Here is a 72,089-nt window from a genome sequence, read left to right as displayed (position 1 = left end):
TTGACCAATTTGGTTGGAGTTGAAGCAACATTTCTGCTTTCAAGTTAAGATATCCAACTTCAATGTAGACTATACTATGCGTTTAGTTTCCAGAAAAGTAGAATGAAAAAAAAATGTCATAAATATATTTTAGCATTGTTTTCCATATTGAACACTATTTCTTCATTTTTTTTTTTCAAATTAACAAAGGATTTGGGAAAAAAAATTGTTTTCCAATTTTTTTTTTCAAACACAGAACCACAAACATATTATAATTATACAAACTTCACTTATATATTTACTCATATCTTGTATTGAATCACCTATCAATATACATCTATCACCACTTACCTACTCTATCAACACTTATACCTACTTATCTTAGCATCACCACTATTATTCATATGATCTATATATTCACTGCTATGACTATCTATAATTAATATTTTATGTTTTTACTCTATACCATGTTATTAGAAATGACAATATATAGGTATGTACTTGCCTGTTTAAACATTTTTAAATTTGAATAAGAATACGTTTAGAACTATCCGAACATAAATGAATATTATCAATCATTCCAAACCTGTTTGACACCATCTATATAGAGCGTGAAATCACCCTGAAACCTATTTAATGCACACGCATGCTCGTACACACACATATTCGAGTATCTGACATTAGAATTTCACTGCTATCCAAACTCGTTTCAAACTCAGCTATCAATTATCCAAACACATCCTTTTAGGATTCAACGGATTTTCATCCATGAATATTATTCCTATCATCTGAACTAAAACTCAAAAAGTACACTCAAATTTTTGAATATTCGAACATACCCAGTCCAACGCGCAAACATGATTGCACCCCTTGATATTATTTTCACCTTTCACGAGCATTATTTCTACGTTAAAATAAAGAAAAATAATCGAATTTCAAATTAACTCCGTATTTTTAATTTGAAAAATAATATTGAAATAGATGTTTTTTGAAAAAAAAATTATTAAATGCATTTTCTGTTTTTTTTTTTCCCTATCATTTTACTGATGAAAAAAGAAAAAGATAAAACTGTAGAAAAATAAAACAGAAAAATAGAAAACACACTAAACATCAATTTCTGGTAAGACACCAAGACACAAAATCTTTTGTTAGTTGTTGGAACAAAATCACGGAGTTATCGGATAATTGATAAAGCGCCCTGTTTCAAAGAAGCCTCAAAAACCTTGCAAGTGAATATATATAATATAATGCTTTAATTAGGATTATGAATCTATGGGCCAAGACTATGTATCTTTCAACCTATACTATAATCTGATGAGATTATGGATCACTATGTAATCCAACTTATCATTAACCCAATACCAAAACCAAAATCATCCCATCCCTAATTCCATCATATATATATATATATATATATATATATATATATATATATATACTTTATAGGCAGATGAAATGAGTATAGAGTCATCCTGTAAAAAGTAAAGACTAATCTAAACTTTTTTATGGTTCATCAATAGTTGATGATTTTAATTAAAAAAAATATGGGTCAATTTTATAATTATAGTATAATTTATATATTTTTCTACTAGTTCATACAAGTTAAGTTATATAGATTATAGAAATAAAAAGTAAACTAGATTAGCATAAAATGTGTATCCATCTAATTAACACATCAAGTTTAACATATATTGCATATTTTTGTTTTACTAGTTCGTGCAAAGCTATATTGAAATTAAGATAGATGCACATTTGTTTAGTATAAGGTGGAAAGCTAGTTTAAAAATTGTAAATATTCCCCGGCCTTATTTGAAACTAATTATTATTTCGGTGTTCATGACGCATTTACTAACATGTTTATGTTGTTACAACGTTTGTCAGATTGTATAAAACAATGTTTAAAAATTGTAGGGCAATTTTCACATTTAGCTTTTTCGTTTTGTTTTTGTTTTTTGTTTTGTTTTGTTTTGTTTTTTTTTTTTTTTTTTCACTTCGAATCCTTGACTATTACGTTTTTCATTATGAGTTCATTAACTTTGAATTTTGTTTTTATCATTTTGAAATGTTTATGGACTAAACATCACCAAAATTAATTGTTTTTTGACTAAATTTCACGTGATGTTTAGTCAAGAAACTTGTCAAAAGAATTAAAAGTTATTAAAAAAATTGAAGTTATCTGATGGACTATGATGGGATAATAGTATCCATATTGATGACCAATTGTTATACGGTGGATCATGGTCCACACAATGCTGTATGGACCGTGGTCCAATATAATGCTCTTTTCTTTTAATTGTTACTGTGAATCAATGGCGTATCACGTTATAGATATGTATATTTTCAAATGAAAATGTAGTAAAATTAAAATGGTACTTTAGTTTTGCTATAATGAAACTAGTTGTGTGGAGAATGAAATTAAAAAACAGAGTTCATGCAATAACGTATAATGTCAAATGAACATGAAGTGTAATTAAAATGATACTTTAGTTTTACTATAATGAAACTAGCGTGTATGAAAAATGAAACTGAAAAATAGAATTCATACAATAATTGTTTTTATCGTTTTGAAATGTTTATGGACTAAACATCACCAAAATTAATTGTTTTTTGACTAATTTTTCACGTGATGTTTAGACAAGAAACTTGTCAAAAGAATTAAAAGTTGTAAAAGATTTGAAGTTGATCTGACGGACTATGATGGGGGTAATAGTATAGTATGCATATTGATGACCAATATAATAACATATATTGTTAAATGAACCTAAAGTATAATTAAAATGATACTTCAGTATTACTATAATAAACTAGTGTGTATAGAAAACGAAACAAAAAAAAAAGAGTTCATGCAATAATATATTACTTATATTGTCAAATGAACCTGAAGTGTAATTAAAATAATGATACTTCAATGTTATTATAATAAAACTAGTGTGTATGAAAAATGAAACTAAAAAATAAAGTTCATACAATAATGTATATTGTCAAATGAAATTTAAAAGTAATTAAAATGATATGATATCGTTTTACTTCATAATCCACACTAATGGACCAAAGCTGGAAAGCCCAATAGTTGAGACTAGAGGAGGACAACAATACAACCACATCCATCGTCATTGTTATAGACGTGACTTTCAAGACTTTGACATTATAAATAAAAATCTTGAGAGATTCAAATTTTCTTAAAATTCGTACACTTCTCAACTATTGTAGAGTTTTCTGATTGAGCCCTTTATATTAAGTTTATATTGTACTAACAACTCCTATATTAACAATATAATATAATATCTTTTCAAAAAAAAAAACAATATAATATAATATTCTTAACTCGACTACTTTGAACAACTTAATACTTAGTTCTTATCCTTATATACGTGGTATATAGGTCTTGGATTTAATAGTAAAAAATTGATTGTCGAAGACTATAAGTCAAAATGCATATTATCACAAAAGTAGATAGATCAAAATTGGACAAGGCTCAAAATTATATTATATCAACTAAGTTGCAAGGTTATGATGAATAAGAACTAGATTCATATCTTAAGGGAGCAAATTCGATCAACTTCTTGACTATCATGGCTTTGTCACTGCAGAATTTAGTGGGATAATTTAGATGAGCCGTCGTACTAGTTGGTAAGAGTTCTGGAGGAAGATAATATTAGTATTTCCTATAATAAGAGGGTACCTGTGATGAATTGAGATTGGCGTTTTACTTGGTTTTCCTCTCCTTATGATTAAAAAAAATTAAAGCAAAACATATTTGTAATAATGAGAGTTTGACAATTAACTGTTAACTTATAATTGATAGTTAATTGTGTTAGAAGATAGCTAATGATGTTAATTAGTTGTTTTGATCAACTACTAGTATTTGTGGTTTGTAGTAAAGTGTTTGGTATTAGTCTTTTACTATAAGCGAGTAACTAACTTGTAAAATGCATGGTTGAATTTTAGACCGCAAGATGGGAAACAATACAGGGCTTCAATTTTTAGAGGGTTCAATATTTATTTTTGTCGACCTAGTTACTTAAGAATTTTTTTTAAAAAAAATCTACAATTAATCTTAAAACTCATCAATTTTTTCCCAAATCACTTCTCGCTCATAATAGGAAGTGAATTGAAGTAGTAACTGTGATTTTTGCATTCAGGTGGTGTTACATCGTTCTTACTTATTCGAAGTATAAAAATCATATATTTTATGTTATTGTTAAAAATTGCGCAAATACTTTTGGTAGGGCTTCATTTATTTATAAGAACGAGACCAAAAAAAAGCCCTGGTAAAATGACTTTAAACGATATGAATATATTATTTCATTTACTGAATTATCCTTAAATTATTTTTAGCTCTAGGTATAAATTTAAGATAGGTTTATTACATAATAATAATAATAACTGTTATTTTTGTTGTTTTCACTGTTGAGCATAATATATAAACATAAATGTGCATTCCAACTATCAGTTTAGGCTTTTAGTTGAGATGGAACACATGCTTCAATTTAGTACCAGAGTACGTGAGGGTTTAGGTTTTTAGTTGAGACGGAGCAAATGCTTCAATTTTCACCATGATTGTTATTTACCGTATTATTTTAACAATTGTTTTTGTTTTTCTTAAATAAAAATAATTCAATATTAAAAATATAAATTTGAACAAACATAATAAACAATATTATTACGGAAAACGTTAAGAATGCCTTTTGGGCATACATGATTTATGATTGATGTGCTGTAATTGCGGTGTTAAGACTTTTAACGTCACTTTAAATTGTAAAGTCAATAATGTGTGAATGGAGGTAGCAAATCAAATTCCAATGAAGTGTAGGGTCGGGTCACCTATCCTATGCAAATAGTCCACCTTTAGTTGTTGGCCCTGATTATTGCTCCTTTGACATTTTATGTTGCCAAATTTCAACCTTAATACAACCCTTAATTAAGAATCATCAATTTTTCAAAAGCAAACAATTATGGGGTGTTTAGTTGGCTGGAATCTTTTATTTATATTTTTGGAATTGAAATTCTTAGAAATTGAGGGAAAATACTCTATGTTGTTTGGTTCATTGAAATTTCTTTTATGGAATTTGAATTCTTTTTTTTTTAGTTTGAGGACTTTTCTTGTTGTGTAAAGATAAATGAGGGCAATATATGAATTTTTACTGTGACTTTTTTTGGTGTGGTAAATAAAATACCAAAACAATGAATTCATTTTTTTTCTCAAATTTGAGGACTTCATTTTCCGCTGGAATAAATTATCGACCAACCAAACAAGGGAATATACGTTTTTCCTCAAATTTGAGGGAAAAATTCTACTAAAAAAATATTCTTATGTGAACCAAATAGGCCAAAAGTTTGGTTTAAAAAAAAAAAAGGCCAAAAGTTCCGCACTATTCCTTTGGTATTTTTTTTTTCAAAGCTATTTGGAAGAAATGTTAACATGTGGAGACAAAAGTATTTGTTTTTTAGTTGACTCTGTTACAATGCATATTTGTTCATATATATATATATATATATATATATTCAACTTATTGAAGTACAAAGAGTCAATACCTCCCTCATTAAGTCTCGAACCCATGACCTTTCATTTGGAACAAAAGTACTCTTAGCTTTATACATCATATCTTTGTAATTATTATATAGATATAGATTAGTTTTTACATATAATATTCCTTAAATCAATGTTTCAATTCCTCAAAATTATTTTTCATGAACGTAATAAGGAGGTATTAAAGTTTTGGCCATAATTACAATTACGTGTTGTGATATTTACCTTTTGTGTTTTAAAAATTTATTGATTAAAAACTATTAAATATTTACCTTATATCACAAAATGGAAAGCGACTTTCATGGAGTCCAAATAACAAAATGTAATAAATCAAGATATAGAAAATGATATTCCCTTTATTTTATATTTTATGTATTTGGCCTCGGTTAATGATGTTTAATTTAAATTAATAAATTATTCACAATTCAGCTTTTTGTAAAATTTAATTTAGTATTAGCGTGTATTAAAAATATTATTAAATAAAAAAATGAATTCAAAAATTATAAAAAGAAATACTAAAGAAAATAAAATAAGTAAAGAAGGAAGTTGGTTTGGACGGAGAAGCCAACAATTCTTTTTACTTTTCAAAGTTTTTTTTTTTTTGAAAAAAGAAAAAAGAAAAAAACCACATCAACACATTATTGGTTATCACCTGGAGTTTACCAGCTAATGAATTTAATTGCATCAATTTAACAAGTTATGAACACATCAATTTGAGAAATTGATGTGTTTATATTGTAACTTTTTAAAATTTAGGGACTTAATTGCTTTTTCATATAAAGTTCATTCAACGGTCGATTTGATCATTTCTCCAATAAGTAAAGAAAAAAAAAGATTTGAATGATGAATAATAAACGTGGCAATTATTTAAAAATTTTCATTTTGATCTATTATTTGTTCTCGATCGGATCATACATCTAGTTAGTCTTTTTTAAGTTTTACAAATTTAGTACTTTAGGATTTAGTGAGGATAAATTTTTAATTTAATTTTTTTATTCTCATAAAACCTAATATTCAAAATGATGTTCGATGTTTCACCTAATCAATTGAGGGACTGAATTTATAATTAATTTATTTAAAAATAAATGATCATATTTGTAAAAACAGAAAGAAAGTGGCTAAATATATAATTGAAGAATAATTAAAGGAGAATTTCTTTATAATTTTTTGTGGACGGTGTAAGTGATTAAATATACATTATATTTATTTTTAAAATAGAATATTTTTAAGTACCGCATATCAATTAAATAGACCAAAAAGTGAATGTAATGATTGAGGGTTAAGAAGTGAACTTTCCCAAAGTTTGAAACACATAAAGTGGCGCGGCGTTATAGTATACTCCGTAATAATATTTTTTAAAGGTTGATGTAGTCATTATTTGAGCGTATGTGAATTAGGTAATTTTTATTTTTTGACTCTAACTAACAAATGATCATAAGAAAATAAATCAGATTAGATTGCACCTGTTTAAATTAATAAGGCTAATAGGTAACTCTTGCTTGTAATCAAACTTGTAACGTAACCTTGAGGTTACCAAAGTCAACAACTTAAAAAACTTGGCTAATTATCCCATTATATAATAAGAATACGTTTTACTATACTCGTAGAGTAGTAGATTCTCAAATTCTACTCCATCAATTTATTCTTGATGTGACAAGTATTAATAGAACATTTTTATTTTGTGAGCCCAGAAAAAATTGTCTACATCAAAAATTCGAAAGTAAAGATTAAATTTGAGATTACATATAATATTTTCCTATAATCGACAATAATAATATTTTCAACCTACAAAGTTGTTCTCTACCCATCCTCTTTTGTCCATGTTGTTTAGTCAAAACTATGGCATTGGGTTAGGTGGTCAGCACAAATCGTTTGAATCTCCATCACCATTGTACCTACCATGAACCTTCCCCCAAAGATCTCTCAAACGTGCAACATCACAAAACAACAACAAACACAGATTCTTAAATTGTTTTCCATCCAATTCCCATCATATATATATATATATATAATGTAATGTTTCTTTTCCTAGGAACTTTTGTATTCATCTGATGATCAATCATTCAATCTCAACAGTAGATACCCAAAAAAAAAAAAAACATTAAAAAAAGGCAAAACCCCAAGTTTACATACACCCCAAACTGCAAAAAATCAAACTTGAAGAGATCAAAAAAGTTCTGACTATTTACAAAATAAAAAGAAAAAAAAAAACTGGGTTTTGAGTTTTGAGTTTTGACTTAGCTAATCAGAACTGGCTTCTCTTCCTCCATTGAAACAGAATTTCTCTTGATGAAATCCAAGCAGTCGGCTATGGCTTCCGAGTAAAACGAATTGGACCGCCCAAACGACTTCAATCTGTAATCGCAGCTCCCACGGTACAATGCATAGTTCATCATCTCCCTCGTACCTCGATTATTCCCATGATTATTATTCCTCTTGCTTCTCCCCCCGCCGCAATTCATGTGTTTCCTCAGCGACCGGATCGCCGCGTCGTACGAGGTTTTCCACTTCCTCAACAGCCTGAACAGGTTCAAGAACCTCGTACGGATCCGATGCACGTAGAATCTCCGAGGGCTTAACCTAAACCCTCTGCAATAATAATTACCTCCATGCCCCCCGCCATAACATCCTCGTCTAACGCCCCCCTGCTGCTTATAACTATTCCCAACGAAACTCATCCCTTTTTTACTTTCTGAGAATGAAACCAATGGGTTTGGTGTTATAAAGAGACGACTGATTCTTGGGGGAAAGAGCTGAGAAAGAGACGACTTTTTACGCGGAGGGTATAGTTTAGAGCACAGAGGAGAATGACTCAAGGGGGAGGTGGATTAATATATATATAGAATTAGGCTGTCTTGGTTGATTTTCACTAATCTAATCATTAGTTTAATGGAAGAAATAAATAAATAAATATTGAGTGGAATAATCAGACAGTCTGTGGGGAGACAAAGGAAAGAGAAATTGTGGGAAAAAAGTGTTTGGATTCTGGGAGTGGTTGTGAGATTAGATAGGCACAACAAAGAATTATTTATATTTTGTTTGGATGAGGAGGGAAAATCATAGCAGTATTTAGGAGCCAACCAGATAAATCTTATTCTTGTGTAATATATTGCAATCACACATAAAAATAAATCACATTAAAATTTTTTTGTATCAAATTAAAATAGTATTTGGAAGAATTAAATCGGTGATATTCTGATTCGATAATTATGTTTTTTACTCACCCAATTCCTCCATTCAATGATTTATTTTTAATTTAATGAAATCGATACTATCCTAATCTAGTCAAATATTAATTTGACCTATTCAAGTAAGCTTTTTCAAGTGTATTGTTACATGAGTACACATATCTTCCCGTTCCATATTAAAAAAAAAAAAAAAGGTTAACTTGGAAAATTAAAAAATAAAGGTAAATAATAAAGGGAATCGTTAAAATTATAATTAATTAGCTAGATATATATGATTTTGTAATGTTAAAATTTTATTATATATGATAGTATACGATCCATTAAATTTGATTTTGTGTATTCAATATAAGGTAAAAAATTTATTTCAAAAAAATATATATAAGGTAAAAAATTGATAACCATTAAGGTGAAATATATTACAGTTTATTGTTATATACCAAGTACCAACTACTATGTGACAAATTATACCATGGACCAGAGTCTACCTTGCACTGTAGATTCTGGTCCAAAAATAACCTTCATATTCTGTATTTGTAGTTGACACATTCTGTATCTGTAGTTGACAGCTTCTGTACTTGTAGCAATCATATTATGTGTCAACAATTATCAAGTTAATTGTTTGCATGTATGTATAGAAATTGTTAACTATATGTACAAAGTGTGTTCACAATTCAATATGAACCTTGGTCCATTGTATAACAATTGTTACTATGTAGTGTGATAACACTTCTGTTACAATTCCAAATGAAAAATTTGAGAAAGTTTAGAACAAATACTATATATGTTGGAAAGAATCATGAGCATTTAAATAAATAAATAAATAAATATATATATATATATATATATATTGTTTTACTGTGCACAATTAGAAGTAATTTAATTGTATTATTAGAAAAAATTGTGAAGAATTTTTTTATAGGTAAATATCTCACAATTTTCATTTCCTATTGATTGGCGCTTTTTGCCACTAAAGTAGCCTTTTATTTTTGAACATACTAAAGTAGCCTTTCTTTTCTTTGTTTCTTTTAATAGCTGTCAATTAATGAATTAATTACTATTTTCTTTGCAACATTAGGGCTCCATTGATGTGTGAGTAGATTGCTTTCTAATTTCTATACACCACAATTTGTTTATAAAAATAGAAAAGTAAAAAAACAAAAAAAAGCACTAGAAAAGTAAAGCATTCACATGTAATTAAGTTGCAAAAACTATGAAAAATATTTATAATTAATAATTTTATTGTTGCATTGTGCTTTTTTTAAATACTTCTGACTCAATTATGTAGTATTTACCATCTCCTTAGAGCATCCTTATCAGTTGGAGTTTTTTCTCCAGTTTTTTGTGGGCCCAACCTTCCACCTCATCATCCACTATCCCACTCAATCATAAAAACTCTTCTCCACATCAATTTGAAGTTTTTTCACAGTTTTTTATGGGCCCAAAATTTTCTATTCTATATTTTAATTATTTCTTTAATCATTTGAATTATAAATTTATAATTATAAAAATTAATTAAAATAAACCTACTTAAATTTAATTAAAATGATAATTATTAACATTTAAATTAATTTACATTGTTGCACTACTTATTTTAATCATTTTAATTTTAATTGTAATTAAATCATTCAAAATTTAATTCAAAAATATATATTATATAATTAAAATTTGTGATAAATTTATAAATATAAATAATAAACTAATAAAAAAAGAAACAAATTAAATGTTTTTCAAATAAAATTACAATGGCCCTGTGTCACAACCAAAAATATTTATTTCTGACATTAACCTGTCATTGGCAGGAGCAACCAAAAATGAAGCTACTCTTTCTCACATCAGTTTTAATGCAATTAACAAGTTATTTCTCTAACATGAATCTCAAAAGAACTACTGATAGGAATGCTCTTATTGGAGATCAAACCCATGACTTCCTATTTTAAAGAAGAACTTCGTGCACCTAGACCACAAGGTACTGACAAACAAAATTGTGCTTAATTATTACATTATAACAAATAACTATAATTATTCATTTATTCCAAAAGTATGCAGTGTACATGGGCGGTGACTAGAGGGGGGAGAGCAACGTGTTTACGTGGATAAGGATATATTGATGGTTATAAATAAAATCTCATGAAAGATTTTTGCTTGATGATCCAAAGGCATGAGTTTACATTTCACATGCAGTACGTAGCTTGTACTTTGGCTCCTTGCAATTGCTTTTTCTTTTTCATTTTAAATTTCACATCTGCAATATGCATTATATTGCACCCTCTCTTATATAGTTATATTCAGAATATTTTTTTTAAAGAGACGTACATATAACTCAATTGGTCTTTCTATCCAAAATAAGTTCATAAATTTTGTTTTGTTAACGGCCGTTAGGAAGCACCTGAATTTTGCCTTATTATGAGCATTAGTGTACAAGCTAGTATTTGATGGCCTGTTTGCCCGCTAAGGCAAGTCTTCACTTGTCTTCAAGGCAAGAACGGTGGAGACCCTTAAATTTGAAGCTGAATTATTAAAAAATAGAAGATTTTTTTGAACGAGTATAATATTTAATTACAATTTAATTTCTCAATTCAATAATATTTTAATTTAATCACCCCATTTTTAAACATATCGATCCTAATTCCTACCAACTAGGGAGTTATTGCCATCAATTATAATGATTTTAAATAAAAGAAACCTAAATAGGTTCTATAATCCGGCCCCCACATAATATTATTGCTCGCGATGAGGTTAATTCATTGAACTTTAAAGTCAATTAGTAAATCTTCCACTTTGGTAATACTTTGTACATAATTTTATACCAACTACAAACAAACAAACAAAAAATCATATGAATCCCTTAACATGGGCCATGTTATATTTTTTTCTGTTCTTTTTGTGATTGAAATTATAGGTGGGAAGATCAGAGAAAAGTTTGCAAGATTGTGATGATATGGTCATCAATTTCTTTGCAAAAAAGAAGGGTTGAAATTAAAGTTGAAGAAGGTGATTGACTTTTGAGCAAGACTAATTAAAGAGAGAAGTAGGTGAAATTGATATAATTAGCAGAGTAGTTAGCCCAAGTTCACCAATTTCATGGCTGATTGATTGACTCCGGCGAGTGGCAATTGTTATACCATGGGCTAGGGTTTATATTGCATGTGAACCCTGATACAAAAACTCTGTACATTTAGTTAACACACTTTATACATATAGTTAACAATTTCTGTACATGTAAGTAAATAATTAATTTGATAATTGCTGACACATAATATGATTGCTACAGCCTACAAGTACAAAAACTGTCAACAATATATACAAAATCTGAAAGTTATTTTTAGACCAAAATCTACAATGTAAGGTAAATCCTGATCCATGGTATAACACCCTGTTGCTTTTCTTCTTCTTCTTTTTTTTTTTTTTTTTAAATATATATTCTTCAACATAAATACCATGCAGAGTAACACACTAACACCATATATTTTAATTTTGTTACAAAAATATAAAAATAATAAAACCTACTATTTTTTCCCTAAATTAATAAGAATACGAGGTATTATACTGTCATTTGACGCTATTGTGGCTTCTTAGGAAATGTGTGAGGTGGCATCCAATGAGCAGACCCAAGTGCCTGGCTTCCAATAAGTCAGAAAATTATTTTTAAATTATTGTACAAATTAATTATTGTAAAATATTAAAAAAAAATATCAAGAATTTAAAGATGTTGGCAGGTGAACCTCAAATTCCGAAGGTGGTTTGCTTGTTGGGGTGAAATACAGATGGAGAAATTGAGACAATAGACAGCTGCGTATGTGTACCTTTTCAATTTGCTTCCAATACTACTTTCCAAAATTTAATTATATTGCTCTTAATTAATTAACATTTTTTAAATAATACAGGTTAACATCCAAACATTTTGTGTAGTTGGGTTTTTTGAAATTTTAAAATTATTACACTATAATAGTTTTAATATAATTAACTTATTGTTGCCAAAAACCTTGTGGTCAAGTGGCATCCGGTGTCCCAATTAACACTCACACATTGATGATGGGAGTGGGTTCGAGCCTATACTACATTCTAATAGAGTGAAAACTTATTGTTGTTGTTGTTGTACTTATATGATGATAAGTAAATTAATTAAAGTGAAACATTATTGTATTATATATGTAACTACTCATTTAGTAAAAATTAGAATAGCCAATTCCAAAAGGATGATCGAGCTAAGTGGTGGGATAAGTGGGGGAAACAAAATTACAAAAGGGGAGCCGCAGCGGCTATCACCTTTTTTTTTTTTTTTTTTTAAACATTATTGTTATTATTATTATTATTGTTATATATATATATATATATATATATATATATATATATTTATTTATTTATTTATTATGTATATCTTTTTGGTCATTTTACATGTTAACCGCTAATATAATCTAAACAGCTAATTTTACTAAACATTTTTTTACAACCCTCTAATACAATCCGCTATTTGATAACCGCTAACACAATCCGCTACCGTTAAATGCTAACCGCTGATAACCAAACAAGCCCACTGTATGTTCGCAATTCAAATTGTAAATATTTAGTATATAAATTGTAAATATTTAGTTGTAGACATTCAGTATATAAATTGTGAACATTCAATATGTAAATTGTGTATTTTGAATTCGGGTCCACAAAATAATTTGCCTTAAAAACATTTAGTTTTGCTTTTCATCATATCTTTTATGCCTTTGGGTTTTGGCCACTTGGTTGTTTGTTAGGAATGAGCTCATAAGAAAGATCCCAATGTCTTATAGGTATGATGATCAGTGGGCTTGGAAGGGTGGTGCTCGTGGTATTTATTCTGTTTGAAAAAGCTACAAAATAGGAGATATGCTAGCATGCATGATGGTTTTGAAGGTGGTAGGTTTTTGGACCCATCTATCAGTTTGTGTAGTTAAATATGCCTTATCTTGGCTAATTATTTCTTGGTGTGCTAACCTTTGAATGACCCCTATATCTCTAGACTTCTCTTATGCAAGAAGATGTATTTTGAGATGATCTCATTTTTTTTTTTAAACACTATGATTCGGTGTCCATTCAATTTATTTGTAAACTAACCAATGTGTTAGCTCATACTATAACTAGAACCCTAGATTCACAATTTCGTCCCTTAGTTTGAATCTTTACTATTTATGTTTGTATTCAACATTTGATTTCAGTTGATGAATAAAAGCTCAGCTTTTTTTTTTTTTTAAATGATATTGTTATGCTTAAAATAAGCCAATGCTTCAATGAGTAAGAAATAAATAAAATAAAAATAGGTGTAGTAAAATTCAAATAATTAATTAAAGGAGTCATTATCAATAACTCCCTTCATAACATGCAATAATTTCAAGCATTCATTTTTTTTTTGGAAGGACCTAGAGTTGTCAATGCCGATCGAAGAGGTAAGCGATCCTAGAGTAGGCAGGCCCGCCTTGCCATCTTCTAGGCTCGTTGTATTGGCGTGCTAGTTGACCATTTTAATATAATTTTTTGATACATTCTTTGAACGGATAAAGAGACGGAGATGTACAACGTTGATGAAGAAATAGAGAGCTATGTTTGATTGTAAATGATGAAGAGAAGAAAGCAGCAGCTGGCGACATTGGTGATTCAAGCAGAGAATCAAGAGATTGAGAGTGAGAAATGCACTGTGAACTGTTAAAGGCGACTCGACTGAGGTGTGTGGAAATGTGAAGTGTGAATTCTGAATAATTGAATTGGAATTTTAATTTTTTTTTTAAATACAATTTTTAAAAGGAGAGGGGTCAACCTACACCAGTAGTTATGCCGTGGACCCAGGTCCACCTTGCTGGGTCCAAAAACAACGACGCTTTTTCCTCTTTTTTTTTTACTAAACATATTGGCCAGAAATGTGGAACACAAACTCTACATTCACATACACTATACTCTACCTTCACAATTTGTAAACTCCACATTCACACATTACAGGATTATATGTTTAGTAACTATATTAACACTGTTATGCATTCACACATTCAAAACTCTATATTCACAGGTCCTATACTCCATATTCACAACTTGAGAACTCCACATTCACACATTACAGGGCTACAAGTTGCTAGAACTTCTTAACTCTATTACAGATTCACACATGCATAACTTTACATTCACGATTGCTATACTCCATGTTCACAATTTGAAACTTCCACATTCACACATTTCTGGGTAACTCTACATTCACACAATCATAAGTCTACATTCACGATTTCTATACTCTACATTCACACTTTGAAACCTCTACATTCACACATTTTTGGACAACTCTATATTCAGCAATATGTTTACTAATAAAAAAAAAAAGAAGACAAAATGACGTAGTTTTAGACCCAGGTCCACAGCATAATTTGCGAACCTACACCCCGCGGGCCAAGCATGGCAAGCCTATGAGACCCGCTCTTTTACAGGACACCAAAATCAAAACTCACTTATACAAGGGACAATATTGATTGGCCCGGTAGGTAAAATCCACTTTAACATCTTAAAAATCTCTTGGTGAGAAATAAGTCATAACCGTTACGTTAATAATTTGTACTATATGTATTATCATTTGACTTTACCCTCTATGTAATGATATCATAATCTAAAATTTTGAGTCAAAATCCGAAATTAAAAATTACATATTTCATTAATAGAATTTTGCAGAAATCATGGTAATTAAAAATTGGGACATTAAAAATTACATATTTCATTAATAGAATTTTGCAGAAATCATGGTAATTAAAAACGGGGACAACAAATAAACAATTGGATAATATTTTATTTGTGGAGATAAATTTTTTTTTTTTAAAAGATAAAGAATCTGAACTGGCTCTGACTAAGCACCAAGACATTACAACTCAGAATCCCTATGATAATACTCTGTCTTCAACTTCTTCTTCTACGTTACAGACCCAATAATTTCTCTTTAAAATAACCCCAAAAAAAAAATTTAAATAAAACGAAAACAGGAAAAAAAAAATCGCCATTTCGTTCATTACTGAGTACTGACCATGCTCTCAGACTCGTCAGCAGCACTTCCCTCGTCAGCTCCTGAGGCGGCGGCGCCGCCACAACCGCCGTCATCGGACGAAGACTTCTTTTCCTCAGCCTCCGTACCGTCCACCTCTTCTTCATCGGAAGAGGAGAAGCTTAACAATTCGACTCCCTCGATCCCCATTTCATGGCCGCAAGACGGAATCTTAACCCTAGATTGGGTCACGGACCTTATGCTGACTTTCGACTGGGCTTCCAGGAATTTGCCTCCCTCCGATCTCCCCACCGTTCTCCCCGTCGAGGTCTTCGATCGCCTTGTCCTCACGGCCTCGAAGATCTTGCATAAAGAGCCAAATTGTGTTAGGATCGACGATGGGTCGGGTCTGGGCCCGGATTCCCGTGTCGTGGTGGTCGGGGACGTTCATGGGCAGCTCCACGACGTGGTTTTTCTGTTGAGGGACGCTGGGTTTCCAGGTGAGGATCGGTTCTTTGTGTTCAATGGGGACTATGTCGATAGGGGAGCTTGGGGTCTTGAGACCTTTCTTCTCTTGTTGGCTTGGAAGGTAATCAGTTTAAAACAATTCAGAATTTTAGTCGCATATATGAAATGGAATTGTAGTGGGACATGTGCTGAAAGTAGAAGAGCTAGTTTGTGCACTGTTTATGCTATCTAAATGCTTTCAATCTGAATATGTTACATGCCAAATGATATTAAACAAGAAAATGCAAGTCTTGTTTCAGCTTTTGCACTTCTTGTTTTGGTATATCTGTTTGTGTTTTCCATTTAAAGTTACAAGGTTACTACTTTTGTGGCATTGGAGGGATATTATACCTTAATTGAATGCACAAGAGTATCTCATAGTTGTTGAATCTTTGGAAAGTATGCAAATTCCACATTGTTTTCTTGATTACAGTTCCTTGGTGGGTGTTTGATTTGTTTTCCTGGTCTGTTTTAACTTGGTTTTGGTGCATAGCTGGGTTATAGACTTATAGAATGTGATTATTCTGTTTTTGCATAATTGCATATATGCCGTGCTTTGCTTATTTTATATTAATGCAGTACATTTTTCTAGGTTCTCATGCCTCAGAGAGTGTACCTACTTCGTGGAAATCATGAGTCGAAGTACTGTACTTCTGTTTATGGCTTTGAAAAGGAAGTTCTTGCCAAGTATGGGGATAAAGGAAAACATGTGTACAGAAAGTGTTTGGGTTGTTTTGAAGGGCTGCCTCTTGCATCCATCATTGCTGGTCGTGTTTATACTGCACATGGGGGTGTTTTTCGCAGCATTGCTGTTACTCCATCTAAAAGAGCCAAGGGGAAGAAGAGCCGCAGAATAAATCTCAACCCTGATATCGCTACTTTATCCCTTGGCTCCTTTGAGGAGCTGTCTAAGGCTAGGAGATCCGTCCTTGACCCCCCATGGGAAGGTTCTAATTTGATTCCGGGTGATGTCTTGTGGTCTGACCCATCCATGAAGAATGGTCTTTCCCCAAATAAGGAAAGGGGCATAGGTCTTTTATGGGGTCCAGATATGACAGAAGAATTCTTAAGGAAGTGCAACCTAAAGGTAACGTGAAGGATGTTAGTATTTGTTTGCAATGGTCTTTTCTGTGAATACCATCTGTGCGTAATTGGTTTCAGTTTTAGCAGAACTTATTAATGTTTTACTTTTTTGCTTGCGAGGAATCCCTTATTAAACAAGTTATGCACTAGTAGCTCCACTGAATTTGACTTGCACAATTCAGCATTTATTGATTACTTGGCAAAAACACTGTTACTTGTCACTAGCTTCTTTTACTTCGTAGATCTTTATCTTCGATTTGGTGATCTTTGACGTAGGCTAATCTGGATTGTTATTACTGAAATTTATGGTTTTGTCATGCATGAATGTGCCCAAAAAATATTGTCACATGATATTTCTTTTTATTTCTAGTCTTATATTAATATTATTCCTGTTGTAACTTTAACTTGGAATGTTGTTTTGGATAATGGAATTATTTCAACTTTAGAATATGGATAAGCTTCAAAACTTTCCAACTATAAGAACAGTTGGAAGAAGAGTGTGCTCTTATGATTCTTCCTTTTCCATTATCCTTGAATTAACTCTATGGACTGCCTTCTTTTCACAGCCATATATGATTGGGGGAAAGTACTACTGTTTCATTATATGGATAGATTTTTACTCAGTGCCTAGATATCAGAAACCAATCTGGAAACAAACCGTTTTAGATGTCAGTACATGCATTAGGTCATTTCATTTCTGTCATCCATAAATTAGGTAGTAAGATGCTTTCCTAAAAAACCGCTGTAGTATATAAAAGTGGATGAGCTTACATGGAAACCTGACAGTAAAAAGAAACTGGAAAAGAGAGCCAATGAAGCAGAGAAAATGTCTGATTATAGAAGTGTGAAGTAACAAGTAGTAAGATCTCTCTGAATTTGTTATGCCTTATGGTTTCCCTTGCAATATATGGAATGTTAGCAATCTTCCTGCACTTTGTCCAAAATAATTCCATAGGGGAAGGTTTTTTTTTTTTTTGGTTTAATGCTAACTTAGGCTTTTCAATTGCTGCTATTTCAGTTGATCATCAGGTCACATGAAGGTCCAGATGCAAGGGAAAAGCGGCCTGGTCTTGGAGGAATGGATGCAGGGTACACTATAGATCATGTTGTGGAATCTGGGAAATTGATCACTTTGTTTAGTGCGCCAGACTATCCGCAGTTTCAGGTATATTCTTCTTTTTGCTTTCTTGGTTTTGAATTTTTTCTAACCTAACCTGCTTGCAGCCTCTGTTACTATATCTTGTTCTCTTTCTATACATTTGCTGATATGCATATGTATGGGTATTTAGATGTTACTTTCCAACCTGATGAAACTTATTTGTGTCTCCATATCCACCTTGCAGGCTACGGAAGATAGGTACCGAAATAAAGGAGCATACATCATATTGGAGCCTCCTGATTTCAACACTCCAAATTTCCATAGCTTTGATGCAGTTACTCCTAGACCCAAGGTAAGCAGTAGCAGTAGATCGTCGCTATCTTAAAAATAGAAATGCAATTAAATTTGGCCAATGAGCATCGTTCTTGCAGATGAATCTTGGGGAGATAATTTGCACATGTGTTGCACATGTGTTGCACACACATGCTTTAGATATAGTTGTGATAAATAACATCGGTTAATTATGGTGGCAGGCAAATCCATTCTATGATTTTGAAGATGTCATTGATTCTGATGAAGAGTTGGACTTGGCATCTATGGTCACATCATGATGGTGTGTCTGTCTCGAGGCCATTGTATAAAAACAGAAGATGTGAAGGCATAACAACAGTAGTTCCAGCCGGTTGAGGATGATAGGAACTAGGTTAACTTAAATACAATGGCGATTTAGACTCGAAATGGAGTTTGTATCATGGCATCCATTGAAAATATGTATTTTTTGGTTTTATTTTGTGATGATTCAGTTTACATTTTCCTCAAAGGCTTTAGTTCTCTGATCTAGTTGGCCTCTCAGGAAATTAAAGGGTCTTTAATGGTTTGCTTGTGTATTGTATCAACAAATGTTGTATACTGAGTAATCATTAAACTACTTGTCTCAGAAAACGATTCCGTTACAGAGATTACTCTCCCTGTTCTTTCTTTCACCTTGAAAACTCGAAATTCAATATTCACTGCATAATATACAGTGAAATCTTTCATATATGTATTAGCAGAGGGTAAATTTACTCTACTTTTTCTGTGGGCAAATATTTATGACTTTAGTTACATATGATGCTTTGATTACAACTGCTGCCTGAAAGTATAACATTAGCTGGCAAAAACATTAGCTGGCAAAGGATTACAAGAAGAGACCCATATTTAACTAACTCAAATCCAGAAGAGAATTGATATTCTAAATTTCTAATAGTATGTGATTCTATTTAACTAGCATCATAAGGAATTGCAAAGAAATTAAAGTTGTTGAAATCTGACAAACTAGGGGCTGATAAGGGATGCCTTAAAGAATTTTCAAGTTGAGATGAGTATAACCAAGCCTCATTTTGTGCTTTTCAAAGAGTTGTTGCAGGGCTTCTATAAACCGACTGTGTAGTGCTTCAAGCTTCCATTCAATTCAAGTGTAAATTCAATTAGGAAAATTGAAAAAACAGAGAAAGATTTGATGATAATTATGTGGTTCAAGGATGATGCATGCTTACCTCTTGTGCAGTGGGTTGTGTGTTCTTCTCTACTTCTATTGGTCTACCAACCACAACATGAATTGGATGTTGAAACGGTATAAAAGACCTGCAAAGAGCCAACATTTTCTTAGTTCTTTCAAGCCTGCAAATTGCAAAGGGAGTATATAATATAGTAGTCGTTGAAAAGGGTCCTTCACTTGCCCCATGTAACCCCAGAAGAGAGTTGGCGTGAACTTAATAGCTCGAGAAAATTTCAAGTAAAGTTTGCCGCTTGGTTTCCACCACTTGTACACATTGGACTGCAGATTCCACACAAAAAATCAAGTTACATAAAGTGCTAAAGGTAGTCTCAAAGCGGACCGGTCCGCCCTATTAGGTTTGTCCCACAGCGGACTTAATTTCTGACGGGTTTTTACGGGCCGACCCACTAAGCTCGCGTGTTAGCCCTAGTCCGTCCCACGTGGGCTGGCGGGCTCCACGGACTTTATATATATATTCTTTAAAAAAAGACTTGGCCCACAGGTCAGGCCCATTAGGCCCGCTCTTTCGTTGACCATATTTTTTGTATTCCTAACCTGTCCCATTGCGAGACAGATGCGGGCCAGCCCGAGGGCTTAGACACACTTTTGACAATAAACCCATTTGTGGCATGAAGTTGGGACACAAACTACACACAATCACAGTATCACCTGGCCAAAGCAGAAAACTGGAACCAGAGGAGTGCCCATCTCCATAGAAATCCGTACAAATCCTTTTCTTGATTTCAGGAACAGAGTCTGTGATAAAGTATGTTTAGTAATAACAGATCCCTAACATTACCCATATTTAAAAATACGCTTTCGAGGGCCACCTCAATTAAGTTGGTCAGATTGTTAACTTGGTAATACAAGTTTTTGACTCTTAACAAAAGCGGCACCCCTTCTTGGTTTGAGCCGGCTAAAAAAAAAACAAAGAAAATCAAACCTCACAATCATGCTCCATATAAAATGTTTCCTGAGTTCCACCAGGCACAATGATGCAGCTATGCCCAGATGACAGCAGGGACTTGAAGTTTTGCTTTGTTGCAGCTGACATTCCCAACCAAGTCCATATATGCCTCATCACTGTTGTATTAAACACCTGAATATTTTCAAAAAGTGTATTAAAATCGACAACTGAGCCGATCAACCATGAACAACTATGAAACTACTTGATCAGTAGGCAGAATTTCTTACAGCACTGCTACAGAGACCTTTGATTTTGGGTAGAGGCATGAAACCAGTAAGGGCACAAAGCATAACCATTCCAACTGGCCAAATTGAATGTGGTTCGTAGCCAAAAACTGTGAGGACGAAGAACAGTAAGTTCAGTCCATGCTAGTAGATAAGATTGTTAGTTATTACTATAAATCTATGCAAAACTGATAATAATCTGAAATATTCCAAGTAAAGCAAATGATAAACAAAAACATATCTAAATAATATCATAATGGGAATAAGGACAGGTCAAATAGGCCACACGATAATGCAATTAGGCTGCCGAACCTAATAAACCTACAATTGAATCTTTAAACTAACCAATTTCATGCAATTCCTCAAATTTGCAAGTTTCTAACAGGTAACCTTAAATTTAAAATATTTTTAATGTTTTTTAAAATAATTATTAAGAAAAAAACAGGACTGTCTCCGTAGTATCTTCGTCTCCGACCAAGGAGACAATGCCCTTCATCTCCATGGCCGGAGACGATCCTTTTTTTTTTTCTTAAATATTTTAAATTTAGGGTTATTTGTTAAAAACCTCCAAATTGAAAGATTTTTTAGGTTCATTGACCCAATTGCATTATCGTGTGCAGTTCGATGACTTATTTGACTCTTATTTCTATCCTAATATATGTAAGTCAATATCAAAAGTAAATGCCAATGCATCATGTCTGGCCTACTAAGTCACCCTCTTGATTCTTCCAATGGATAGCTCTCTTCCTTCCCTACTAAACTCAAGCAACAATCACAACTGCCATTAATGCAGAATGACAACCTAAATCCATGAGTTGGTAGGTCTTTACAACATTTGTTGGGTATGCTTTGAACAGTAAACTACTGGCAATCCTTTTCCACACTAATAAGAGGCTCCTGTGAAGTGTAAATTAAGTTAAGATTTAGCAGCATGCATGTATAAACGTTGTATGGATGATTATAATAGTCCAATTTGTTTTACGAGAATAAGTAAATAAATCAATATATAAAAATATAATAACGGGATTCGAAATTCTTAAAATATAATCCCAAACGTTCAATGATATGAAGTGTGTAAAACACATTTTCTTTAAAATTGATTTGCTATCTCACGAGATGCTAAGAGTGTTATAGCTAGCGCCAGTCTTTCAAGAATAAAATAGATTACTATATTACTATAATATGGTTAATACATATGATTATCATATTGTAACCTCCGTAACAAACCATTAATTTGAAAAAAACACATACAATTACATAGTTAATTCTCAAAAAATAAATTAAAATTAATTCATAAACTAATCAAATTAACAGTTTTTCATAACATTACACACATTACACCGAGAGGTCCAACCAAAGGATACACCTGAAAAGTGGAAATCCAGAATGATTTGTTTTCAATGAGGTTAAAGACACAAATGAGATTGTTTTTCCAATTGTTGACAAAAATAGCAATGTTTTCAAATTGAGACAAAAATATGAAAAGATTGTTTGGAACATATGTTTGAGGTAAAAAATGCATGTCCCATTTGGGTTAATTCTTTTTTTTTTTAAAATATCGAAGCCAAACGCAAATGGAACTTACCTCAAACAATGCGGCATGTGTTTTTTTACCTCAAACACATGTCCCAACCAATTTTTATCCCTATTTCAAAAAATTCATATTTTTATCATCGGAAAAAAGTCCCATCTGTGTCTGTAACCCGCTTTCAATGTCATCATCTTAGAAACTTACTATATGCGCGATTAGGATCAAAGGCTCCGATGTCCTCCACGTACAAATGCATTGGGAAGTAACCGGAAGCTTGCATACAAATACACCTGAATCTCACAAAACAAAAAATCTTAAATAAAATCCTCTTTTTTTTTTTTTTTTTTTTAAAAAAAAAAGCGAATTTAGAAAAATAAAAGAATAAAAAATTGTAGTAATGTAATGAAGTGATGAAAAGTGAACCTGGCTATTCTAATGCCCCATTTACTGTTTTGATCAATCGGAATGAAAATCAATAGGAACAACAATCCAATTACCCTGAAATTCAAAATTAAAGTCCACTTGAACACCATAAACACATATATAGATATTGCAATCATCCACAAATCACGTACAATGCAGTTATATATATATATATAGAGAGAGAGAGAGGAGAGTTATATATATATATATACATCATGGCGTTGATGAAGGAAAGGAAGATGAATGAAGCAAAGACGATGACAACGATAGCGTGAGGAACGCCAAGCCACGCCAACATAACCAACGCCGTCTGAAGCAAGTTGCCGGTGCATGTTCCCGTGAATTCCGCCGGAGCCGGATGCCGCGCAGCCTCGTTCGCCGTCGGCAACCGTTGCTGCTGCTCATTTGCGCCTCTCTCCTCCATATACATAAATATATAACTTAATCTACTTCTCCGGCTCACGGCAGACGCACTCGGCCTGGATAAGCTAGGAAGAAAACCGTTGATGGAACTAATTGACTAGGAATGTGTACGAATTAATCAATTTCGTATAAAATAGTAGGAAAATATTAGAGAAAATAGAGAGTGTGTATGTAAAAAATATGAGATTCTATAATGAATGCTTTAAAATAGAGTGTATATGTTGTAGAGAAGAATTGGATGATATTGGATAAGAGAATGATTCATTATATTCTTCCTTTTTTCACCTCCTTTTTTTTTCCCTTTAGGTTAGAATGAGTAGTCTATTTATTATCAATATGACAATACATACTACAAGCTAGCTAGTTACACTAACCGCACCCATCGGCATAGCTTGATTACTTGAGTTCATTACCAATTTACCGAATTAATACTGACATTACGCAAATCGTCAAATCTCACAAACAGACAGACGCCAATCTCATCAAGTAGCAGGAGCATGCAAATACGTAGAACAGCAGACGAAAAACACAACTCGATAGAATTCTTCAATTCATTCTTGATTATACAAAGTCACAAATTCTAAAGTTCTCCAATTCTCTTAACAGGTAATTAAAATTACTAAATATTTCACAATTCTTGTTTCTTGATTAATTATTTATTCATAGAGTTTCTAAATAAGTTCTTATTTTTTCTTAGTACGATTCTATAATTATGTCTTCTATAAAATATTCATTTGAGTTTGAGAAGCGTAAAAAGAAAAGAAGAATTGAGCAACTAACCGTGAGCTCTTGAAAAATTCATTATAAAATAAACTCAAATAGATGTGCAAAAAGATAATGTCAAGGAAAAATTGTTAAATGCTAATCTTCACATAAGAGATCAAGATGATTGTGAGATTGGAAAAAATTTAAATGGTAGTGTGCACAACGGTGATAGGTATCACTGTGACAATGAAAATGATAATAAGAATGAGCTTAGTAACTTTAAATTTTTGCTAGCAACAATCATTTTGTTTTAAATCTTATATGCAGTTAATTTAGTTAGCAAGCATAATATACTAACTTCATCATTGTATTAACTACATCATCATACTAACTCCATGGTTAATATATACTAACTTCATTATCATACTAACTCTATTGTTATTATACATCTTCGCCATAATATTCCATCAACCGTCATTTCCATCGCAACGAATAACAGCTAATCTAGCGCATGAAGGGTGTTTCATTCATGAGTTTACTGTTTACATGAGAATCAAAATCACAGTTAGTGTTTAATTAATAATTTTTTAAAACACAATTATGAAAAGCTTATTAACTAAACATACATTTATATTAATTTTTTAACTAAGTCAAACAATTAATAATGTTCAAATTAGCCAAAATTGATTGATAGGCTAATTATTTACCAAACAAGGCCTTTGTGTGTGTGGAATTTGTAGCTCCTTTCCATTCCCACCAATGCACTTTAATGGACGCCAAATGTAGATGGGTTTCGGCAAACCTCCGACCAAATTCCGGCAACTAAAGTCACAATATTAACGACCGGCGATCGTTAACTGTCGTTGTCACCGGTCGCATTCTAGGCAGTGGAGAAGATGACCAACTGGTCGCCATCTCCAATCGCCGGAGATGGCGACCAACTTGGTTACCTTCTCCACTACTGGAGTTGGCGACCAGCCTTCTTCGGCGAAACGCAACCAGCGACAACGATAGTCAACGGTCGCAGGTCGTTGATATTGTGACTTTAGTTACCAAAATTTGGTCAGATGTTCGTCAGAGGTTCGCCGGAGTTGATCGGAAATTTAGATGACATGTAATACCTGCAATTACAGATCACAAATTGGTTAGAGAGTTTGCTTGCTTCAAAACAATAAGTTTTAGGGCCTAAGTGAACCATATTTTAATTCATGGTGCTGGATGAACAATCAACTGTAGTACATAGGTCTATTTCACTCTTCTGCCTTTTTTTTTTCTTATACATCAGTGATTTAGTGGTGTAGTGGAGTACAATATATATTATATATACACTACTACACCGACGCACCGTGCGTGGGCAGCGTGGCTCATATAATATATAATTTATATACATTAATTACAGAGTATACACACATAGCTCTAGAATATATTATATGCACATGGTTGATGGTTCTAGATAACTATTCCCAAGTTATCTAGAGCCATGTGCTCTAATATTAGTGCACACGCATGCACTATAATAAGAGTTTAAAAAACAAAATAATTATTCGGCAGAGCTAACTCAGTCGATTTATAGAGTTAATTCGGTCGGTTCGATCAATTTATCGTCGAGTTAGGCGCCTAGTTGGCCGGCTAATTAGGGATGCCTGGACGAAAGCGTTTAGGGGCGATTTTTGTAACATTGCTTACTCAGAAGGTTCATTATTCATTTATTCTAGCACATAAGTGTGCGTAGCACGGATTTTAATTGTCTACGAGTATGTAACTAGAGGAACGAGCCCAAACTTGGGCCTATTAGCATGTTGATGTAGTTAGAGGGCAAATTATATCTGTTATGTTCACAATTTTAGAATTTTATATTCATAATTTTAGAACTCTATATTCACAATTTTAAATCTCAATATACAAAATAACATTACTCAATATTCACAATTTTAGAATTCTATATTCACAATTTTAAATCTCAATATACAAAATAACATTACTCAATATTCACAATTTTTGAACTCTATATTCACAATTTTGTTATATAGATTCAAAACTTGTTTTATATTGTTGAACATAGAGTTATGAAAGTGTGAATATAGGGTTATAAAATTGTGAACATGGAGTTATGAAATTGTGAACATGTAGTTATGAAATTGTGAGCATGGACCTGGGTCCACCTTGCAATGTGGACCCGAGTCCATGGCATAATAACTGGTAATTAGAGTGTGTTTGATTCACACAGTACAAGGGAACCTGAAGCGGAATGATAATCAAATATTTAGTAATAATAATGAGTTTTGGTGGAAGTATATTTCATATTTGGTAATAGGATGGAATTGAAATGATTACCAATATTAATATTTGATTATATATGACCTTATAATGGGAAAAAATGTTTTAAAAATACAAAAATAAAAAATTAAGGCAATTGATCCTAATATAATGACATCAAAAGCACCAACATGAACAAAAAAAAAATCAAAACAAAAATCTAAAAGCACTAATCTAAACTTAAAAATCAGATTACTAATAAGATGGAATGATATATGTTTTTAATTAGAGACAGAAGTTTTTAATTAAAAGGGTAATCAAATTTTATAGTCGAATTTTAAAAAGTTGTCAACCAAACACTAACTATGATTTTGATTCTAATTATGATTTTGATTCTAATTATGGTGTGTAAACTCGTGAACCAAACACGTCTTTACTTATTCATTCATAATCTGTAATCCAATACCGATGTCCAAAGGGCCCATAGCCAGGTACCGTTTGTCAATACATATATGTCATTGCTAATTCATTTTCTTCCTAGTTTATGATGGGTCAAATATCATGTTTCATTTTAAATGTTATATAGACAAAATAAAATGTCTATTCAAATTAAATTGAGCGACATATCTATTCAATAGTATAAATATATGTACTTGTAGATCATTTTTTACATCTTATTTGTGTGTTTCTACTTTCTAACTTTATTGTATTCTAGAAAAAATAAACCCAATAAAAAAGTGATATTATGCCTCAAAACTATTTATACTTCACCTACCTTTCTAACACCAAATGTATACAACCCGTTTATATATAGAAGTGTTCAGTAATCTAATTGCATTTTCAGGTTATGTTCAGTGACCAGATTAAGGAGGTAAACCCACTCTTGACTGTGTGAGTAGTGAGTAAACTCTCGGCAAAGGACCACAAGGAGGTAAACCAGCTTAGGTTACCCATAGCTGACCGGCTCAAACCCAAGGGCTTAAGGTTCAAACCCACGATCTCTCGGTTGCAAGTGTAACTCTCTTACTACTTGGACTGCACTTACAGACCCTTAATCCTTTACATTTCTAGCAACTTGCTGTTGTTTTGCATTTGTAGCAACCTGCTATCCAGCAACCTTAGATAAAGTTATTGATTTTGAAAATAAATGTTGTGTTAGTGCAGTTAATATGTTGATCCTCTGGTTGATCCTCAAATATGATGGTGGCCACCTAGTACAGTTAATATGTAATTTATAACTTAATCAATTTCAAATTTCTAATAGCCGTCCAAATGGCCCGTATCGTGTACCTTTTGTCAATACAGATGTGTTAAATTCATTTACCCAATTTATGAAGAGTATATTCTATTAAAAAGCCATCACTTTTCTTTTTAAAATGCTTCATAGAACCAACTTTTCAAAATAAATGTATGTTCAAAGTTAAGAGACATCTCTATTCAATAGTATAAATATATGAATTTATAGGCCAGTTTTACATCTTATTGGAAAATTTTTACTTTCATGCTTTGTTAATTCTCAAAATGGTCATCGACTATGACCTTTTCTCAAATTGGTCCTATGACTTTTAATTGCACCCAAACTAGTTATTCGAGTATTGAAATTTAAGTCATATTAGCCATCTATAAGCATTGGCATTAAAATGGAGGGTAAAACATAAAATTCAGTTCATCTACTATATTTTAATTATATTACGACTTTATTTTTACATATTGCGAAGTTTTTTTAGTAAAAATTAAGTATTCCTTTCCTCAAATTGCGATAAAAAATACTTTTTGATTATGTTTGTCATGAACATGTTGGTTCCCTAATAAAAATTACGTCTAACTTAATGACTAAATATGCAATTTTTCTTAATAAAAATTTAACATTTTTATAATAATATTTTTCTTTTTCTTTTATATCATGTTCATTTCCTTATTAGAATGCCTTAAAAAGGAGAAATAGTATTAAAAAAATAAAAAGAAAATTATTATGATAAAATGTTAAATTTTTATTAGGAAAAATTGCATATTTGCCTCATTGAGTTAGACCTAATTTTTGTTAGAGAACCAACATGTACGACAAATATAATTCGGAAGTATTATTTTATCACAGTTTGAGGAGAGTAAGTCCTAATTTTTACTAAAAAGCTTCGCAATCGTACGTAATATGATTAAAATAGAGTAGATGAGCTAAATTTTTCCGTTGTGCCCTCCATTTTAACGTCAACTTAACGCCAATGCTAATAGAGAACTAATATGACTTAAATTTCAATAGTCAAAAAATCAGTTTTTGTGCAATTAAAAATCATAGAACCAATTTGAAAAGATCTCATAGTCGGAGGATGATTTTGAAAATTAACTCTATTCGAATAGATATTACGCCTCAAAACTGTCCAATCCATTTATACTTCAATTATCTTCACCTACATTTAACTTTAATTTGCATTTATTTCACCACATGTTAGGTCAGAAGTCAAACCCACCCATCATCTGTTGTGACTTGTGACTACCAAGCAAGCTTTATCATTGGCGTGGAGATTTGTGAGTTATGAGCAGTTCCATCCTTGCATGGGTGCAATACTTTCTTTAAATTGATTGATGAGATGGTTAAAGAGAGAATCATAACCCCGAATGGGTTTGCATTTCACAACGGATCCTAAAATGTCTTGCATAGAATTTGGACCCCAAACAGGGAAAATATGCGTCTCTTGTTAAAGAAAGACGGACTCCATGAGGTCGTTTATCACTTATACAAGAAAAAAAAAAATGAAACACGGCTTTAAGGTTCGTCTCCGTAGATATCCACTTATCCACTTATATACGTATATACATTGTGATATTCCCATGATACGTATACTATTTTGAGTCCGCAGATATATTGTGAGATTTTTTTTTGGAGTACTTATAATGTGTGGCGGCATAAATTGTATAAAATAAATTAAATAATTACAACATTATAGTAGGACATAGAATTAAATAATCGCAGACGTGTTCAGTAAGCTTCTTAAAATTATAGTAGGACATAAAAAAATTGAAATTAACTTTCAACCGATATGGTTCACCGAACCGTGGGAAGAAATTACGTCGCATTTTCAAATAGCACGAACAGATGATGTGATCTTATTCAATGTAGCAGACAATGTTATACAAATGTTAGTTATTAGTAACTATCATGTTTAAAACATTTATTCGTGGTCGGTTAAATATTACATTCGTGACAATCTGTATGGTGAACTTAACCGTTTAAATAATACCGGATGAAGTTTTCATCAATTTATGTTTATCATTATTATTATTTAATAATTTTTATCTTTTTAATTAACTTACTAAATTATTAATCATCTATCAATAATTATAAATATATTCAAAATCATTATTAATTAATAATTAATCATGTCTAATCAACAACTAGGAATGTAAATTCTTCTCGTACCCGACGGGGAACTCGACTCCCCGCCTCGATGGGGACGGGGATGGGGAGTACTCCCACCGCCTCACCCCACCCGCGAATATAAATAAATAAATAAATAAATAAATAAATAAATATATATATATATATATATATATATATATATATATATATATATATATATATATATATATATATATATATATATATATATATATATATATATATATAAGTACACCACTATGTATTTTGTATAGGCATAGCATATATATCCATAGACCAAGGGAAAAACATCAAAGGAAATTAGATATCTGAAGTTCATTCCTGATGAGTATGTATATATATTGTTTATTTTTTTTAATAAATTAAAAATGGGGTTGGAGATTTCCCATCCCCGGATAATCCCCATGGGTATGGGGATGGGGAGATTTTTCCCTTCTCCGGTGGGGCCCAGGACGGGGACGGGGAGCGTGGTAGAAAGTCGGGGGCGGGGATGGGGTATGCCCCCGCCCCGTTGACATCCCTATCAACAACTAATAATTTATCAACTTTATGTGAAGAGCATTTATACAATTTATGCCGCCACACATTATAGGTACTCCAAAAAAAATATTCTCATAATATATCTACAGAGTAAAAATAGTATACATATGCGTATATAACAGTGTGTTGGTCCACTCTAATACGATGTTGCCTAGTACGTAATTCTAACATGAATGCCATTGTTCACGTTAATGGCAATATGACGTTAATTAAAATTTTGTAATACGACGTGAATTAAAATTTTCATTTTTTCCATCCCCTTTTCTTTTTTAATAACTTTTTTTTAGTCCATGAAATGCTAACTTTTTTTTAACCGATGAAATGCTTTTTCTTCGTAGCGAAAAACGGACTCAAAGAGACCAAACACGGACTCTGAAAAGCATCTTTTCCCTGTTTGGGATCCAACTCCCATGCAGGAGTTTTTGGGATCCAGTGTAGCCCATCGCCCATCAACCCTACCTTTCAAGAAAATTTTACTTCCTTTCAAATATATTCAAATAGTTTCTAACAATTCGAAAAATTTTAAGAAAATTAATTGATTGATCGAGATTTCGTAACTATAAATATGAGATTATGTGGTCATGCTTCTAATTGTAATGCAACGAGTGAAAGTGAGAATTAAGAGAGCAAATAGTAGTGTGTGAGATGTGTGCACTAGTAAAGTGACATGAGTGTGTGGTGCATGCAAGTGTTGTGAGGAATTAGGGATTTGAGGGGCATTGGTGTTGATTTTACTAAGAGCATTTACACTAGTAGATTTTTAAGGGTTTTAGTACAGTGTTAAAAGGGGTGATTTTTTATTGACGGGTGATTTTTTGTACTAACATTTAACTCCTGCAAGATTGGTATTTTTATGGGACCCATTTACTNTATATATATATATATATATATATATATATATATATATAAGTACACCACTATGTATTTTGTATAGGCATAGCATATATATCCATAGACCAAGGGAAAAACATCAAAGGAAATTAGATATCTGAAGTTCATTCCTGATGAGTATGTATATATATTGTTTATTTTTTTTAATAAATTAAAAATGGGGTTGGAGATTTCCCATCCCCGGATAATCCCCATGGGTATGGGGATGGGGAGATTTTTCCCTTCTCCGGTGGGGCCCAGGACGGGGACGGGGAGCGTGGTAGAAAGTCGGGGGCGGGGATGGGGTATGCCCCCGCCCCGTTGACATCCCTATCAACAACTAATAATTTATCAACTTTATGTGAAGAGCATTTATACAATTTATGCCGCCACACATTATAGGTACTCCAAAAAAAATATTCTCATAATATATCTACAGAGTAAAAATAGTATACATATGCGTATATAACAGTGTGTTGGTCCACTCTAATACGATGTTGCCTAGTACGTAATTCTAACATGAATGCCATTGTTCACGTTAATGGCAATATGACGTTAATTAAAATTTTGTAATACGACGTGAATTAAAATTTTCATTTTTTCCATCCCCTTTTCTTTTTTAATAACTTTTTTTTAGTCCATGAAATGCTAACTTTTTTTTAACCGATGAAATGCTTTTTCTTCGTAGCGAAAAACGGACTCAAAGAGACCAAACACGGACTCTGAAAAGCATCTTTTCCCTGTTTGGGATCCAACTCCCATGCAGGAGTTTTTGGGATCCAGTGTAGCCCATCGCCCATCAACCCTACCTTTCAAGAAAATTTTACTTCCTTTCAAATATATTCAAATAGTTTCTAACAATTCGAAAAATTTTAAGAAAATTAATTGATTGATCGAGATTTCGTAACTATAAATATGAGATTATGTGGTCATGCTTCTAATTGTAATGCAACGAGTGAAAGTGAGAATTAAGAGAGCAAATAGTAGTGTGTGAGATGTGTGCACTAGTAAAGTGACATGAGTGTGTGGTGCATGCAAGTGTTGTGAGGAATTAGGGATTTGAGGGGCATTGGTGTTGATTTTACTAAGAGCATTTACACTAGTAGATTTTTAAGGGTTTTAGTACAGTGTTAAAAGGGGTGATTTTTTATTGACGGGTGATTTTTTGTACTAACATTTAACTCCTGCAAGATTGGTATTTTTATGGGACCCATTTACTTATTGAGAAAGGAAAGTAAAGCAATAGTCATTGTCTCGCGTTTCAGAGACGCAAGCGTCCAATTTGGCGCGTATGCTCTTTTTTTTTCCTTGTTGCGTAAGATTCCATTTATTTATTTATTTATTCTTTTTGCTTCTTCTCTGTTTCTCTCTCTTTTCCTCTCTCTCCTAGTGGCTCTTAAAAAATTGTGTAAAATTACCCACTGCACTGATATGAATGTTCTAAATAAAGTCATCATATACTGTAGTTATTTAACACCGGTCTAATTTAGGGTATGTTTAAGATTGGCGTCAAATATAATGAGGAATAGAACTCAATGGGGTAGCTCAAGTGGTAAGTGAGCTATTTTTGTGTGGAAGAAATTTGAAAGAACTCGGGTTCAATTTCCACAAGTAACGATTCCCAAGAGCCTCTCGGAGCGAACATGGATGGACCCGAACCATTAAAGGGACGAAAAAAGACCCGGTAAATTTACCGGGACAGAGGATTGAGATTATGTAAGAAGAAAAGCATGCATGGTCCTCATTAGAGAAAGATGTCTAACATTGGCAGTCCATTGTTATTAGTTTCTTTGCTTGCTTTTGTCTGTTTCCATTATTTATTTATTTATATAATATATAATATAAATTATTATAATTAAAAGATAATAAAGTCTGTAAACATTTGACTAAAGAATGCTTACAATGGAAAAAGAGTACACCAATTTTCCACTCAGAAGTAGAGGACAGTTTTCCATTTACACTAATCTTAGCTTCAAGTCTTCAACTGCTTCTTGGCTTATGAATTACTCAATCATTATACAGTTAACTCTGATCGACGTTGCAAAATGGATCAATAACATATAAATAAACATATAAATAATTGAAGCGTGTTTCATCTCAACTAAAAGTACTAAAAGCCTAATTAAGTTAGTAGTTGGATTACACATTTATGTTTATATATTATATGCTCAATAGTCAACACGTCCCCTCACGTGTGCGAGCCGATGAATCCATGACCTTTGACATGTGGTTGGCTCTGATACCAAATTGAAGTATGTGTTCCATCTCAACTAAAAGTATAACCTAATAGTTGGATTGCACATTTATGTTTATATATTATATGCTCAACATAAATTCATTTTAGTATACTGAAAGTTTATTTTTAATATATTACATGTTCATTTTTAATGCATTGCAAGTTCATTTTAAGTATACCTAAAAATAAGCTTATAATACATTAAAAATGAACATTTATCAATAATTTACTTTACAATTTGGATCATACTTTGCAATATAATTTTCCTCTCATTGGCCTCCTCATCTTCAATAGTTATTGCGTGGATCGTGTCCATACAGCTGTGTGGACCATAATCCAAAAATAACGTCGTTTCGCATAATTTTTTTCTTTTCATGCGACCCACTGCAACATACATTTTTATAACTCATAATGTACATTATTCTAAATAATAAAGTACATTATCTTACTCTAAAAGTTTCATTATTCTAACACATAATGTACATTATTCTAATATATAAAGTACATTATTTTAACACAATGCATATAATTCTAACACATAATGAATATTATTTCAACTCAGAAAATTCAACAACATTATTTTGTACCGTGATCCACACAAGTTGTGTGGACCATAATTTGCCCCTCATCTTGGACCAACACCATAACAATTTGGGCCTACCCTCAATTATTGCATGGACCAAAAATAAAAAGTACATTATTTTTATACTGAAGGTACATTATTTTTGTATTGTAGGTACATTATTTGACAGTATATATTAAATAATGTACCTTCAGTACAAAAATAATGTACCCTAAAATAATGTATCTACAGTACAAAAATAATGTACCTTCAGTACAAAAATAATGTACTTTATATTTTTGGTCCACACAGTTGTGTGAACCATGGTCCATGCAATAATGATTGCCTTATATCCTAGCAGGTCTGCCATTATAGCATTCTGGGCTTGTCATCTTCATCCCTAGCCTGCTGCTCTTGAAATCTGACAAACTGGGGGCTGATAAGGGATGCCTTAAAGAATTTTCAAGTTGAGATGAGTATAACCAAGCCTCATTTTGTGCTTTTCAAAGAGTTGTTGCAGGGCTTCTATAAACCGACTGTGTAGTGCTTCAAGCTTCCATTCAATTCAAGTGTAAATTCAATTATGAAAATTGAAAAACAGAGAGATTTGATGACAATTATGTGGTTCAAGGATGATAACAATGCTTACCTCTTGTGCAGTGGGTTGTGTGTTCTTCTCTACTTCTATTGGTCTACCAACCACAACATGAATTGGATGTTGAAACGGTATAAAAGACCTGCAAAGAGCCAACATTTTCTTAGTTCTTCTTTCAAGCCTGCAAACTGCAAAGGGAGTATATAATATAGTAGTAGTCGTTGAAAAGGGTTCTTCACTTGCCCCATGTAACCCCAGAAGAGAGTTGGCGTGAACTTAATAGCTCGAGAAAATTTCAAGTAAAGTTTGCTGCTTGGTTTCCACCACTTGTACACATTGGACTGCAGATTTCACACAAAAAATCAAGTTACATAAACTGCTAAAGGTACTGTCAAAGCGGATCGACTTGCCCCATTAAGCTCGTCCCACCGCGGACTTAATTTCTAGCGAGTTTTTGTTGACCAACCCACCGACCCACTAGACCCACGAACTAGGGTTCATGCAACCTTAGCCTGCCCCACAGGTTTTTTTTTGAATATATATATATTATTTTTCTTAAAAAATGTTTTTTTTGACCCACAAGTCTAACAGTGAGCCCGTTAGGTCCGTTCTTTCGCGGGCCATATTTTTTGTAGCCTTAACCTGTCCCACTGTGGAGCGGGATGAGCCAGCCCGGGCTTTGGCACACTTTTGACAATAAACCCATTTGTGGCATGAAGTTGGGATACAAACTACACACAATCAGAGACAGTATCACCTGGCCAAAGCAGAAAACTGGAACCAGTGGAGTGCCCATCTCCATAGAAATCCGCACAAATCCTTTTCTTGATTTCAGGAACAGAGTCTATGATAAAGTATGTTTGGTTATAACAGATTGAAAGCATTATCCTCAGCTAAGTTGGTCAGATTGTTAATTTGGTAATACAAGTTTGACTCCTAACAGAAGCGGCACCCCTTCTTGCTTTGAGCCGGCTAAAGAAAAAAAAAGAAAATCAAACCTCACAATCATGCTCCATATAAAATGTTTCCTGAGTTCCACCAGGCACAATGATGCAGCTATGCCCAGATGACAGCAGGGACTTGAAGTTTTGCTTTGTTGCAGCTGACATTCCCAACCAAGTCCATATATGCCTCATCACTGTTGTATTAAACACCTGCATATTTTCGGAAAATCTATTAAAATCAACAAGTGAGTCGATCAACCATGAACAACTATGAAACTACTTGATCAGTGGGAAGAATTTCTTACAGCACTGCTACAGAGACCTTTGATTTTGGGTAGAGGCATGAAACCAGTAAGGGCACAAAGCATAACAATTCCAACTGGCCAAATTGAATGTGGTTCATAACCAAAAACTGGGAGGAAGAAGAACAATAAGTTCAGTCATAACTCGGAAGAAATGTAAGGAATTTTTGTTATTCCTCTTTTACCTGTAGGTTAGTTTAGAGGTACCAAAAGGGCTCAAAGGGAAACAAAAGAATGAAAAAAAATATTCTCAATTGACAATAAGTCAAGCACGTTTAAGCACATAGTTCTTTGACTATCTCATTGCCACATCTTATTTAAAATCAATTGCTGACCATTTAATGCATCTAAGCCACAGCACTACGTCTCGAATCGAGCAGATGTTGAACTCGACTAACTAGACTAAGTCAATATCAAAACTAAATGCCAATACGTCATGTCTGGCCTACTAAGTCACACTCTTGACCCTTCTAACAGCTAGCTCTCTTCCTTCCCTACTAACTCAAGCAAAAATCGCAACTGCCATTAATGCAGAATGACAACCTAAATCCATGGGTTGGTAGGTCTTTACAACATTTATTGGGTATGCTTTAAATCCTTTTTGGCACTAAGAGGTGCTAAAAGCGTTGTAGCTTCAGTCTCTCAAGAATAAAATAGATCACTGTAATATAGTTGAACGTTCAAATTATATTAATACATATTAATATCGTATTGTTATCTCCGTAACAGACCATTAATTTAAAAACAACACCTATAGTTAAGTAGTTAATTCTCAAAAAATAAATTAGAATTTATTAAAATTAATTCATAAACTAATCAAATTTTCATAACATTACACTGAGAGGTCCAGATAATTTTCGTAACTTACTATATGCGTGATTAGGATCAAAGGCTCTGATGTCCTCCACGTGCAAATGCATCGGGAAGTAACCGGAAGCTTGCGTACAAATACAGCTGAATCTCACAAAACAAAAAATCTTGAATAATGTCTTCTTCTTTTTGTCTTTTTTTTTTTTTTTTTTTTTTTTTTTTTTTTTTTTTTATTTTTTTTAATGCGAATTCAGAAAAATAAAAAACAAAAAACTGTAGTAATGTTATGAAGTGATGAAAAGTGAACCTGGCTATTCTAATGCCCCATTTACTGTTTTGATCAATCGGAATGAAAATCAATAGGAACAACAATCCAATTACCCTGAAATTCAAAATCAAAGTCCAGTTGAACACCATAAACACATATATAGATATTGCAATCATCCACAAATCACGTACAATGCAGTTATATATATATATAGAGAGAGAGAGAGAGAGGAGAGTTATACATACATCATGGCGTTGATGAAGGAAAGGAAGATGAATGAAGCAAAGACGATGACAACGATAGAGTGAGGAACGCCAAGCCACGCCAACATAATCAACGTCGCCTGAAGCAAGTTGCCGGTGCATGTTCCCATGAACTCCGCCGGAATCGGCGGCGACCGCTGCTGCTCATTTGCGCCTCTCTCCTCCATATATAACTTGTAAAACTCTAGTCTGTGGAGAAATGTGTAGCAGCAGAGAAATTTGGGAAGAAAATCAGAGATGAGAACTCTGGTTCATTGAGTATTCTGTATCATAATGGTTCAGCTCTCAACACAATGAAGTGTTTCTTTACAATTGAATTAACAGTTTCAACAGGGAGAAGAAGGGGAGTATTTAAACTCAAGACTAACATAACTAACTCTAAAACTAATCTAACAGATATCAGTTGTAGATTTGGTTAGAGCAGTTGAGTTGGGTGGTGAAGGGGTTTGAGTGTCCTCTGTTGACACCCTCCCGCAAGCTGGAGTGTACAAGCAGTGTAGACCCAGCTTGGAAATGAAACTACAGAAGGTATTAGCAGCCAGGGGTTTTGTGAAAACATCTGCAAGCTGATTGGTGGTAGTGACATGCAACAATTTCAACACTTGTTTTTGTAGCTTCTCCCTTACAAGGTGGCAATCTATCTCGATGTGCTTTGTCCTCTCATGGAAGACTGGATTTTCTGCTATTGCAATGGCAGATTTGCTATCACAGTACAGCATGGTTGAGGAATCAACATTTACTTCTAGATCTTGTAGCAGGTAAACCAACCATTGTATCTCACATGCTGCTGCTGCAAGGGCCTTATATTCAACTTCAGATGAGCTTCTGGAGATGGTGTGTTGCTTCTTTGACTTCCAAGACACCAAGGTATTGTCCAGAAACATGCAAAAACCAGTAACAGATCTTCTAGTATCTGGACAAGCAGCCCAATCAGAATCAGTGAAGCCTTTGATTTGTAGTTTTGAAGATGCTGAGAAGAAAAGGTCCTGCCCGGGAGTTGCTTTGACATATCTTAGGACCCTGTGTGCTACCTGTAGATGAATATCAGTAGGGCAATCTAGGAATTGAGATAACTGTTGTGTAGCATAGCTTATATCTGGTCTTGTTATTGTAAGATATAATAATTTTCCCACAAGCCTCCTATATTGAGTAATGTTGTCAAGAGTGTTACCAGTAGTCCTACTGAGTCTGGTTGCTGTTGTCATAGGTGTTTTAGCTGGCTTACAGTGTAAAAAACCACTTTCTTCAAGTAATTCCAAAGTGTATTTTCTTTGAGTTACACTAATGCCTTTACTGCTTCTGGCCACCTCCAATCCCAAAAAAAATTTCAGAGGACCTAGGTCTTTGATATGAAAAACAGCATCCAAATGCTTCTTAATTTGATGTACTTGGCTTAAATCTGGACTGGCAATTACTATATCATCAACATATACAAGTAAAGCCACAAATTCATTACCTTTGCTCCTTGTGAATAAGGAAGAATCAGATATAGCCTGTTTGAAACCCATGCTCAGAAGTTCTTGGGTAAGCTTGACATTCCACTACCTGCTGGCTTGTTTGAGTCCATAAAGAGATTTGACTAGCTTGCACACTTGACCAGGTTTGGGAGATGTGAAACCAGGAGGTAATGTCATGTATACTTCCTCATTTAGATCCCCATGTAGGAAAGCATTGTTCACATCTAGCTGGTGAAGTGCCCATCCTTTGATTGCAGCCACAGCAAGTAAAACTCTGATAGTGGTTATCTTTGCCACAGGACTAAATGTGTCTAGGTAGTCCAGGCCTGGGGTTTGAGTGTAACCTTTGGCCACAAGTCTAGCCTTGTGTCTTTCAATAGTTCCATCAGCCTTAAGCTTGGTTTTGAACACCCATTTGCATCCTATTGGCACCTTGGAGGGTGGTAGATCAGTGAGAATCCAAGTATTGTTAGCTTGTAGGACAGTGATTTCTGATTCCATTGCCTTTTTCCGACACTCCTCTTTGATGGCCTCATTGTAGGTCTTTGGTTCTTTGGCATTTAGGGCATTGACAGCAAAGACCTTGTAGGCTTGTGAAAGACTCTCATAAGACATGAATTTAGAAATATCATGAGGAGATGTCCTTTTGATGGTACTCTGACAAGTGTAGTCATCAAGATAGGCAGGCTTTGTTCTCACTCTTGTTGATCTTCTTGGTTCTGGTGGTGGTGATGCTTCTGTATCAACAGGTTCATTGTTCTGTACTGGAGTAACTGCTGGGATTTCCAGCAAGTCAGGTAGAGCCTCATGGGTAGGTAGAGGGATGGCTTCATCATAGGTTAAACATGACATACCCTCAGAAGGCAGAACCAAGTTGGAAGGCTGCTTATCTTGTGAATGCTGATATGGGAATGTACCTTCATAGAAAGAGACATCTCTAGACAAAAAAAAACCTCTTTAGTCTGAACATCAAGTAGTTTGTAGCCCTTTACACCATTAGCAAATCCTAGGAATACACACTTCCTAGCCCTTGGTGAGAATTTGTCTCTTTGGCAGCTGGGAATGGAGGCAAATGCCAGGCACCCAAACACTTTAAGGTGCTGATATTGTGGTGTTTTATAAAAAAGAATCTGGTATGGGATCTGATCACCCAAAGTTGCTGATGGTAGCCTGTTTATCAAATATACTGCATGGAGAATACAATCACCCCAAAGTTCCTCAGGTAAGCTGGCCTGGAACCTTAAAGCCCTTGCTACTGACAAAATGTGTCTATGCTTTCTTTCTACAATACTGTTTTGCTGAGGAGTATACACACAAGATGTTTGATGAATAATGCCCTTTTTCTAATAGAAATCTTCCATAAGAAACTCCTTTCCATTATCAGTCCTTACACATTTAATATCCTTTCCAAATTGTGTGTGAATTAGTTCACAGAAACTCTGCATAATCTGTCTTACTTCACTTTTTCTCCTTATAAGGTAAACCCAAGTAGCCCTGCTGTGGTCATCAACCAATGTCAAGAAATATTGGTGGCCATAGATGGTAGACACATGATATGGACCCCATATATCAGCATGAATAAGATCAAAGCAGTTATTTGAAATAGATGAACTAGAATGAAAGCGTAACCTTCTTTGTTTAGCAAAATGGCAGCATTCACAAGCCATGGGTTTGTCATTACAGATTTTATTGTCTAAGGCATGAAGAGCCTTTATTTTTCCTTCTGAAGCATGCCCTAATCTAGCATGCCAGAAGCTACAAGTATTGACAATAGGAGAAACAACAGATTTACAATGTGTAAAAACAGGAAAGATAAGGTGATAGAGTCCCTTCTTTAGCTTATCCATACCAATCATCTTCCCATGGTGTTGATCCTGTATAACACATTGGTCAGTATGGAAGAGTGTACTGCAGTTGGATCCCTTTACAAGCTCTCCTAAGGAGATTAGATTGTAGTGAAATATAGGTACACATAATACATTCTGCAGAACTAAATCAGAGGAGAGATGGACAGTCCCAATATGTGACACCTTTGCATGATGTCCATTTGGTAAATCCACATGAATTCCTTGTACTTTCTTTGATGTGTGAAGCAAGTGTAATCCACAGACAATATGGTGTGTAGCACCACTGTCAATAATCCATATTGGCTTAGAATTAGCTATATTACCTTCATGTTGGGTATTGGGAATGAAGTTGGCTGCTATAGTGTTGGCCTGTGGATTAATGTCAAGAGGGGTACTGGTCCTGAGTCTCTCCTGCTGCATGTATTCAAGAAACCTTCTGCAATCTTCTTGAGTGAAGGGGGGATTAGCTTCTGAACTACCACCCTCTTGCACAGAACCCTGTACTTGATTGGCTGATCCCATCCCTTTGTTTCTTGGCTTCCATCCTGGAGGATAGCCATGTTTCTTGTAACACTTCTCAATGGTGTGTCCTGTATAACCACAATAACTGCACACAGGCTTCTGTTTCTGATTAGGGAAGGTTCTCTTGTTGTTATTGTCTGCCTTAGTAAAAAAGGCATTCACTCCTATGATACTATCCATTAGGCTGTTATTAGAGTCCATACTCACTTGTCTCTCTTGTTGTGAGACCATGGAAAAAGCTTCTCCAACATCAGGGAGAGGTTTCATCAGCATGATTTGATGTTTTGTACTAGCATAGCTATCATTCAGACCAATAAGAAAGGCAGATAACATGTCATTCTCCAAGTGTGTCTGCATTTTTTCGGACAATTTACTCCCACACTCACAATTGGGAGAACACTCACAGCTAGGAAGGGGCCTTAGAACAAGCAATTCATCCCACAACCATTTCAATTGTGTAAAGTACTCATTTATGGTAGAGTTACCTTGCCTCGTTTGATGAATTTGTGACCGTATTTCTGCAATTCTGATGACATCCTGCTGGTTGAATCGTTTCTTCAAGTCCTTCCACACTCCCTCGGCCGTGTTGATCCAGAGCACACTGCGAGCTATAGTGGATGAGAGAGCCCTCATAATCCACGATAAAACCATCGTGTTACAGCGCTCCTAGTAGTAATATTTTGGATCGAGTACATTCGGAACAGCCACACGGCCACTCACGAAGCTCATCTTGTTCTTGGACCTCAACGCCATTTCCATGGCCCTCGCCCAAGAATGATAGTTGGACCTCCCTTCTAACTGGAATGTTACTAGCTGCAGAGTGGGACTCTCGTTGGCGTGAATGTGGAGAGGGTTCGTCTGATCATTCGGATCGAAAATCTCAGCAGGAATGGGGCTAGGGTTTGGGCGATTCTGGTTCGCATCAGATGAACCAGTCTGACCTTGATTTCCTTCTGTCGGAATCGAAGCTCCTTGTTTGACCATGTTCGCAACTGGTGGACGCCAAGCCATTAAAGCTCTGATACCATGTGGAGAAATGTGTAGCAGCAGAGAAATTTGGGAAGAAAATCAGAGATGAGAACTCTGGTTCATTGAGTATTCTGTATCATAATGGTTCAGCTCTCAACACAATGAAGTGTTTCTTTACAATTGAATTAACAGTTTCAACAGGGAGAAGAAGGGGAGTATTTAAACTCAAGACTAACATAACTAACTCTAAAACTAATCTAACAGATATCAGTTGTAGATTTGGTTATAGCAGTTGAGTTGGGTGGTGAATCTGTTGGGGTTTGAGTGTCCTCTGTTGACATAGTCTAGTTCTACTTGTTGAGCATATAATATATAAATATAAATGTGCAACTCAGCTATCAACGGCTCATGACAGACGCACTCAGCCTGGATAAGTTAAGACAAAATTTACTGATAGAGCTAATTGACTCGAGGTGTATACGAATCAATCAATTTCGTATAAAATAATAGAAAAATATGAGAGAAAATAGAGAGAATGTAAAAAATATGAGATTCTGATAATGAATATAATGCTTTAGAATAGAGAGTATATGTTGTAGAGAAGAATTGGATGATATTGGATAAGAGAATGATTCATTCTTCCTTCTTTCTCCACCTCCCCTTTTTTCTTTCCCCTTTAGGCTAGAATGAGTAGTCTATTTATAGAAGCTAGTTACACTAACCCATCATCATACGACAATACATATTAAGGGTGTGTTTGGTTCATGCATAGGAATCAGAATGGGAATGAGTATCAGATACTTAATAATTGTAATGCGTTTTGGTGAAAGTATTTCGCTTGTTTTGGTAATTGGGTGGAATGAGAACGATCATTAATAGTTGGGGAAGCGATTGAGGAGGGAGAAGAAGAAACATTCAAACCCTTATTTTATTAGGAAATGAGCATTACAGTTAAGGGTAATCACATAGTAGTGTTCTAAAAATTTGTTAACCAAAGAATAACAATGACTTTGATACCCATTTCTGATAGCTAAACATGTCAACCAAATACACCCTAACTTCATCATTGTACTAACTACATCATCATACTAATTCCATGGTTAATATATACTAACTTCATTATCATACTAACTCTATGGTTATTAATAATTTCATCATAACCAACATGGTTGGCGTGGTGGTTCCTACCACTTAGTGTGTGATTGTAGCATATTTTATAACAAACAAATATCCGGAGTATTCCGGGGTTATCGATCCACAGGGAAGCGGGGCGTACCGAATACTAGTTACTAATATATTCTTATGAAGCTAATCCTAACGTAAAGAGTGTTTGAACGGTTGCAAATATTGTAATAAAATAAAATAAAGAAAGCTAGATGATGAAAACAATATAGTGAGAGTGGGATTTCCGGGTTTAAGTCTTTAATCCCCTAGTACCAAACTAAGGTAAAATATGTAATCCGGGTTCTAACAAATGTGGACGATTGCATTCGTAAAAGGGAAGGAATTACTCCCATAATTCAAACCCATGATAAGGAACTAATCAAGAACAAGCAATCTAAACGAAATCCCTTAACAAAATTGCCCTCTACCAAGGTGCAAATGTCAAGTGCAAAAGTGAGTGCCCTAGTATATGCCCTAACTCCCATCAAGACACAACTATAGCTAGATACAAGTAATTTAGGCCTTTAATCACAAGCATCACAATAGAAATCACAATTGCATCATAAGTATAAAACCCAAATATAAAACATATCATTAAAACATTAAAAACAAGGCACAATAGGTTCATAAACAACTTTCACCCAAAAATCCCTAATAAGATTAGCCACTCATGACTAGTATTGAACTTAAAGCACAAATGTTAAAGAGTTTACAAAATCTAAGAAAGTAAATGAAAGGGTGAAGAAATTCTCCCGAATGTAGTCTTCCTAGCCTCTCTTTCTTCCTCCAAAGCTCTTGTAGCTCTTTGATAGTGAAAATCTTCTCCAAAAGTGGTGGATCCCTCCTTGACTCCTTGGAGAGGAAAACACCCTTTACTCTCACTCCTTTTGTCTCCAAAAACGCAGCTTCTGCCTAGGGTTTTTGGAAAATGAGCCTTATATAGTGGGAGCAAAAATAGGGGCAAAATAGGCAATTTCGCGCAGCAGAATTTTGTGCTGTCACAGGATTCTTGACGCGTCGAGCCAGGGATATTTTCCGGAAAATGCTACGGCATGGACTCGACGCGTCGAGCCTGGCTCTTGGCTCAATTCTTCACGCATTGAAGTATTTTGTCGCGACGGGCGGGATTCCGGACGTGTCCAGCTCTAAAATCAGCATTCTTCACTCGTTTGGACTCCAATCATGCCTTCAAACGTTCCTTTGCTTCGCGTTTGATCTAAAATGGTTTCAAAACACTAACAAACGCCTTAAAAGCACCAAATTCAATAATAAATCATGTCTACACTAGAAAGCAAGGAAACATGAATTGGAGGCGACAATTTAATACATTTAAACTCCAAAGTTGATCTAAAACACTTAGAAAAATATGCACAAATGAAGTCATATCAGTGTGCTGACCGATTATGTTTTTAGATTTTTGTTTTAATTTTTTTGCTCATATTAGTACGTTAGATGTCAATGTATTATGATCAATTCTCTTAATTTTTTATTTTTTTATTTTTAAAACTTTTATTACCATTTCATACATAATATTGGTAATCATTCCTGACAGGGTAATTGGGTACCCGACCCGGAACCATTGTCATAACCAAGTTGCCGTTCAAACTACCCACTCCTCAACATCAAGGCGCAACGGTCCAACTCCTCAGCATTGATGGCCAACGTTCACCTCCTCAGCGTTGATGACAGACGTTCAGCTCCTCAGCATTCAATACCTCAGGTATTGATGTCCAACGGTCACTGAACTGAATGGAATAAAAGGGCTCACAACCACGTAGCGGGGGCTTCGGACACTTCTTACTAGAACAATAGATATTACATTCACTTGTACACTGAGCACTACGCTCAATACTGTTCTCAAGTACTCAAACACTGTACCATCTTACTTCAATAATACTCAGATTACATACCCGGTAACCCATTATTACCGTCATTGGTGCTTTCATTGAGAGCCGAGATCAGATCTCAGGCTAAAATCACAAAATCAAAAAACCACTCAGTTCATCTCATCACTATCAATGGCATCCGGATCCAGCAGCTCGCATACCCCTCGTCAGGTGAACAAGGGTCACCCCTCAGGTGATCTTCGTGAGCAGCTCAATAGTAACCGCGGTGGTGACCTTCGTAGCCAGCTCAACGACAATCACCAGCGCAGAGAAGGTGACCTCCGTAGCCAACTCAACAACAACCATGGTGGTGGCCGTACTCCCCTCCCAGCAACCGCTGCTCCCGCCCAGGTGGTGGACCTTCAGGCGGCAGCGCAGATCATCCAACAGGCGGCGACGACGATGGCCCAACTAGTCGCAGGAATGCAAGGCCAGATCTTACTGCCACCACCCCCTCTGGAGGAAGAAGTGCAATCGCCGAGGCAAAACAGAACTCAACGGCACGAGGGTGGAACTCAACCAGTTTCCAGATCTGTTCGAGAACGACCGGCGGCTTCTAGATCTATCCGAGATCGGTTGGGGGTGCAAGGATCCTCCAATAGAGGTCCCCGTGCCCAAGCGGGAAACGCAGTACCCAAACGACCATCCGGTGAAAGGATGGGCGAATCTGGTGGATTGGCTCCGCGTCACTCCACTAGACACAAAACACCGCAGGAAGGCCTGGTGGAAAGACTCCAAAGGCAGATAGATGATTTGGAAAAGAAGGTAGAAGCAAGAGAACACTCACCAGAACCGGAGGTAAGAATGGCCGCTCCATTCTCTCCTGACATAATGGAAGTTCCTCTTCCAAAAGACTTTCGATTACCCACCATCAAGGCCTACACTGGCACTTCAGATCCACGTACCCATATGACAAGATACAAGGCAGCCATGGTCATGATTGGGGCAAGCGATGCCATAATGTGTAGAGCGTTCTTGTCCACTTTGGACGGGACTGCTCAAGATTGGTTTAACACAATCTCGGACGGATCAATTCAGACCTTTGCAGAGCTATCCAAAAGTTTCTTGTCTTATTTCTCAGGGAGTATACAACATAAGAAACCATTCTCACATCTTGGTGGGGTAAAACAGGATAAGGGAGAAAGCCTGCGAGATTTCTTAAGCAAATGGAAAAAAGAAGCCAACAACGTATATGACTTCGATTCAAAGGCAGCGATTCTCATCTTCATCCAAGCACTAAGGTCAGGTGATTTCCACAAACAAATGAACGCCCACCACCCACGCTCTTATGAAGAACACATGAGAACAGCCAATCGGTACGCAGATGCTGAGGAGGCTGACAGGAGGAAAAAGGATGAGGAGGAAGGACGAAAGAGTGGGCGACCTGATAAAGCTGGTCCGCCCAGCCAGGCACCACGACCAAACCAACCACCCTCAAAGAAGGGAAGAGATGACCGACCTCGCCTCATCCCGTTGCGACATCTGACACCGCTGACTCACCCAGTTAGCGTAATCCTAAATCAAGCCGAAGACATGGGGATCGTGCAATTTCCGCAGGAGTGCATGAAAGTCTCCCCAAATGCGGATCAATCCAAGTATTGCAGATTCCATAGGCAGGTGGGCCATGATACCGATGAATGCAACGTGTTAAAACGCCAGATTGAGGAGCTCATCCAGAGGGGATACTTCAAACAGTTCGTCAAACGGTCAGGCCAGCAAAAGCCGGGCTAAAAGTCAAGCCAACAACAACCTCCGCGTAGTTTACCAAAAAATGTTTGGAAGAAGGATGACAGCTCCGAACCGTCATCCTCGAGTGGTAAGAAAAGGGAACACGACCAAGTTACAGTAACTGATCTCTCTGACAAAGACACAGAAGAGCCCAGGAAACACAAGAAGCAGACCATACACTTCATCTACGGAGGTCCTGCAGGCGGAGACACACAGGCAGAGAGGAAGAAGTGGAGTCGCCAGTTATATGTAGGTGAGGTGGTCAGCCTTCCAAAGGGAAAAAAGCAGAGGAGGGAACCCATTACCTTCTCTGACGATGACCTCCCAGAAGGTCCACTGCCCCACCGAGATGCGTTGGTGATCAAAATGGAGATTAACGACAGCATCGTGCATCGCATACTCGTAGACACCGGAAGCTCAGTCAACGTGATGTACTACGACGCTTTCACCAAACTGGGACTCCCCAGAAATCAACTCAAAGAGGTACGGACTCCACTTTCTGGTTTTACGGGAGATTCAATAGAGACGGAGGGATCCGTGGTACTACCGGTAGAGATAGGCGTGAGCCCCAACACCTCCAAGATAAACATGGAGTTCATTGTTGTGAAACTCACATGTGCCCATAACATCATACTGGGGAGGCCAGCTCTAGAAGACCTGAAGGCCATAATTTCGATGGAGCACCTATGCATGAAATTTCCCACGCCATACGGGATAGGAGTTGCGAGAGGAGATCAAAGAGCAGCTCGTAGCTGTTACGTCAAAGCGTGCAAGAAAATTGGACAGAAAGATCTGCGGGTCCACACCATCGCAGAAAAAGTGCTGAGAGAAGAGGAGGGCTGGCCCCGCGCCGAGCCTGCATCTGAAACGGAAGATGTGGTGGTCGATCCCGCACGAGCAGATAGGGTCGTAAAGATTGGCACTGGATTGGCACCAGAACTAAGAGCCCAGATAGTCGAAGTCATCCGACAGTTTAAAGAAGTTTTTGCGTGGGGTCCAGAAGACATGCCAGGTATCAATCGAAACATTATAACCCATAAGTTAGCCGTGGACCCTACCAAGAAACCAATACAACAGAGAAAGCGATACATGTCGGCTGAACGGAGGGATTTTGTGAAAAGCGAGGTGGTCGCGTTGACACAAGCAGGACATCTCAAGGAGATCTATTATCCCGAGTGGTTGAGCAACGTAGTCCTGGCCCCAAAAGGTTCCACGTGGAGAATGTGCGTGGATTATACAGATCTCAATAGAGCCTGCCCTATGGATCGATTCCCCTTGCCAAATATTGATCAGCTGGTGGATGAGACGGCAGGATGCGAATTGATGAGTTTCATGGATGCCTTCCGTGGGTACCATCAGATATTCATGCATGAGGAGGATGCGGAGAAGACCGCGTTCACCACCCCAGAAGGTATTTTTTGCTACTTGGTCATGCCGTTCGGCCTCAAGAACGCAGGCGCGACTTACACCCGGATGGTGGCCAAGTTGTTTGGGAAAGTACTGGGACGAAACATGGAGGCTTACGTAGACGACATGATTGTCAAGAGCCGTAGAGGTGCCTCTCATGTCAAAGACCTTAACGAGGTATTTTCTATTATGAGAAATTTCAATTTACGCCTGAACCCTAAGAAATGCACGTTCGCAGTCAGTGGGGGCAAGTTTCTGGGATTTATGGTTACTAGAAATGGGATAGAACCAAACCCAGAAAAGGTAAAAACCATTCTGGACATGGAACCCCCGCGGTCCATCAAAGAAGTCCAAAGGCTCAATGGTCGCTTAGCGGCTTTGGGTCGATTTCTATCTAAATCGGCCGAACGATCCCTTCCCTTCTTCCAGATACTAAAGAAGAATAAGGGGTTTGAATGGACCCCAGAGTGTCAGTCGGCCTTCGATGACTTGAAAAAATATTTGCTATCACCGCCACTGCTTGCAAAACCAGAGGCGGGTGAAACCTTACTCTTATACCTGGGTATATCACAGGGTGCGATCAGCTCCGTGTTGGTCAAAGAGCAAGAAGGGACTCAGCGTCCCATTTACTATGTGAGCAAGGCTTTACATGACGCAGAACTACGGTACACTGCCGTGGAGAAAACAATGTTTGCTGCGGTCACCGCCTCTAAAAGGTTGGCCCATTACTTCCAAGCTCATCCCATCCATGTACTCTCACATCAACCATTAGGGAGTTTCTTACGAAACGCTAACTCTGCTAGGATGGCTAGATGGGCCATGCACCTCAGCCAGTTCGACATTGAATTCAAACCAAGGCCCGCCATCAAAGGTCAAGCCCTCGCAGACTTCATAGTGGAATGCACAGTCAAAGGTCAAGCCCTCGCAGACTTCATAGTGGAATGCACAGCCCGAGGTCAAGCCCTCGCAGACTTCATAGTGGAATGCACAGCCCGTGAGGTGACGGAGCAGGTGGAAAATGAAGATGGGGGATGGTGGACCTTGTCTACGGATGGCTCATCCAACAGTAAAGGTTGCGGTGGTGGAGTAGTGCTCATCACTCCGGAAGGATTCCGCGCTTACTATGCAATCAGGTTCCACTTCAAGTTATCTAACAATGAGGCAGAGTATGAGGCCCTCCTCAACGGACTGCGGTTAGCAGCAGGACTGCGAGCGGAAAAAGTTCGCATCCGGTGTGATTCCAAGTTAGTGGTCGGCCAGGTGACAGGGGAGTACGAAGCCAATGAAGGGAACATGCAAAGGTACAGGGACGCAGTGCTGCGAACCTTGCGAGAATTCGAGGGGTATGAAATCCACCAAGTACCTCGAGAACAGAATGCTGACGCTGACATGCTCTCCAAGCTGAGCACTGGGATCCCTGGCCACATTCGTAAGATTGCTCGGGTGGAGGATTTGGAGACATCCAGCATCGATATCTCATGGGTTTGCCCCGTGCAATCCAGAGAGCCATGTTGGATTGACCACATCACAAAGTACAAGAAGGAAGGCACTTTACCAGTGGACGAGCAAGAGGCAAAGCTAACAAAGTTGCGGGCACCCAGCTACGTGATATTGGAAGACAAATTGTATAAACGATCCTATAATGGCACACTCTTGAAGTGTGTGCACCCTGACGAAGCAGAGCTGATGATGCGAGAAGTCCACGAGGGAGTGTGCTCCGCGCATCAAGGAGCATATACCATAGCTCGACGCATCATGCTGCAAGGTTTCTTCTGGCCAAAGATGTTAAAGGATTGCGCAGAATACGCCAGGCGATGCCCTAAGTGTCAAGAGTTCCAGACATTGCCAGGACGACCCGCAACCAACTACACTCCGGTGAGCACAGCAATTCCATTCTCGAGATGGGGAATTGACTTGGTAGGAGCCCTTCCCACGGGCTCGGGAAGCCGGAAGTACATTATCGTAGCCATTGACTACTTCACCAAATGGGTGGAAGCTGAACCGCTGGCTAGTATCACAGCGGCCAGGTGTAAAAAGTTCGTGGAAAAGAACATACTGTGCCGCTTCGGCATCCCCATTCAAGTAATCACGGACAACGGACGTCAATTCGAAGGCAGAGAGTTTTCAGATTTTTTGACGGAATGGGGCATCAAGCATAGTCGGGTGGCGGTATCATACCCGCAGGCAAATGGTCAGGTAGAGAATGCCAATAGAACCATCCTGGATGGTTTGAAGAGGAAATTGGAAGCAGCTGGCGGGGCGTGGGTTGAGGAGCTGGATAGCATCCTTTGGACTTACCGCACAACCCCAAGGAGGGCTACTGGTGAAACTCCTTTCGCATTGAGTTACGGGTTCGAAGCTCGAGCCCCAGCAGAGGTGATGATACCAAGTAGAAGGATGGAAGAGTACGATGCAGAGCAAAATGAGATCCAACAGAGAATTGATCTCAATTTCATAGAGGAAAAACGAGAAACTGCGTTCTGTAGGATGGAAAACTACAATAGACAGTTGAAGTCCTATCATGACGCCAAAGCTAAACCCAGGTACTTTCAAGTAGGTGATTATGTTTTGAGAAGAAGGGAAGTCAGTCAACCCTTGGAAGGAGGCAAGTTCGCGAAAAAATGGGAGGGTCCGTACATCATCGAGGAAGTGATTCGCCCGGGAACTTACAAGTTGACGACAGTCGGTGGCAGGTTAATTGATAGGATATGGAATTCAGAACACTTAACAAAATTTTATCATTAAGAAGTCAGGTCCTGGTCTGTCCAGGTTATCTTGGTCTGTCCACAATGTTGGTCCGTCCAACAAAGATGAATAAAACTCTATGTTTTTAAAGAGGGGCATCATATATAAAAAAAAAAAAAAAAAAAAAAAAAAACGAAGTCACAGGCACCGAAGTCGACTTCGAAGTCGAGTACTCGGCCCGCGTGACGGTTGACTTCGGCACTTGCCGAAGTCACGCAACGACTTCGAAGTCCGCCGTAGCGCAAAAAAAAAAAAAAAAAAAAAGTGCTCAAAACAAAAAAAAAAACAACAACTCGAATTCAATATTCAGACAAAACAATGCAAGTGTTCAACACACGAATAACTGCGAAACTAGTATTCAAAACACAGTGCGGATGCAAGACGAATCAGGTACGCTAAGCATCCTTCGTAGTAGTGGTGTGACCCTCAGCATTCTGGGCAGCGATATTGATGTTGTTAGGACGATCAGACACCCCCTCATCATCAGGGGATAGGTCGTACACCTCGGACTCAGGGTCGGGATTCTCCATAAACTGGGGCAAGCCCATAGCCTCGGGGTCAAAATTAGGATTCTTTTCCTTAAGCACCGGATAAATCTGTTGCTGCTTGGTGAACATTCCAAGGTCGAATGCTAGCTGAGTTTGCGCCTCGAGTGCAGACCGACCAGCCGGGGACGCAGTAAACTCCTCTACAGCTTCTGGAGTGTTCATGAACTTCCAGACGTCATCCTTGAACTCAGATGACTGCTTGTACGTCTCTCGTGCCTTTTTCAGCTTGGTAACAGTCGCACGAAGCTTCTTGTGCCCCTTCTGCTCATCCTTCAGCTTCTGCTCTAACTCTGAGTAATCAGTTTTCAGCGTTTTGATCTCTTCCCTCAGTTCCTTCAACTCGGCATCATGGTCTTCTACGAGTTTCTTCCTCTGCGAAAGAGAGTCGCGGAGCATAGCTTCGTACTGCGAATGAAGACTGTCCCCTATCACCACAGACTCCATCGCCATTTTGCAATATCGCTCCCGTAGCGTAGCCAAACCCAGACCTTCAAAAATTTGTGCATCTCTTGGGGTGACGAGGGTACGAACGAACTCGGGGGCGTCAATAGTACCTTCTAAGAAGGATTTCCCGGGGAGCACATCCATACCAAGCCGGATCAAGTTGGTTCGAATGCGTGGAACTGGCAAGGCTTCCCCTTGCTCGGGGGGCTGGGCGGACAATCCCTCAGGCAAGGGATCCATATCTGAAGTGGGGGCTGGGGGCTGAATTGAAGATTCTGGCTGAGTTTGCGGTAGCGTCAGGTTACAAGCTCCTTCACCATATGTGGAGGCTTGACTCTTCTTCCCTTTTTTATCGGTTTTACTTTCCTTAGAAGGATACCGCCCGCTTTGCGATAAGTACCGAGCAGCTGTTGACGATATACCACCTTTCGACGACATGGCACCTGCAAACAATTTCAAGTTATGACGAACAGTTACAAGAAAACAGCAGGCAAGAAATAGCTGAACACCGAGAGGGGTACCAGGTACGTCAAGGGCAGCTGGCCGGATCCTCCTAAACCCCAAATCCTGAAGCCACCACTCAGAGGTACGCTCGACAACTCGAAAAGGGCCACCCTTCAGAAGTTTCTTGACCTTCCTACGCATATCTGGACTCTCATCTAAAGGTGGGTGGCATCTAACTTGGGTACCCCACGCGACAGCAAAAGGAGAAGGAGTGCCTAGGGTGACGAAGAAGAACCTAGACTTCCAGTCCTTATTGAAGGAGGGACGATCATCGAAAAGCGGCATATGGGGCATAGACGAGATACACACGAAACCCTTACCCTCTCGAGGTGCCCTCATGACTCTAAACAATGACTGGAAGAGACCTAAGGAGGGCGTCATCCGTTTTTGGCGACACACAGAAAGAAACCCTGCTATAACCTGGTGACCGTTTGGGGCAAGCTGACCCGGGGCTATTTCATAGAAATCCAGGAACTCAATCAGGAAAGGGTGAAGGGGAAACCTAAGTCCCACCTGCACAGACAACAGGTGAACACCAAAGAAGGAGGGCTCCGGGGGATCCATGATGCTAACATCATGCCCAGGGATGACAACTCTAACATTCCCACACACTAGACCTTGGATATCTTCTAAATCGCCAGGTTTTAGACGGCGATAGGTTTTCTCGATAAGTGAACTATCTATGGGGGAATACGAGGTCCGACGCCTCTTCCTCTTACGATTAACAGAAGGGGCAAAAGGATCCAGATGTACGGTGTCTTCTTCCGGAGGAGAGGAAGACAGAGATGAGGTATCTTCGGGGTCATCACCATGGCCCAATGCCTCGGTGTCACCACCATAGGTCAATGTATCTTCACCATCGTAAGATGAAGTTTCATTGTCAGAAGACTCCGTGCGCAAATTTGAATTCGAGTCCATAATAGAGGAACTAACCTGGTTATTGGTAGACGCGGTCACCAACCTATCAGCACAACAGAAAGAAAAAAATAAAAAAAAAACAAACTTGTCAGTTCAACACAAGCAAACCCTGAAAAAAAAAAAAAAAAAAAAAAAAAAAAAAACGTGACTTCGCGCTGGCCGAAGTCACACCGTGACTTCGGCAAGCGCGAAGTCACCGTGACTTCGGCCCAGCGCGAGGTCACGGGACCTCCCCGTGCCGAAGTCACCTCGGCACAGACGTGACTTCGGCGCTGCCGAAGTCACGAAGTCGCGCCACGCGTAACTTCGGCCCAGCGCCGTCACGGAAAGTCACCTCGCACAACGTGACTTCGCGCTGCCGAAGTCACGCGTGGCTTCGGCGCTGGCCGAAGTCGCGCCACGGCGTAACTTCGGCCCAGCGCCGAGGTCACGGGACCTCGGCCCCGTGCCGAAGTCACCTCGGCACGAGGCCGAGGCGAAAAAAAAAAAAAAAAAAAAAATTATTTTACCAGGCTAGTTGGAAGCAGGAAGACAGTCGGTAGGTTGGATGTTTACGAAAGAAACAAGGGTTGAATGCAAAAGAAGGAGATGGGTTTTTATACAAAGCCCTAGGGTTTTGTATAAGGAAACCCAATATTCCTGGTATCATTGGGATTTCCTAAAAACAATCTTGGCATATATTTTGCAAGTGGCACATATTGTGCAAAATTCCAGGGATTGTCTAAGGAGGTTATGGTGATTCACATCCTGAATTATCCTGGATAATTAGGAAAGATAAAAAAAAAAAAAAAAAAAAATTCGAAGTCACGCGGGTGATCTCGGCCAGGGCCGAGGTCACGTTCGTGACCTCGGCGCTGGCCGAGGTCACACCACATGGCTTCGGCCCCGTGCCGAAGCCACAACACGTGACCGACACGGGGCTGAAGTCAGGATAAAAAAAAAAAAAAAAAAACAAAAAAACAAAACAAAACAAAAAGAACGGTTCGAAGTAAACGTTTATTTTATTCCAATAACATTCATCAGGCCCTATTACACTTCAAACTACTAACTCCTACTCAAGCATCTAAGTCTCCGAGGACTTCGAGGTCTTGGGATACTCCACTGCAAAGGAAGCTCATCATCAGGCACAGGAAGATGGCCATACTTTCTTCCACTGGGACTTGTTTTGGTTGCTTCATGGCATCCTTCTCTTCTTCTCCATCTGACGGAAGGGTTAGTGGATCCTCAACGGTATCCCCAACTTCGTGCCCACGCTCCTTCCTCAGCTTCAACTTCTCACGTCTGGCCAGCTCCATCAAGCGGAACGATCGGCGCCTCTTCGTACCAGCACTTGTTCAGCAGCACTCGCTCTCTTTGGACCCATGATGAAACTGAGCTAACGTAATGAGGAGAGGTGAAAAACACAGATTCGGAGAGGGTCCTTATATACATACGAAAGCCGGCCCATACAAGGAAACAAAATCGCAGAGAGATTAGGAAATATTCCGCAGATATGCAAAATTCCTTCCAGAATTCAGCATACCCAATCTTCTTCCACAAGTTCCAAGGCCGATCCATTCAAACACCAGTTGATACTCCCTAACTACCTCAGCCATTCTCGCTAGCTAGGGAGTGGGGGGCTGGTGACAGGGTAATTGGGTACCCGACCCGGAACCATTGTCATAACCAAGTTGCCGTTCAAACTACCCACTCCTCAACATCAAGGCGCAACGGTCCAACTCCTCAGCATTGATGGCCAACGTTCACCTCCTCAGCGTTGATGACAGACGTTCAGCTCCTCAGCATTCAATACCTCAGGTATTGATGTCCAACGGTCACTGAACTGAATGGAATAAAAGAAGTCACCTCGGCACAGACGTGACTTCGGCGCTGGCCGAAGTCACGCGTGGCTTCGGCGCTGGCCGAAGTCGCGCCACGGCGTAACTTCGGCCCAGCGCCGAGGTCACGGGACCTCGGCCCCGTGCCGAAGTCACCTCGGCACAGACGTGACTTCGGCGCTGGCCGAAGTCACGCGTGGCTTCGGCGCTGGCCGAAGTCGCGCCACGGCGTAACTTCGGCCCAGCGCCGAGGTCACGGGACCTCGGCCCCGTGCCGAAGTCACCTCGGCACAGACGTGACTTCGGCGCTGGCCGAAGTCACGCGTGGCTTCGGCGCTGGCCGAAGTCGCGCCACGGCGTAACTTCGGCCCAGCGCCGAGGTCACGGGACCTCGGCCCCGTGCCGAAGTCACCTCGGCACAGACGTGACTTCGGCGCTGGCCGAAGTCACGCGTGGCTTCGGCGCTGGCCGAAGTCGCGCCACGGCGTAACTTCGGCCCAGCGCCGAGGTCACGGGACCTCGGCCCCGTGCCGAAGTCACCTCGGCACAGACGTGACTTCGGCGCTGGCCGAAGTCACGCGTGGCTTCGGCGCTGGCCGAAGTCGCGCCACGGCGTAACTTCGGCCCAGCGCCGAGGTCACGGGACCTCGGCCCCGTGCCGAAGTCACCTCGGCACAGACGTGACTTCGGCGCTGGCCGAAGTCACGCGTGGCTTCGGCGCTGGCCGAAGTCGCGCCACGGCGTAACTTCGGCCCAGCGCCGAGGTCACGGGACCTCGGCCCCGTGCCGAAGTCACCTCGGCACGAGGCCGAGGCGAAAAAAAAAAAAAAAAAAAAAAAATTATTTTACCAGGCTAGTTGGAAGCAGGAAGACAGTCGGTAGGTTGGATGTTTACGAAAGAAACAAGGGTTGAATGCAAAAGAAGGAGATGGGTTTTTATACAAAGCCCTAGGGTTTTGTATAAGGAAACCCAATATTCCTGGTATCATTGGGATTTCCTAAAAACAATCTTGGCATATATTTTGCAAGTGGCACATATTGTGCAAAATTCCAGGGATTGTCTAAGGAGGTTATGGTGATTCACATCCTGAATTATCCTGGATAATTAGGAAAGATAAAAAAAAAAAAAAAAAAAAAATTCGAAGTCACGCGGGTGATCTCGGCCTAGGGCCGAGGTCACGTTCGTGACCTCGGCGCTGGCCGAGGTCACACCACATGGCTTCGGCCCCGTGCCGAAGCCACAACACTGTGACCGGACACGGGGCTGAAGTCAGGATAAAAAAAAAAAAACAAAAACAAAACAAAACAAAACAAAACAAAACAAAAAGAACGGTTCGAAGTAAACGTTTTATTTTATTCCAATAACATTCATCAGGCCCTATTACACTTCAAACTGCTGACTCCTACTCGAGCATCTAAGTCTCCGAGGACTTCGAGGTCTTGGGATACTCCACTGCTAAAGGAAGCTCATCATCAGGCACAGGGAAGATGGCCATACTTTCTTCCACTGGGACTTGTTTTGGTTGCTTCATGGCATCCTTCTCTTCTTCTCCATCTGACGGAAGGGTTAGTGGATCCTCAACGGTATCCCCAACTTCGTGCCCACGCTCCTTCCTCAGCTTCAACTTCTCACGTCTGGCCAGCTCCATCAAGCGGAACGATCGGCGCCTCTTCGTACCAGCACTTGTTCCAGCAGCACTCGCTCTCTTTGGACCCATGATGAAACTGAGCTAACGTAATGAGGAGAGGTGAAAAACACAGGTTCGGAGAGGGTCCTTATATACATACGAAAGCCGGCCCATACAAGGAAACAAAATCGCAGAGAGATTAGGAAATATTCCGCAGATATGCAAAATTCCTTCTAGAATTCAGCATACCCAATCTTCTTCCACAAGTTCCAAGGCCGATCCATTCAAACACCAGTTGATACTCCCTAACTACCTCAGCCATTCTCGCTAGCTAGGGAGTGGGGGGCTGGTGACAGGGTAATTGGGTACCCGACCCGGAACCATTGTCATAACCAAGTTGCCGTTCAAACTACCCACTCCTCAACATCAAGGCGCAACGGTCCAACTCCTCAGCATTGATGGCCAACGTTCACCTCCTCAGCGTTGATGACAGACGTTCAGCTCCTCAGCATTCAATACCTCAGGTATTGATGTCCAACGGTCACTGAACTGAATGGAATAAAAGGGCTCACAACCACGTAGCGGGGGCTTCGGACACTTCTTACTAGAACAATAGATATTACATTCACTTGTACACTGAGCACTACGCTCAATACTGTTCTCAAGTACTCAAACACTGTACCATCTTACTTCAATAATACTCAGATTACATACCCGGTAACCCATTATTACCGTCAATTCCAATTCCAATTCCACCATACTACTAAACATTCAAAATATTTTCACCAAAATCCAATACCATATTCTGATTTCAATTCGCTTGTCCAAACCAAACACACCACAACACTGATCCGCCACAACTTAAAGTCTTAAAGACACCCGCCAAACACGCTGCCTGTGGAAGTTTGATGTACGTAATTTTGCTTTGTGTGTGTTGAATTTGTAGGTCCTTTCCATTATCGCCAATGCACTTTAATGGACGCCAAATGTAGATGGAGATGGAATTTGGGTCAGGGAGTGGTCGGTTGGTTGGGTTAATTTATTGAAAGATGAGCGGGAAAAATAAGTATTGGGTATTAATTAACAAATAAGGAGAATATATAGCAATTTTTTTTTTCTTTTTACCGTGGTCCACAGTCCCACACAGCTGTATAAAGTACAAACTAAAAACACATAAAATATATTATTCTAAGTTTCTAACTCAAAAATACATTATTATAACATATAAAGTAGGGAGAATTGTAATTTATGTTTCTCACAAATATGTTAATTATCAATGTTACCCCTGAATTATTAGCAGTGTAAATGTTGCTTCTCAATTTTTAAAATATGACATATATTGTCCATCCCCTAAATTATTAGTAGTGTAAATATAGTTACCTGTCGTTTTTCATGTTCGTAGACTATATTTTTTTCTCCATTTTTTTTCTTCGTTTGTTCTCCTTCCGCCAACAACAATGTTTTTCCTTCTTCCTATTAGACGATGGGCAATATATGTCACGTTTTGAAAATTGAGGAACAACATTTACACTACTAATAATTTAGGGGTGACAGTGATAATATAATTGACATATTTGTGAGTACCATAAATTACAATTTTTCCTGTAAAATATATTATTCTAACTTAAAAGGTACATTATCTTACCACATAAATTTCATTCTAAACACATAAAATATAATATTATTTTTACTCATAAAATACATTATCTTACCTTCAATATTAAAAAAAAAAAATCGTAAGTATTATTATTATTATTTTGGTATACATTAGTGATTTAGTGGTGTAGTGGAGTAAAATATATTATATATACACTACTCCACCGACACACCGTGCGTGGGCAGCGTGGCTCATATAATATATAATTTATATATACGAGTTAAATCTATTTTTGGTCCTACACTTATTGTGCATTGGACATATTTAGTCCATTTTTATTAATTTCGTCACATTTAACCCATACTTAATAAAAGTTGGACAATTTTGATCCGAACGTTAGAATTGGCGTTAAGTTGGCGTGAAGTAGAAGGGCAATTTTGTCTTTTCAAATGATATTCTTCATCATTCCTAATTTTAAGTTGAGCAGCAATTAGATCTTTACTTTGGGCTTGGGTCTGCAAATCGTAGGTGTCTTCGCCGTTGAAAGCTGCGATGATTCGGGTGAAAATCGTAAACTTCTCGGCTCCGTAAAGTCCATAACCCGCCACCGTGAAGAGCTTCCACGATCTCGCTAGGCCCTGCGTGGATGGTGAGTGGTGGAGGGGGAGGGGCAATGAGAGTTGCGGCAGTATCACCTGCGAGCTTCTGTATCTTCTGCATGGATGCTCCATCCGGCGACCATATCCACTGTCTGCAACCCCATACAGTTTCTGCTCAAAATTAGTTCTGATCTTCTTCTTCTCTTTTTGTATTAAAGATTTGATATTTGGTTGTTGATGGATTTTGTGGTTTCAGAGATGAGATGGTGAAAGTTTGTTAGGAGGATATGGCGGGTGAAGGGAAAGAAAGGTCATCGTCCATGGTGACAAATACAGGGTATTAGTACAGTGATCATCCGTGCAATGGTCATGCCGAGAGCTCGATGGCGGCGGGGACAAGGAGGAAATGATCGCCGCTCCCAAGACTCGTCTTTGGTGGAGCCCCTTCTCTCCAGGAGGCAAAAGAGGCCACTTTCGATCTCAAAGACACTCTTCACAAGTACGGAGTAATTTCCTTTCTGTCAAATTATCTTTTTCCTCAAATAAATATCATTATTTTAAGCAATTCTGCTCTGTATCTACTAATAAATGCCACTTTTCTCCTGGACCCAAAGTTAAAATTTGGTGAAAATTTTTTATCTTTGGTACAGTTTCTTGGACTAGCAACTGTTTTGTTATGCTTGGGTGGCGAGGGTTTTATCATTTAGATTGGCAAAATTGATTTTGTTGTTTGGATAGTGTGCTGACATCTTTAAAGTCTTCATAGTTCTGTGTAAATTATTATATGACAGTATTACTTTTATAGTTGTGGTTTCTTGATAGAACATGAGAAAAAAGCAAGCATTATTCTTGAAAGGCTGTGATGTTATTTTACTATGAATTTGAATCTCAATTATGTGTTTTAGTATTCTGATTTATACTTTCATTACTTTTTCTGCCTTACATTTACACCAGATGATTTTATGGGATATGGCTTAATCTTCTCTATTTTAGGGTGTATAATATGAGCACACCTCACAGTGGAAGTACCAATGTTGCTGAAGAATTGCGCATGAAAGGACAAAATTGCCCTTCTACTTCACGGCAACTTAACGCCAATTCTGACGTTGGACCAAAATTGTCCAACTTTTATTAAGTATGGGTCAAATGTGCAAAATTAATAAATGCGGACTAAATGTGTCCAACGCACAATAAATGTAGGACCAAAAATGGATTTTACTCTTTATATACATAATATATATATAATCCATTATCCCAATGAGCATGCAAGACTTGCACAGCAACCGGTCTCGCTCGGTATTTTATATAATATATATATATATATATATATATATATATATATATATATATATATATATATGGGGAAGGGTTCACATGCGGATATATCTTCTTGTGCAGTTGTGCAATATTCACCTTAAGCATTAAAACAACACACCTTAGTTACACAAACCATGCACCTTCAGTTGAGAACAAACAATGTGCACGTTAAGTATACAAACCACGCACCTTAAGTATATAAGTCACGCATCTTAATAACACAAATTATGCACCTAAGATTTTAAAATGGCGTACATTAAGTTTCAACAGCCCACGCACCTTAAGCATACATATCATGCACCTTAAGAAGGAAAACAACGCATCTTAAGATGGAAAACCACGCACATTAACCTTAAGTTTCAACATTCACGCACCTTAAGAATACAAATCATGCACCTTAAAAATGAAAATCACACACCTAAAACCGCCGCACAACCACATATATGGGAGACACCCCACTGCACCGGAACTGAATTATATATATATATATATATATATATATATATATATATATAGAGAGAGAGAGAGTACACACGCATGCACTATAATAATAGTTTTAAAAAAAATTATCCGACAAGTTAACTCGGTTGATTTGTGGAGTTAACTCGGTTGATTTATCGCCGAGTCGGCTGAGTTAGGTGCCTAGTCGGTCAGCCAATTAGGGGTGCTGGACGGAAATGCGCCACGGTTCGGTAGCGTCTAGACTCTAGGCGCGATTTTTGCAATATTGCTTACCCAAAAGGTTCACTAGTCTAACACATAAGTGTGCGTAGCACGGATTTTAACTGTGTACGAGTATGTAATTAGAAGAATTAAATCATGTGCTTCATCTCAACTAAAAGCCTAAGCTGATTTAGGCTGATTTTATGTTTAGGAGGAATTAAAACATGTGCTTCATCTCAACTAAAAGCCATATTATATTTATGCTCAACACGCTCACTCACGTGTGGGCTCCAACCAACACGTGGACCATAGTCTCTTTTTTTATCAGGTGGGCTCCAAGCAACACGTTGACCATAGTCTCTTTTTTTATCGGGTGGCGTGGAGATTCAAACCCATGTCCCGTCTCTTTTTTTATCGGGTGGCGCGGAGATTCAAACCCATGTCCTTTTGCATGGCTCTGATACCAAATTAAAGCATGTACTCCATCTCAACTAAAAGTCAAAGCTGATTTAGGTTGATTTTATATTTATATTATATTTATGCTCAACAAGAGGAATGAGCCCAAACTTGGGCCTATTAGCATGTTGATGTAATTAGAGGGCAAATATGTTATGGACACGAGTCTACCTTGCAAGGTGGACCCGAATCTATTTTCACAATTTTAGAACTCTATATACAAAATTACATTACTCAATATTTACAATTTTTGAACTCTATATTCGCAATTTTGTTATATATATTAAAAAATTGTGTTATACTGTTGAACATAGAGTTATAAAATTGTGAAAATAGAGTTATGAAATTGTGAACATGGAGTTATAAAATTGTGAATATGGAGTTATGAAATTGTGAACATGCAGTTATGAAATTGTGAACATGGAGGTGGACCTGAGTCTATGGCATAACAACGGGTGATTAGAGTGTGTTTGATTTCAAAAAAAAAAAAAAAGTGTGTTTGATTTGCACAAGGGAACCTGAATCGGAATGAGAATCAAATATTAGTAATAATAATAAGTCTTGGTGAAAATATTTTTCATGTTTGGTAGTATGGTGGAATTGAAATGATTATCAATATGGCAATATTGGTGTTTGGTTGTATATGACGCTATAATTGGAATAAATGTTTTTAAAATAAAAAAAATTAAGTCAATTGATCCTATTATAATGATATCAAAAGCACCAACATGAACTAAAAAAAAATCAAAACAAAAATCCAAAAGCACTAATCTAAACTTAAAAATTAGATTATCAATGGTAAATTAATTGGTTGTAATTGCATTTCTTTTATAGCTTAATTCTTTGCAATAGTAAATTACAGCATTTGGTAAGAGGGAACTGCAATTCTCTCCTTTTGTGGAATTACAATTCATGTGCCTCCCCTTTGGAATTCTAATTCAATGGTCCAGGGAGAAAAAAGCAAATACACAAGCCTCGTCAGCCTTCATCCACTCATTCTAATCTCTACTCGCCGTTTCTAATTTCTCATCTCAATGATCTAATTACACTTTCATATTACGTTCAATGACCAATTTGAACCTTATTCCTTTAATAGCAACTTGTTGTTCGTTTGCATTTCTAGCAACCTGCTATCCAGCATAAGTTCATTTATATATATATATATATATATATATATATATATATATATATATATATATATATATATATATATATATATATATATATATATATGTATATATATATATATATATATATATTTATATTTATATTTATAACTTAATCAATGTCAAATTTCTAATAGCGGTCCAAATGGCCCGTGTCGTGTACCATTTGTCAATACAGATTTGTTAGATTCATTTACCCAATTAATTTATGAAGAGTATATTCTATTAAAAAGCCATCACTTTTCTTTTTTAAATGCTTAATAGACCCAACTTTTCAAAATAAATGTATGTTCAATTCAAAGTTAAGAGACATCTCTATTCAATAGTATAAATATATGAATTTACAGGCCATTTTTACATCTTATTGGAAATTTTTTACTTTCATGCTTTGTTGTATTCCAAATGAGTTAATTCTCAAAATGGTCATCGACTATGACCTTTTATCAAATTAGTCATATGACTTTTAATTTCACCCAAACGGGTCATCCGATTATTGAAATTTAAGTCATATTAGTCATATGTTAGCATTGACGTTAAAATGAAGGAAAAACGAAAAAATTCAGCTCATCTACTATATTTTAATCATATTACGAAAAGCGAAGTTTTTTTAGTAAAAATTAGGTATTACTCTCCTCAAACTGCGATAAAAAAAAAATATTTCTTGATGTTAAATTTATAATAAAATGTTAAATTTTTATTAGGAAAAATTGCATATTTGCTCATTGAGTTAGACCTACTTTCTATTAGGAAATCAATATGGGACAAACATAATTTTTTATCGCAACTTGAGGAGAAGAAGATCTAATTTTTACTAAAATGTTTCGCAATATGCGAAAATGGAGTCGTAATATGATTAAAATAGAATAAATGAGCTAAATTTTCCGTTTTGCCCTTCATTTTAACGTCAATTTGACGTCAATGCTAATAGAAAAAAAATATGACTTAAATTTCAATAGTCAAAAGACCATTTTGAATAGAATTAAAAGTCATTGAATCGCCAAGGACCTTGTAGTACAGTGGCATCAAATCCTTCTCTTTATACGGGAGGTGGTGGGTTCGAGCCTTAGTGGAGTCAATATTGACTCTAGTTATGAACAGATACTGCATTCTAATAGAGTTAGTAGTATTAAAAAAAAAAAAAAAAAAAAAGGTCATTGGATCAATTTGGGAAAATGTCAGTGGGACAACTCTATTCGAATAGATCTTACGCCTCAAAACTGTCCAATCCATTTATACTTCAATTATCTTCACCTACATTTAATTTGCATTTATTTCACCACATGGTAGGTCAGAAGTCAAACCCATCCATCATCTGATGTGACTTGTGAGTTGTGACTACCAAGCAAGCTTCATCATTGCTGTGGCCAGTGGAGATTTGTGAGTTATGAGCCAGCTCCATCCTTGCATGCATAAATTGCAACACTTTCTTTAAATTGATTGATGAGATGGTTAAAGAGAAACATCCACAACGTTCCTCCCTTTCAAGAATATATTCAAATACTTTCTAACATTCTAAAAATTTTAAGAAAATTAATTGATTTACCGAGATTTCGTAACTATAAATATGGGATTATGTGGCCACTGGCCATGCTTCTAATTGCAATGCAACGAATGAAAGTGAGAATTAAGAGAGCAAATAGTAACAAAAGAGCTTGTGATCTAGTGACACCTAATTTACACTCTCACATGAAAGAGAGTGAGTTTGAGTTGCAATGGAGGTGACTGTCGACTATATGTGCTTCAGTAGATTGAGAAATAGATGGAGGTGACGGTTGACTCTTTGTGCTTCAGTAGATTGAGAAATAGTTGAATTGCACATAATTCATTATCTGTGTGGACCACGATCCAAAAACAACATCGTTTCACGTAATGTTTTTCTTTTCATGTGACCCATGCAACAAACATTTTTATAACTCATAATCCACATTATTCTAAATAATAAAGTATATTATCTTACTCTAAAAGTTTCATTATTCTAACACATAATGTACATTATTCTAACATATAAAGTACATTATTTTAACACATACATATAATTCTAACTCATAATATACGTTATTTTAACTCAAAAAATTTAACAACGTCATTTTGGACTGTGATACACACAGTTGTGTGGACCATAATTTGCCCCTCATCTTAGACCAACACCATAACAATTTGGGCCTATCCTCCTTATATCCTAGCAGGTCTGCCATTATAGCATCCTGGGCTTGTCATCTTCATCCCAGGCCTAGCTATACACTTTCTTTGCCCCAAATGTTACCATTGGACCTGTCCTAAAAGTTCTTACACTATCATCAAGTTCCTCTGATCTTTTTTCCCCAAAAGTTCTTACTAGGAAACTATTAAGGCAGTGTACACCAGAAAATAGTGTTCTCTTTTTTCTTTTTACAAGAGGATCATCACCATAGCTACAAGAAACATTGAGGGCTTGAGGCATCATATATGCTGTTGGGGAAACAAAATAATTTTATTTTACCATGCTCAATTAATTAGGTCCTAATTATTAAGAGAGATAAGTGATTTGATATAAAACTGATGTGTTTTAGGATTAATTGTAGATTACTTCTTTAAGTAGCTACGTCAAAAATAAATATTGACCCTCTAAGAATTGAAACCTTGTGTTGTTGCCCATCTTGCACATCCTAAAATCCGGCCATGGAACCATTACTATACGATTATAAATAGTTCATGAACCTGCTAAATCGTAAATCGTAAACTTGTGTTAAATGACAATTGATTGTTAAAACATAAATTTTTACTATCGATTAGAAGTTGTAAGGGCTCCTCATCGCTTATACCCGGGATACCAGTGAAAGAAGTAAATTGCAAAATGTGTCTCAGCTGACTTACAAACTTTCAATTCAAATAATGTTTGTACACTAGACTACTCACAAACAAGCTCGGTAGAATAGGTAAATTGAATTAAAGTATGTGCTCCATCTCAACTAAAAGCCTAAGCTGATAGTTGGACTGCCCCCTCAACGTGTGCGGTGGATTCCAAGCGCAACACGTGGAAGTCTCTTTTGTGGGTGACGCGAAGATTCGAACTCATGATAGTCTCTTTTGTGGGTGACGCGGAGATTCGAACTCATGATCTTTTGCATGGCTCTGATACCAAATTAAAGCATGTGCTCCATCTCAACTAAAAGCCTAAGCTGATAGTTGGACTGCACATATTATATTTATGCTCACAAATTGCAGGATGTATGTACTTCAACAAAACTTATATGCACCTAAATGCATACTTTCCTTTTTTGGCGACTGTTAGTAAAGTAAAGTTTATTAATTTATTTTGGGTCAGTTGACCAGTTAAACTGTGCTCTAAAATTCATATTGCAATTTATTGGAATGGCATAGGAGAAAGCTATAGGTTTCCTGCTTTCATGGCTAGCCACCATTGAATCATAAAAATGTCATATACCAAATCCCCACCTGCCAAAGACCTTGTGGTCAAGCGACACCCGGTGTACACTCTCATGTGGAAGGGAGTGGGTTCGAGACTCAGTGGAGGCATCTGTTGACTCTTTGTACTTTAGTAGGTTGACAAAGTAGCTATGAACAAATACTACATTGTAACAGAGTCAGTAGAACTCAAAAAAAAAAAAAAATCCCCACCTTGAAAACCCTAACAACTAATCTCACATCGATAAAATGCCATCTGAGAGTGACATTGCAATTTTTATGTTCTAAGTTTGATACATAACAAAATTGGTCAAAGGACTAATATAATATTGTTTACCCAAACTTTAATCGTTGAGTTGTTAATGAAATTTATTAGTTATGTAGTACTTAATGTTTTTTTTTTCTCCGTGGTTTATGTTTTGACATGTGTGTGATGTAAAGGTGTATTAAAATTACTAAAAGAATTGCTTTGAAAAGTTTAATTATATTGACTAATTTTCTCATTAATTAAAGTCATAATTCATAAAGTGATTCCCAACAAACACATTTTCTGAAATTATTTTCCAAATGAAATTTATTAGTTATGTAGTACTTAATGTTTTTTTTTTCTCCGTGGTTTATGTTTTGACATGTGTGTGATGTAAAGGTGTATTGAAATTACTCAAAGAATTGCTTTGAAAAGTTTAATTATATTGACTAATTTTCTCATTAATTAAAGTCATAATTCATAGTGATTCCCAACAAACACATTTTCTGAAATTATTTTCCAAAAAAATAATAATTAAGGAATCAAAATAAAATATTGTAGAGCAACTCCAACTAAGTTGGTCAGATTGTTGATTTAGTAATCACAGACAAGTTCAGCTCTTAACGGGAACTATTTATTTATTATTGGATTACACTTGTGTGATAGCGTCTCATGGATCCTTATCTGTGAGAAAGTATCACACAAGTTTTTGCTTTTATTATATACTTGTTAACTTTTTTGCTTACTCCATTCATATATACATAATTAGACACCACACTATCAATCTAAAGTGACGAGTGAGTAGAGCAGAATTTTCATACTTAATAATTACGATTTTATTTATGTGTAATAATAGAGGTAAATTATACTCCGTACTAGTTAAAAAATTCAGTGTGACAGTTTGATTGAGAAGGTATTGATAAAAATCAATATCGTAATCTTTTTTTTTATTACGATTTTAATTTTTATCAATACCTTCTTAATAAAATCATCACATTCAATTTTTTAACTAGTATAATTTACATTTATTACATAAAAATAAAATTTACCCTGCACATTGAATTTCACTTTTTCACCCAAAAAACCTCCACGCCACATAAGTTTCCTTAATCTTCTACACGTACGATTCGTTGGTTTACCTAACAGATGTGCATTTGAATATGGTGTCTATTCGTGTTTGAGATGGGCTTCATTACATTATTTGACAGGTGGCTGGCACTCTAAATTTAAAACACCATAGAAGTTTTTTGTTTCTTCAGATCACAAGGTGTCCTGAACAAGCCTTAATTATAGGAGACACCTTTGATATTTAAACCAATTAGACTAATCCCCGTTCACACTATAGAAATTTAATGTGCATTCTATATTGTTTTTTTTTTTTTTTTGGAAACTGCATTCTATATTGTTATAACCCATTATATTTCGATGAGTTTAAACGTTTTAAATAAAATAAAATCATAATACACATGCATAGATCAAATTAACACTAAAAAATTAAATACAACCAATTAGTTAGTTTATTAGTTAGTTTATCAAATTTCGTTATTTTTAAAGTTATGTATTAATTAAAAAGATGTAATAAGCTGAGGGAGATCAGAGGTCTCCCAAGAACAATGACTGAGAGCCAGTGCTAAATTCATTGTTGTTATAAATTCATTTTCTTGTACATAATTTGTTTGACACTTTCTGTTTAGCATAATATATAAACGTATTATCTAATTATCATTTTAGACTTATAATTAAGATAAAATATATTTTTTAATTTAGTATAAGAAGATATTCAAAATCAAATTTAAACTTTTAATTAAAACAAAAATTTTCTCAGTATGATTCTCTCAATAAAGAGATATATTAAAAGTTCCAATTATGTGTGTTGTTAGTGTGTTTAAAGATTGTGCCCATGTAAAGTATCGCATGGCCGGATGACTAGTATATCATTTTGTATGTAATATATTGGAACTATTAGCTGTATTATTAAGTGATTTCTATTTAAGGAAAACAGCGGTTTTAATCAATAAATTATTAATTAGCTTTGTGTAAAATCATCTGAAATGAGATAAGTAATATTTTAATTTAACCAAAAAATGTAACTCTTTTATATAAGTCAACAAATATTACATTTTCGCTAATATTTTTTCAATGAATATGTAATATTTTCAGTAAAAATATAATACTTGTTGACTAATAAAAAAAATACATTTTTGTTGAACAAATATTAAAAGTACTACTTTAGTGTTCACGCAGAAATTAAAAGTGAAAGCGTCAAATACCAAGAGATAGTCTTCTCTATACCTTCATGATTGAGAGATAATGTCATGCATTCAATTTTCTCTTTGTATATGCAGTTATTTATTTTGTCAAGTATCTTGTGATCGGATGACATCACTATTATTTTTCATAAGGAATGTAAAAGTTCTGCATTATGTTCACAAAAGAGGTTAAGCAATTACGTCCATTATTGCATGCGCCTAGGTCTACGAGGAGAGTATGACTCTATTATTATTTTTTTTTTATTTTTTTTTTTAGAAAAATGGTAACATTCGTTAATTCAAATTCGACGAGAGAGCATTACAAATGAAGGAGGGAGGATTGACAAACCACTCCGAGCAATCAGACAAAAAAATAGTATGTTTGGCTATTAAATGGACAGCCTGATTCACAAATCGCTTAATAAAAGATAAACTATCATGAGTGAACAAACTCATCAAGTTTTTTATTTCAATTAACACAACAACATGAAAGGAGGAATCACTCAACATTGAGTTAATCCCTGGGACCACCTGTAAGGATCCGTCTCTATGATAATTTTGTCAAAGAGTATGACTCTATTATTAATGTTGTTGTTTTGTGTTAAAAGGCTACATTATATTCATTTGTGTGCGTATAAGAGTTTGGTAGTGTGATCGAATGAAAAGGTTACATCTGTATATTATGCGTACAAGATTTTGGCAATAAGTTGGTCTTATGTGCACACTCACACCTACACTCAATAACGTGACCTATAAAATACTACTCCGTATATGCAATTAGGTTAACAGCATGATATAAAAAGATGTGTACAAAACATAAGCGTACTATATTCTATTGTATAGTTTCTGTAGACAAAGTAGGTTGTACATGAAAAATTAATTTGTATTTCTATAACAATCAATTACAAAAATAGGAATACAATGACAATTCTTGTATCAATTGAACTGCCAAAATGGTGATGAATTATTAAAGTGGCAATCTCTCATTCAAGTTACAACCAATAAGGGGGCAATGCCAACCAATTTGGTTGGACAACTTACTTCGTAATTATATGGTTTTAAGTTTGACTTTCGGTCAGAGTTATTTGTTGACCTTCTTAGTTTGAACATGTCAATGGGCAATCTAGGTTTGTTTACCTCATTTTGGTCATTTCCCAGTTAAGGTCACAAGGTGAGTTTCACTAAGAGCGCATGCAAGTGCAATTTTCTTGCACTATACTAATTGTTTGAAATCCCTTAATTAAGACATGGGAGTATGAAACTTGGGAATCAAAATGTGTGATTAATACATTTGTCTTTAAAAGTATTACGTTTTGTCTTATAAGTAACAAACACATTATTCCTAATTAGTATTACATTCATATATTATATTGATTCGACCCAACCCATCTCACAGATAAGAATTTGTGAGATAGTCTCACACAAGTGTGACGCTTCGTTAAATTATACTTTATTGTAATTGTTATTAACTACTTGTGATTAATTCAAATTATACCATAAATTAATAAATAATATATGCAATGAAAAATGTATTTACATAATATATTTTGGACGGAAGTATCCTTCAATTATATTTTATTTTCTGAGTCACACCATCTCATCTCTTTCTCTTCTCTCTTACACTCTTACCACTATAAGAATTAAGACATTTAGTGACAAATATTTTGTGATACTTCATAATTTAGTCACAAATAATACTCTTTTTGTGACAAAAAAATAGTTTGTCATTATTGTTTGTGATAATTGTGATAACTTTTTTTGATCACGAATAGTATGGTAATTGTGTTAACTAAGTATTTGTTACAAATACGTTGCCAATATTACTAGAATTATAGTGTCATAACCTAAGTTATCACTATTTGTTGTCACTAAATATATGTGCATATTGGCGGCATTATAATTATGACGGGAATCAAAGTAATTGCGACAAAATATATTATGGACACAAAATTTGGTACTTTTTGTGATAAATAGTTGTAGGTCACTCTTTTTTTTTTTTTTAATATTATTTGTAATAACTTTTTTAGGCAATAAAAGTACCATTATAAATGAGATACGATTGTGACAAAAAATATTATTATTATTGTCACTCATATTGTTATTTTTGTGATGAAATTGTTACAACTATTTGTGACACTCTACAATTCAAAATCAAAAATCACTAAATTGTAATAATAATTATTTTGACTTCAAATTTTGTCACTAATAAGTCTCCTTCAATTATATTTTATTTTCAAAGTCACACCATCTCTCTCTCTTTCTCTTCTCTCTTACACTCTTACATACGTAATGATGCCAATAATGAACCTCTTGACCCCAACGGCATGAAAAATGATCTATATGATAGGACTTCAGTTCTCATTGAAAACGCCATTCAACTTCAATCTATAAATTTAGTTTATTTCATATATTATATTACTATATTTATTATTGTTTACATGAATCATGAAATAATTAATTATAGGTGGTGATTGGGATACACGAAATGTGTACTGTACGAATAGTCCAAATTTAGTAGTAGTGAGTATTGACTTCTCGACCTCCCAAATGAGGAATCCAATCTTTGGGGTTTGTTTCCGGTCACAAAAATGTCAGTTCAGTCACTACCTACTGTTTTGAGAGTCAAATAAGTGTTTGTCACGTGTTATGATCGATTTAACTTGTTTGTAGTAGTTTGTCAGAATTTTGTAATTTTAGTCCCATGACATTTAAGAATTAATCTACGATTTTCAAACTTTGTAATTTTAGTTCACGGTTTTTTTTTTTGGGTTACAAAAATGGTCCTTCCAGCAGCTTTTCAGTCAACTACTCGCCGAAAAAAAAACCGACGAATTTTTCGATAATTTTTGTCGGGAAAAATATCCGGCAGAATTTCCATTAATTTCTCGCCGGAAAAAATTCACCTTTCAAGTAAAATTAATTATCCTTTATTAATAAATAAATAAATAAATATGTATATAAAAGATATACAAAGTTTATATATATATATATATAAAAGATATACAAAGTTATAATATAACTATAGTACTACAAAGAATAAAAATGTGTTATCAATTTATCATAGCATAATACTTTTAATAATGTACACACACACACACACACACACACACACACACATATATATATATATATATATATATATATATATATATTTATTTATTTATTTATTTATTTATTTACAACAATATCAACGTCTCTTTCAACTCAAATAACCACGTAAAGAAAAATAATGGTGTTAGCAATTTAGGCATGTGAAAAATCAAAAGGCCAAAACCAGCTGGATGGTCCTAATATTTTCTAGAATCTGGACCATAGTTTAGTTGATGACTTGATGCAATAATTAATAATTGGTAAGTATGTTACGTTGTTGTTGTTTGGGTAAGCTTACCTGTTTAATAATGCACACAACTACTTTGACATTTGACCTAGTCAATCTTTATTATCCTCCGATTCTTTATTACTTTACTTTTAAGTTTTAAAAGTTAACCTACATAATATTTATAATTTTAAACAATTTTTTTACATCTATGAAATTCGAACATATATATCTTCATATATATTATATAATATAATATAATATAACAATAACAA

The 72,089-nt window shown here is 36.1% G+C and overlaps 5 protein-coding genes across 6 annotated transcripts; 2 read left to right on the top strand and 3 right to left on the bottom strand.

Moving 5' to 3' along the window:
- Positions 1-15,621: 15,621 nt before the first annotated feature.
- Positions 15,622-19,402, top strand: LOC116013819 (serine/threonine-protein phosphatase 7). Its single transcript, XM_031253754.1, has 5 exons — positions 15,622-16,265; positions 16,776-17,270; positions 18,285-18,431; positions 18,610-18,717; positions 18,899-19,402. The coding sequence occupies exons 1-5, from the start codon at positions 15,720-15,722 to the stop codon at positions 18,974-18,976; spliced, it is 1,374 nt and encodes a 457-aa protein (XP_031109614.1). The 5' UTR covers positions 15,622-15,719; the 3' UTR covers positions 18,977-19,402.
- A 157-nt stretch (positions 19,403-19,559) lies between these two features.
- On the bottom strand, positions 19,560-23,613 carry LOC116014233 (diacylglycerol O-acyltransferase 2-like). Of its 2 annotated transcripts, XM_031254249.1 has the most exons (9): positions 23,260-23,613; positions 23,048-23,122; positions 22,829-22,914; positions 21,097-21,203; positions 20,846-21,001; positions 20,572-20,658; positions 20,084-20,181; positions 19,901-19,988; positions 19,560-19,803 (listed from the first exon to the last, which is right to left on the bottom strand). In XM_031254249.1, the coding sequence occupies exons 1-9, from the start codon at positions 23,475-23,477 to the stop codon at positions 19,702-19,704; spliced, it is 1,017 nt and encodes a 338-aa protein (XP_031110109.1). In that variant the 5' UTR covers positions 23,478-23,613; the 3' UTR covers positions 19,560-19,701. The 2 variants fall into 2 exon arrangements, with proteins under 2 accessions (XP_031110109.1, XP_031110110.1); XM_031254250.1 differs by lacking the exon at positions 20,572-20,658.
- A 10,754-nt stretch (positions 23,614-34,367) lies between these two features.
- LOC116012286 (diacylglycerol O-acyltransferase 2D-like) lies at positions 34,368-37,382 on the bottom strand. The gene is made up of 8 exons (XM_031251795.1): positions 37,198-37,382; positions 36,992-37,066; positions 35,878-36,004; positions 35,627-35,782; positions 35,386-35,472; positions 34,872-34,969; positions 34,683-34,770; positions 34,368-34,586 (listed from the first exon to the last, which is right to left on the bottom strand). Exons 1-8 carry the CDS (start codon positions 37,380-37,382, stop codon positions 34,485-34,487), a joined length of 918 nt encoding a protein of 305 aa, XP_031107655.1. The 3' UTR covers positions 34,368-34,484.
- Positions 37,383-37,604: 222 nt separating this feature from the next.
- LOC116012283 (uncharacterized mitochondrial protein AtMg00810-like) lies at positions 37,605-38,723 on the bottom strand. The gene has a single exon (XM_031251787.1). It carries the CDS (start codon positions 38,721-38,723, stop codon positions 37,605-37,607), a length of 1,119 nt encoding a protein of 372 aa, XP_031107647.1.
- Positions 38,724-46,593: 7,870 nt separating this feature from the next.
- On the top strand, positions 46,594-50,940 carry LOC116012276. The gene is made up of 2 exons (XM_031251779.1): positions 46,594-46,766; positions 46,854-50,940. Exons 1-2 carry the CDS (start codon positions 46,594-46,596, stop codon positions 50,938-50,940), a joined length of 4,260 nt encoding a protein of 1,419 aa, XP_031107639.1.
- Positions 50,941-72,089: the final 21,149 nt, after the last annotated feature.

The sequence above is a fragment of the Ipomoea triloba genome, chromosome 3 (assembly GCF_003576645.1).
Source record: "Ipomoea triloba cultivar NCNSP0323 chromosome 3, ASM357664v1".
In the NCBI taxonomy this organism is placed as follows: Eukaryota; Viridiplantae; Streptophyta; class Magnoliopsida; order Solanales; family Convolvulaceae; genus Ipomoea; species Ipomoea triloba.
Note: the sequence above shows the minus strand (reverse complement) of the source record. Positions and strands in the feature narration are given on the sequence as shown.

What these genes read in the sequence shown, in the direction of transcription:
- LOC116013819 (XM_031253754.1), top strand. Translation starts at nt 15,720, where the DNA reads ATGCTCTCAGACTCGTCAGCAGCACTTCCCTCGTCAGCTCCTGAGGCG. An exon ending in TAAGGAAGTGCAACCTAAAG is followed by an intron (nt 17,271 to 18,284) that starts GTAACGTGAAGG and finishes CTGCTATTTCAG; the next exon opens with TTGATCATCAGGTCACATGA. An exon ending in CAGACTATCCGCAGTTTCAG is followed by an intron (nt 18,432 to 18,609) that starts GTATATTCTTCT and finishes TCCACCTTGCAG; the next exon opens with GCTACGGAAGATAGGTACCG.
- LOC116014233 (XM_031254249.1), bottom strand. Translation starts at nt 23,477, where the DNA reads ATGTATATGGAGGAGAGAGGCGCAAATGAGCAGCAGCAACGGTTGCCG. An exon ending in TGATCCTAATCGCGCATATA is followed by an intron (nt 21,204 to 22,828) that starts GTAAGTTTCTAA and finishes TCGTCCTCACAG; the next exon opens with TTTTTGGCTACGAACCACAT. An exon ending in CAGTTTTCTGCTTTGGCCAG is followed by an intron (nt 20,182 to 20,571) that starts GTGATACTGTGA and finishes TGGAATCTGCAG; the next exon opens with TCCAATGTGTACAAGTGGTG.
- LOC116012286 (XM_031251795.1), bottom strand. Translation starts at nt 37,382, where the DNA reads ATGGAGGAGAGAGGCGCAAATGAGCAGCAGCGGTCGCCGCCGATTCCG. An exon ending in ATATGGAGCATGATTGTGAG is followed by an intron (nt 35,473 to 35,626) that starts GTTTGATTTTCT and finishes ACTTTATCATAG; the next exon opens with ACTCTGTTCCTGAAATCAAG. An exon ending in CAGTTTTCTGCTTTGGCCAG is followed by an intron (nt 34,970 to 35,385) that starts GTGATACTGTCT and finishes TGAAATCTGCAG; the next exon opens with TCCAATGTGTACAAGTGGTG.
- LOC116012283 (XM_031251787.1), bottom strand. Translation starts at nt 38,723, where the DNA reads ATGGGTTTCAAACAGGCTATATCTGATTCTTCCTTATTCACAAGGAGC.
- LOC116012276 (XM_031251779.1), top strand. Translation starts at nt 46,594, where the DNA reads ATGGGGATCGTGCAATTTCCGCAGGAGTGCATGAAAGTCTCCCCAAAT. An exon ending in TTCAAACAGTTCGTCAAACG is followed by an intron (nt 46,767 to 46,853) that starts GTCAGGCCAGCA and finishes GAAGGATGACAG; the next exon opens with CTCCGAACCGTCATCCTCGA.